Genomic DNA, 71,192 nt, shown 5'->3' with positions numbered 1-71,192 from the left:
ATAGTTTTGCTTGGCAGCACAGGGTAGCCAGCATGGAGAGAGAAGGAGAGAGAGAAACTTATTAGCAAGAGTGTTATGGAAAATGCTTGCACCGCTAACAGCGGCCGATGTTTAGTTGGCTTTTTAGTCTCGTGAGGTCCTGGGCTCGTGAAAGAAGCGATAGCAACATCGATGTGAATCGCGGGGGGTCAGAGGGGTCCTGGCCCCTTGTGTTCCGGCTGGAGAGACAGCCCTTGCAAGTGTCCTCCCTTGAGATTTATCTTTCAAACATCATATATTTGAATAGCTTGACAGTAAAGCATATAGCGCATTCAACTTTTTAATGGCTGTTTCTTTTTAGTGTTTAGCTGTGCTTCCAAAGCAATGTTGAGTGGCGCCACTGCTGTTATCGTCACTGGGAATAATATCCACGGGGCGTCTTTTGCCACAACACGGCCGCCCCCGCTTCCGCGCGCGCGCACGCTCTCGAATTGCACCTGTGGTGCGTCACAGTGTAAGTGTTGCTGATTAGCAGTGCTCCAGGCCCAATGAGGAGCGCATGCGCACCAAGGAGGTTTTAAAAAAAAACTTCTGGAGTGGAGGTACGCCCCACGCGAGCGTGTGAAGCCTGGGAAACCGGTTGGTCAGCCATCTTGCTCCAGGCAAGAGCAGGCGCGGGCAGCGTAATCGTGAGCTTCCGCGGGGGCGTTTTCAGCATGAAACGGGACAGTTAGTAACACCTATTTGACCTTTTGTTTTGTCCTGCAAGATTGAAGGAGGCAATTTTTTTACGCATAGTACATGGGATGAAGCGTGCCTGATAACACGTAGAATTCGCTTTCAACATTCCCGAAGTAGACACATGGTGGAGTTAATAAGCGGTACATAAAATTTTATTCAGCCCCGGCTTTTATATTAATCATTCAAAAGAAAAAAAGAAGCATATACAATGTGGTTTACGTGAATCGATAAATCAACAGTTACGCAATAACTTCAAATGCGTCATATGCAGACAGTCACGAAACTAACCGTATGAAACACGCGCCCTTAAAAGTAAACACAGCAAAAGAAAGACATGAGAACATTAATTGACTAGCTTGCTGCAGCTCTTGTTTACGCTCGTTTAGAAATTTTAAAAAAATAACAGTCCTTGTCAGCCGCGTTCTTACTGCACTATGGGAGCTTTAAATGCGAAGCATTTCTTAGCGAACCTTTGGCACATTCAGCGTTTCTATCTAGCTATCTATCTATCTATCTATCTATCTATCTATCTATCTATCTATCTATCTATCTATTCATCTACTATCTATCTATCTATCTATCTATCTATCTATCTACTATCTATCTATCTATCTATCTATCTATCTACTATCTCTAGCCACCTACGTCTGGGTGCTCTCATGATCGCCCCCTTAACTTGGCGTAGACCAAAATCGGCATGGCAGTAAGAGGATTGACGAATATGACTACTAGATCTTCGAAACCGCTGTTAAATTTTCGTCGAAGCACTCGAAGGTTGTAAAAAACGGCATCGCCATGTCTTGCCTTAAATCAGCCCTCACCAAGTCGTGTGAGTACAAAATGAGTGATAGCTTTAACGCACAGGTTACGCGTCTTTTAGATGTAGGGTATCGTCGTGATGCAGTGGCCACGGTCGCTGAACGTTTAAAGAAGTCTATTGTGTTAAGTCCGAGCATGGTTGCAGAAAGCGATAGGAAGAACGTGTCGTAGGTATACCGTACATTCATTGCGTATCTCACAGGCTAAGAAGGTAGGAAGTAGATACGGCGTTAATGTTGTTTTCACGGCTGCCAATAAGCTAGATAAGATTTTGCCGCTGTGCAGAGGACGAATGAGCGAGTAAACAGATAAGAAGCGGACCGATATTTGTTTCGTAAACACCGCCAACAAATTCACTGATTGCCAGTGTGGTGTATAAGGTCCCTTTCAGCTGCGGCCGCTTCTACTAGGACAAACGGGCCGATGCATTAACCACAGATGTTGGAACATAAGAGATCGCTAATAGGAGGCTCATCTTCTAATATATCTCTACATTGTCGAATTGTAAGTGCACGCCAAAATTCGATGCTTGCGCAGTGTTGTCGTCATAGAAATGAAGAAAACGCGCCTGACGATTGACAGGCATATCGAGAGTAGTGCATGCGTGAGCCAACCGTCGATTAACTTGCATAAAGATGAATCAAATGCCTAACAGTTATCTTCCCCGTAGACCGTAACGCGTGCCGGATTGATAGGTTCGCCTGTTGCATGGGCATGCGCAGATAAGTTTTCGTGCCTTCTTTCTTTTCAGCCGTGTGCGTCTCTTCAGTTGTTAGTCGGCGTTTGTGGTGTCCTGACTTCTTTCTTGTGTCCGTGTTTACACGCCCTGTCTTTTTTAGAATGAATACTTACCAACTAGCTCAGCTCTCTGTTATTCTGAGTACTATACTACGAATTGACATCGCCGGCAGCAGGAGAAGGAAGAAAGAAGCGGAAAGACAGGGAGGTTAGCCAGTTCTTAGACCGGCTGGCTACCCTGTGCTGGTGAAAGGGGAATAAAAAATGGTAGAAAGAGATGTTACAAAAAAAGAAGAGCAAGAAAAGAAAAAGGAAAGGAGAATGGCTATATGTAGATAAAGGAATCTAAAAAAGAAACGCTCCTAGACGAATTTTTTTTAGAGGCCAGCGGCCATATAAAGTACACGCCTAACTGCACCTTTTGTTCCGTCTATTACAAGTGCAACATATGCTGCCTTCCACGTCGGTCTTCAATTGAGCAATCAGGATACTGCGCTTCAGATATTCAAATAGAAATTTCCACGCATGCACCAATATACTAATTTCTTGCACAGGAAACTGCATCGAAAGGAATATTAAGTAACCTTTTAAAGGAGTTCTGATTTATACTGCAGTGTGAGTAGAAAATAATGTCCAGGATAGGTAAAAGCTCGTTCGTTCAGCCCTCGTTAATTCGGAAATCGGATATTCGGATGTGTTCCCTGGTCCTGGCCTTCGTATGCATTGTTTTGGTAATGCATCAAACTCCCGTTATCTGGACATATTTGGCTGCAAACTTGTTCGGCAATCCCGGAGCGCGCCGAGCCCGAAGCGCCGAAAAATGTACGACGCAAAAGAGCGAAAACGGCGTTCGCAGACAAGCGAAAAGAGGCGGCGCAGTCCGCATCGCTATCTTCATCGTTTAGTGATCACGGTTTGTCCACATACGAATCCGGCACTCAGCAGCAACGACCCCAACGAGACAAAAGAAGTGGCAACATTCGCTGACTCAAGCGGGTCCAACATTTCAATAATCTCAACAGAGCTTCCGGCGGCCATCGCTCGGCGGCGCCACGGTACCGGAAGTTGCGAATAGCTTTCAGCCGTAGTCGGCATGCTGGCGTAAACTCGTTTGCTACATCGCGATGGACGAACTATCAGTAGCCGGCAATTTTACCTGCGAAAGAACTGTCGTCACGAGCATCGGCATACGTGATAAGAGAGGTGCAGAGCACGTTTTGAGCTAATTAAACGCAGGAATCTGCCGTAGTCGCATAGTGAAAGAAGTCGCAGGATGAAAAACTGCGACGTCTACACTGCTGTTTTGCAAATAAAGTGCAAATGTCGTACTAATCAAGAAAATGAAAGTGCTTTGACGTAATAGACATCTGTTTATTGTTTTCTTGATATTTTCAATAATTCGGCATTCGGTTAATTCGAGCATTTTTCCTGGTCCTGTGAAATCCGAATTAATGAGCTTTTACTGTACATATTCCCAACCCAGTAAGTCCCTTGTTCGCATTCAGCAAGAGTTGCATCACTCTGTGGTATCCGACAGACGAACCTGTTTTCCCGTCAGCACTTCATTGGCAATGTTAAAGAGCCGCTCCATCGACGTGCATGAGGGTACTGCTGTGTTGTACGCATATAAGAATAAAGTCAATCGGAGGTCGTAGGGGCGAGGGCAGGCAGGGGGCGCAGAAAGAAGGTAGCGCTGGATGTACGCGTATCGTTAACTGCATGACAGAGAGGTTACAGTGCGGCGGCTCTCGAACTGAGCTATAATAAAATTATAGACCTATAGCCACGTAGATAGCTCGCATTTGAAGGAATACCTTCCCAATTGCAACCATCGAAAGCATCGCACAGGTGCCACTTCGGCGCCTGCGTCCACTGCCTGTCGGTCCTCTTCCCCGCCATGCACGCAGCCGGGTGCCAAAAGACAGACTTCTCGATAGGTGCCGGCGGCATGCACGAGATTATGTCTTAAAGGGTCGATCCAGCCAGCCGCTAACGAATGCGCGACGAGAAAAACACTGCCAGGAACAGGGCGGAAGCTTCGCAGTTGGCGAGCGCGCGAACATAAAACCAATAAAACGTCGGAAGCGTACGCTGCACGCGACAAGGCGCTCCTTCCCAGAGGTCAAACCAAAGTGTAATTTCGCCACCGTTGCGTTGGGGCCCAAGACCACTCATGCGCAGCGGGAGGCCACCGCGTGGGATTTAGGGGGTTAGCACGTCGGAGCTCCACTCATTCTCTGCGGCCTCTGGCGTTGTGATGGGTTCCTCTATCTCACGCGCGTCAAACACCGGATTCGCGACGATGATTCGCGCTGTTACAAGACTCCGCGGAACCACGCGCAGGTTCCCTATGCCGACAAGGTCACGGGGACGCGTAGCAGAATCGTCTGAATACGCAAACACACCCCCCCCCCCTCACAACACCACACACCAAAAGAGGAAAAGCTATACTTTCGAGTTGGCCGAACAAAATTCATCGAGGCAAAAAAAGAAAAAAAATTCCTGGCGGCGGCCTTGCGAGGGAGTTCAATAGTAGTAGTAGTAATAGACTTTTATTCAGCCAAATTCATAGGCCGAGCATTTCGACCGCCTGCGCGATCAGTCGACGCTGTTCTTCTTCCCTTCGGCGCCGATCCAGTCGAGCCAGGTGGTGATGGAAAGGGAAGGGGGAGGGTAAGAGCTGGATTGCTGAGCAGTTGGGCAGTAGAAAAGGCAGTGTGGCAGGTCTGCATATGTAGATGGGCAATTGGGACAGCAGGGGTCCGATCTATATTTATAAAGAAAAAGGCGAGAGGGGTGATCAGGCAGTTCATTTGGATGTGCCGTAGATTCGAGCCTCTAGTAGAGTGAGCGATGGATGAGGAGGAGGGTAAAGCCTTGTCGAGTCGGAGCTGTAGGTATACCTCCTTGATAGTATGGCGCAGCGAGATCTTCCCATCGTTCTTGACGGAGCTCCCACTGTCTTCCGAAGGTGTGGGCCAGGAGATTAACGGTGCCCGGTGCAATATATCACGGGCGAGCCGGTGAGCCAGCTCATTGCCGTCAATCCCCGAGTGCCCAGGAACCCAGCGTAGGAAAACAGGGGAAGGTTGCAGTGCATAGACAGCTTGCTCGACCTCCTGTTGGAGGTATGGGGGTAATGTGCGGTTCTGTATGTTACGGATGGCGGCGTAAGAGTCAGAGTATATCGTGTACTCGGGAAGTGAAGGGAGGGAAGAAAATGATTGTAAGGCATGGACAATGGAAAGGACCTCGAGCGAAAGTACATCGGGTGGGTGCAGGTATGGCCCGCTGGTGTGGGTTTCAGGTGTCGAAAGGTGTGGATGGTAGATAGCGTAGCCGCATGAACCCGAGGAGCCACGAACGAGGCATCCGTATAGGCGACTCCCTGTGTAGAAAAAAGGGAATGATGCTGCGCTGCCGCGTGACGACGGCCGGCGTGAAGAACGGGGGACATGTTGGACGGGAGAGGAAGGATACGAAGTTGGGAGCAGGGGTGCACGCGGGAGAAGGCAAGGTGGCAACAGGAACTGGAATGTGAGGTACCCGCTTGGGCCAATAGCCATTGGCCCTGACGGGTAAGAGAAAGACGCGCAATCTGAGAGTCGTGGTGGAGCGAAAGAAGAGAACGTAGTGGATGGAAGAGGCCAGTGGCAAAGAGCTTAGTGGTAGAGGTAGTGATAGGGAGATTGAGAGCTGCCTTGTAGAGGCCTAACAGAGCTCTTTCGAGGGTGTTAGTTGGGTTTGGGTAAATTGAACGTAAGGTATAAAGTACAGGAACTTGTTGAGGGCGAGCGCATGGGCAACACGGCACGCATGAGCCTCGTGGAGACCCGACTGCCGAGTGACAACGCGTCGCAGGAGGTGAGTTACCGAGTGGCAGGTCCTGACAGCGTGATGGAGGGCCTGCGCGTTCTTGGCCGCATGCAAAGGGAAGCCAAGAACTTTGCATTGTTGAACGGTAGGAATGGGAGAGCCAGAAAGATGCAGGGAGATGCGATCATTGTGGGAGCGCTGGTAAGCGGAGCGATTGAGTAAAAGCAGCTCAGATTTCTCTGGAGCAGGAGACAGGCCAGCAGTGGATAGAAAGGAAGCGATAAGATCTAGGCCACGCTGTAAAGTATCCTGCACTTGTCCGGGAGATCCAGACGTACACCAGAGAGTGATGTCGTCGGCATAAAAAATATGATGGAGGTCAGGAATTTCGGATAGTTGGGAGGCAAGAGGGGCCATAGCCATATTGAATAGGGTAGGAGATAGTACGGCACCTTGAGGAGTGCCGCGAGTGAGGGAGTGCGGGTTGGACAGATGAGTATCGACTCTAAAGCGAGCTACTCGATTAGAAAGGAAGGACCGAATGTAAGAACATGCGGGAACCACATGAAAGGGAGGAGAGCTGAGCCAATATGTGGTCGTGGCAAACACCATCGAATGCCTTACGGACATCAACGGTTACAAGAGCATGAATCTGATTGCGAGAAGGTGAGAGAAATGTGTGCTGGAGGACGAGGAACATGTCCTGCGCACAGACGCGACGTCGGAAGCCGATAAGAGATGGGGGAAGAACTCTCGCGCCTCAATAAGATCAGACAGGCGAGTCAGGGCCATTCGCTCAAAGGTCTTGCCTACGCACGACGTCAAAGAGATAGGGCGAAGGTTGAGAGGGATGGAGGCTTGCCCGGCTTCGGAATAAAGTAAAACTTCTCCACGGTGTGTCTACACTCCAGAACGGCCCTCGATTGCTGTCAGACTGGCCATGACAAAAAATTCGGCAGATCCCACGTACCGTGGGAATTGATGTTATGCGAAGCATGCGGCTGGAAGGTGACTGTGACGTAATTTTGTTACTGAGCGAAACGTTACAAAATGAAGCTAAACATCTATAAATTTTATACGCACACCTATATGCTGAAGAGCTGCATATGTGTTATTTAACCAGTTGTTTAAATTAGTTGGGTAACGCTGCCAATGGCAACGTGGGTATAACCAACACCAGAAGCCGTAAGCTGATATGTAGTGCTTATACTTCTCCATAATATGGAGAACGCACGCACGTTTCACGAACCCGTGTGCATGTGTGGAAGAGGTTCTTGATAGCTTTTGAACAAGGTCAACATCACCGTGATCAGTGAGCACCAGCAGCTGGTCATGACTTGTTATTGGATCCGGTCGTGATCGCGGTGACGCGGGGTCCATATGTAGTGAAGTATGAGGTAGTACAGTTGTTGGAAATCGTGGATGCCTCGGTCATTTCATCGACAAATTGTATGTCAATATAGCCGGCGACATGTCGGAACCTGAAGTCACCCTTCGCGTTGGTGAGGTATAGGTCGTCGAGGCTGGTAGGCCTGGATAGTGCTACGTAGACCAATCAGTTGTATGGCGCTTGTCGTATCCATAGACTACATGGGCGTATCTGGCCTACGTAGCCTAGTCTACATAGCGGCTGTCAATCAATCTGGCATCATCATCGGTCGGCATAATGCCATCGCCCGGCCTCGTAAGAAATGAAGAGGACACTGCGTCGTTCTGGCAGACTAAGTGCACTTTACCGTGCAGTTATGTGAATATCATACGTAACTTTCGTTAATGTATTCCTCCGGGGTCGAGAAATGCTTTAATAGCTTTCTGAATCATAGGAATACAAATGTAATGTTTATTAGACTGCTATAGAAGCGGAGCCAACACTGGGACCACAGACGTTAATCTGATATGACGCCTGTATCGCAGGTATACACATCGTACGAGTATCATGTAGTGCTTTGCTTTCTTGCAAAATTACATTGCCAGCACCATAATCACAATTCACGTTGCACCGACATCACGCCTGCATAGGCTGTTTTTCAAACCAGCTTATAGACCTGGTGTGGCTCTGTGGTAGAATACCTGATTGCCGCGCATAATGCTTGGGTTGGATTCTTGCTGGGATCCTAATTTTCATTCTTTCCATTCGTCGGGTCAACGCTGCCGATGTCGGTTTTTCTTAACACTCTCGCATTTAACTTACCAGTGTCTGTCCTCGCCGTTCCTGGGTAATCTAAATTGTCAGTCACCTGTGGCGCATACCCGCACACCGCGGCCCGTGGTAAACGGGTATGTTCCACACGTGCCTGGAGGAAAGGGTTTGACGACGTAGGCGACAGGATTTTCACGTTATTCATGTCATGACCCCATAGTCATATTCGTCAAATCCCCTTACCCTCCCATGCCAATTTTTGTATACACCAAGTTGAGGAGGGGATCATGAGAGCACCCAGACGTAGGCGGCTAGATAGAGAGATATATAGATAGATACGTAGACAGAAACGCTCAAAGTGCCAAAGGTTCGCTAAGAATACTTCGCATTTAAAAGAAAAAATCAGCTGTCCCTGCCGATAACAATGTTCATTGTCTGTCTGTGTCCCTACCGCAAGTGGTCGGTCTCGGAGTCGCCTGCTTCCCTGCGCGCGCCTTGAAGTGAAAACCAGAAAGAACGCAAGAATGGGCTGTTGGTGGCGTTACATGGTGAAACGAAAACCAGGAATCATCACGTTACAGGGAAGCGGTAGTGTTACATAGTTCCGACACACACAGGGCGTGCGTACAAAAGTACGACAGCACGCAGTTGACCGGCGAAACGTAATCGTTTATTCCTCCCACCTGGAAGCGTATATAAAGCAACTGAAGGGGGGAAGGGGGAAAGGGGAGAGAAGAGTTAACGAAAGGCACATGCGCCACCAGCACGTGCAGAGCAGTTTAATAAGGACTGACGTCACCTTACAACATCTCTTCCCTTAACACTAAAGTCGCTGCACTGGTTTTCGTTGACGAGTAGAGCGCCGCAAAACTTGGGCAGGTTTGTCGGGCACGGCCGTACGTGGCAGCGTTACTAGCTGTGGCTTCCGGGCGAACTTCGGGATCAGCTGCTGCAGTGCCCTTCTGTTCAGTTGACGGCATCGGCGACTGTTCATGGTCGCTAGTAGTGCCTGATTGCGATGCTTGCCTCTCCTGTTCTTGATCCGAGTCGATCGTAGGTGTTGAACATTGCCGCTTTCGCAACTGGTCAACATGTCTTCTTAAAACTCCGGCCGGCGTTCGTATTCGAACTATCCGGGACCCTGCAGTAGACTCAACAGTTCTTGGCATCCATCTTTCACCCGTTCCGAAGTTGCGAGCGTACACAACTGCGCCCGGTGATGGCAGTGGCCACTCATCCGCGTCATCAGACGAACCTGCGCATGGAGGAGGAAAACATGCATCCAGGCGGGATCGTATTTGATATCCGAAGAGAAGTTCTGACGGCGATTTCCCAGAGCTGTTCGACGTCCTCCAGTAATTGAAAAGCAGCTTGTTTAGGTTATCTTCCAACCGTCCCTCATTTAACTTCTAGAGGCCATCCTTAATGGTCCTGACTGCCCTTTCTGCCAGACCATTCGATTCTGGGTTAAAACATCTGTGCGCAGGTGCGTATATTTGTTCATGCTTGACAAAAGAACGTTTCACTGGTAACTGCACTCCGTTTATCAAGACGATGGGTCGTGGCACGCCAAATCGGCAAAGATAACACGCAAGCAGCTAGCTGACTGTGCCGCAGCGTTGGCTTGTCTCATGGACACCGGCTTCGATCCACTTACTGTTAGCGTCTACGACCACTAGAATCATACTCCCTGCAATAGGACCACAAAATCAATTGCACTCGGACCACTTTCTGTGGTAGGGGGCCAGCTCATCGGAATAGCTGACGTTGGCATGGGCATGTTTGAACACAGAGATGTGACATGATGCGATAACTCGCTCTATATCGCCATCTAAGCCTGGCCACCAAATGACTATCTAGCGACCGCTTTCATGCCGAAGATCCCTGTGTGTCTCATGCAGAAGGTATAAGACGCGACGTCGCGCCTTCATCGGAACGACTACTCGACGGCCCCAGTACAACAACCCGTGGGCCAAAGACAGCTCCAATTTCTTCTCGACGAAGGGTTCCATATTCGCGTTGAGGCCTTTTGCGCAGACGGCCAGCCGTCCTTCGTGAAATTCATCACTTGACTTTAGAGGGCGTCATCTGCAGTCAACTGTTTTAGTTCTTTGACTGACACAGTTGCCTCATTGAAACCAACCAAGGCTAGTACTAGTCTGCTGGATCTGCTTCGGGGGTTCCGACTCTGCCATCCGCCGTGGCAGTTTACTGAGGGCGTCAGCGTTCAGCAGCTGCTTACCGGAGAATATTGAAGTTGGTAGCGGAGTCCCCCAGGTATACACCTGCAGCGCTGTATTCTGCGGCTGCCAAAACTGGAGTTGGTCGGTCCGCCCTCAGCAGGCTCACGAGCGGCTGGTGGTCCGTGACCAAAACAAATTCTCGGCCTACGAGGTAATCACGAAATTTACACATTCCAAACACAAGAGCAAGGGCTTCCCGCTCCAGCTGAGAATAATTTCTTCCCGCACTTGTCAACGTTCTAGATCGGAAACCGATGGGTTTGTTGATCTTCCCGAAGGTATGGAAAAGCCGGCACCTATTCCATCTTGCGAGGCGTCACATTCTAGCTTGAGGGGTCTCTTGGGATCATAGTGGGCCAGAACAGCTGCTTCTCGGAGGCATTGTTTTGTCTTACGGAAAGCTGCTTCTTGAGACTGTCCCCAGACCCAAGATTGTTGCTCTCTTGTACAGCGAAGCAAGTAAGGAGACATGTTCGGCACGACCTTTGAATACAATGTGAGCATGCCCAGAGAAGACCGCAACTGCTGAACGTTCTGTGGGTTAGGGGCTTGCGCGATCGCCTCGACGTTCTTCTCTATTGGATGCAGACCCTCACGGTCAATCCGATTACCGAGATAAGTCTCTTGTCGAAAACGACACTTGTGAAGCCTGAGCCTTACTCCATGCTCACGGAAGCGCTGCAGTACTTATCTTAACCTGCCGAAGCTGCCGTGTTTTTCTGACACAAAGACGTCGTCGAGGTAAGCTTGGACACCCGTCAAGCCCTGCAGAACGGTTTCTATCTTTCGTTGGAAAATAGCAGGCGCGGAAGCTATGCCGAATGGCAGTCGGTTGAAACAAAACAACCCGCGGTGAGTGTTCATTACGCACAGCTTCCTTGACTCCTCATCCAGGGGAACTTGGTTTATACGCGTCCCTTAAATCCAGCGTGCTGAAGTAGTCGCCACCATTCAGGCATGCAGAAATATCTATGGCTGGTAACGGATACTGTTCCAGTTCACAGACAGGGTTTAACGTCACCTTGAAATCAACAGAGATCCTGACGGTACCGTCCTTCTTTAGTACCGGCACAATGGGGGTAGCCCACTCGGCGTGTGTTACAGATGACAGTACCCCAAGTGACACTAGCCAATCTCATTTTAAACTTTGTCGCGCAACGCAAAAGGAGAGAACGGGCCTTAAAAACTTCGGCGTGGCTCCTTTCAGCTTCAGGTGGGCAGGATGGCCAGCAACGAGGCTCAGCTCGCTGCTGAAGACGTCGTGGAACTCCGCTAGCAGGGAATCGATGGCTGCGGTGCGGCTGCTTTCTGCCCCAGGCGCTTGCTGTGCGGATACGTTGAGCACAGATGATCCTGCCTCGCTGAACTTGGCAATCAATCTAGTCTAGTCACAGAGGCTCGGACCTGAACAGTTTCAACACTATCAAGGAGCATTTAACCTCTGGTCGTTGTAGGACACAGTCATTTTCAGCTCCCCTAATACCGGCAGTTTTCCGAGATAACAGAAAAGTTTGGTGCAAGCTCGGCGGCCACTGTTCACTGTGTTTCTCAAATAATTCTCTAGCCACGGCGCAAACAGGCGAACCGGTGTCCACAGTCATAGGTACATCAATGCCACACCATGTGAACGTACGGCGAATAGGAGGCTGTAGCCGACTTTCCGAGGGCGTGGTTAGCGTCCAAATGTGCTCGTTATCAGCATTTTCCTCCATTCCGTCCGCGGTTACTGCGAAAGTTTCGCCTTGCCTGGCTTGTGAACGCGTTTTTGGGCGTACTCTCCGCATGTCGCTCAGGCACATCTTCGCAAGATGACCGTACATCCTGCAGCGATAACACCTAGCTTTCGCCCAGCCACAAGCTTTGTTGTTGTGCTTCTACTTTCGCAACGTTCGCATTGTAACACCGGTTCATTCGCACATGCTTGTCGCGAATTAACCTTCAGTACGGGGACAAGGTCAGCAGACATCTGTTTTGAATCGTTTTCGGCTGCTTCTGCAGATATGGTTATTCCTTCCGCGTCTTTCAATGTCAAGTCTGTTTTCGCTAACAGCTGCTTCTGCACAGAGCGTGACCTGACTCCGCAAACGATTCTGTCACGTAGCATCCTTTCTAGCATGTCACCGAAGTTACAGCCATCCGCAATCCGCCGAATTTCAACAATGAACTGTTGAGTGGGCTCCCCTTCCAAATGGCAGTGATTGAAGAAGCGGAAGCTTTCCGTTATCTCGTGACGCTTGGGGTGGAAGTATTCGTCCCAAGACTTTGACTGCTTCTTCATACGTCAGCGAATTAGGCTTCCTTGGTGCAACTTTCCCTGCGAGCACTTGCACGGTGCGTGTACTTAGTGCTGCCGCAAGCAACGCCCTCTTCTTCCGCGAGTCGCTGACGCCAGTTGCCTCGAAATAAGCTTCCGCCTTCGTGATGTAGGCGTTCCAATTGTCACGCTGGTCGTCGTACTCCGGTAGTTGGTGATGAGCCATGGTCGGTATCGTTGCCGTCGTTGTTTCCTGCTTAACTGCCAGCTTGAGGCTTAATTCATGTTCGGCTTCGGGGTTCTATCTGCCTTCGTCGCCACTGTTACATAGTTCCGACACATACAGGGAGTGTGTAGAAAAGTACGACAACACGCAGTTGACCGACGAACGTAATCGTTTATTCCTCCCACTTGGAAGCGTATATAAAGCAACTGAAGGGGGAAGGGGGAAAGAGGGAGAGAGAGCGAACGAAAGGCGCATGCGCCACCAGCACGTGCAGAGCAGTTTGATAGGGACTGACGTCACTGTACAACAGTAGATTTCTGCACCTCACGCGGTCGCCCGTCCGCCCTATTCTGCACGATGTGCTGCATGCGTGCGCGCGGTTCAATGCCGTGGAACGTTCACGGAAAACAACGTTCCCTCTGCCGTTCCTTCGTAAACGTAACGCGTTACCGTTACAGTTCCACCAATTCTGAATGGAACGGCGGCGTGCCTCCGTTCCTCCCAAAGGAATTAGTTCATTGGAACGCCGTTCCGTTCCAAGTTTAACTCTCCTTCTCTCTCTCTAGCGTGCGATTGCTCGCACTTGCTTCGAGGATATTTTTAAAATTTTTAATCTTGGTGGATGTCGTGTTGGGGTGTTTGGTTGGATAAGCGGCCCAGGACCTCGGCAGCTACTTACGGAGGTTCCTTTTTCGTGAACTTAAGTTGGCTAAGGAGGCCGCTGAAGGCCAACCTCTTCTTGAAACACGGTAAGGAGCCGCAAAGTGCGAACGCTAATCATAAGGGTGAGGTTGGCTTGTGAACACGGCGGTAAACAAAACAGCCAACAAAACTGAGGCCACGTGGTCACTTACCTAGCTCGATCAATAACAATCATTTATTCCTATGTTGACCGAATTGTAAAGGTGTTTATTTTTGGGCGGGTGGGCAGCACAAGATTCTCAACATGTGGTAACTAGTGAACATGGGAGGACTATGGGAAAAACTTGTGCGGCAAATAACACAACAAAAATCGTTGAATGTTGTACCATTGGTGTGCGCCATTAATTTGAGCACCCTTGGTTTTGAGTTAAACTCGCAATAATCTGCGGACTCGTCCTGCCCTGCAGAAAGCCGCTGCGCGCAAGGCAGGCGTCTTGGCAGGGTCGCGACAGAGCTCTTCAAAAGGTGCACCGGAAAAAAGGGACCCCTAAACTACACGTAATTAGTAGCATTCCGATGTTGTTTTTGGGCTCATAACATTTTGGTTGGAACCACGTCACCGCCCGAAAATGGATTCGTATTGCAGGATAACGCTCTTTATTTCACATGACGGGCACCCACATGTTTTTTAATCTTATCTTTATGGGCCTTTGACGCTTGTGATGACGCAAGTCTCCTGACCGTTTAATGAAAGCATGTTGGTGCACTCATGATATGAGGCGGCGACACGGAGGATCTGTGAGGCCGCGACAGCCATGGAACAGCACCACGACCGTATACGAGGAGGCAAGGCTCTCTGTGTAGGAACCACGGAGCCGGCGGTTCCCATCGTATACTGCTCCCTGTAAACAAAAAATATCGCAGATTTAATGCGGTGATCTGCGAAACGGAATGATGCATTTACCGCAGTTGAGCTGTGCTGCCCTTGAGACGGGCAGCCAGCAATGAATACTTTCATATTAGCGCAGACATGAAATATTTGGGGAAGAAAGAAGCAAGCAACAGTCTCTTTCTTCTCACTCTTAGTTTGCACTAAACTGGGCCCGCTGGCACCAACTTGCCAGCAACAAGTCCGAGGCTATGGTATAGAGGAGCTCAGTGGCTATCGCCCCTTAATGATGCTGATCCAGCCGGCGATCAAGGGCGTACGTATAACTTTTTGCAAGGGGGTGCATCCGCGGAAGAGAGATTGGGGGGGGGGATGGGGGAGGGGTGCAGCAAGGCTTTCTGTCACTGCCGTCAAGATCATGTGTAACGCTCAAAGTTGGCTGAATCCTAAGGCCCTTTCACACGGATCCTGAGTGTGCTATCAAGCCGCGTAGCTTATTGCTACTGCATAGCAAATACTATCAGAAACTTCAGGGGGCTGGCAGATGCCCCTCTCCTTGCACCCCCCTCCGGAAGCACATGCCGGCGATCAGCCTCTGCTAAGAGTGTGTCTTAACCAGAATGCTTTCAGGACTAGTCAAGGTTGTGGCTAAGACAAACATGCACATTTATCGCCGTGACAAATGTGTCCGGGATTTGAATATGCTCTTCTCTGTAGAAGGAACATTCCTGCACTGCTATTTAATGCGAACTTCTTATAACTCACAGATTTCGGTGCGAAGAACACTGAACTAGAGACCGTGCAGAAATGCGGTCCTTGAGGGTGCGCCGGTCACATGCGATCAGCCGTTTCGGATATGGAAATTTGATCTTTCAACGTAGCCACATTTCATTGTTGCTTGGATATGACGCATGACAGTCTTGTTGCCTGTAGCAACCGAAGTGTTGCGCTGCAAAGCACGTGGATGAAGCACCTCCAATTTCTGCGCGGAAAGAATTGGGAGGGAGCATTGCGCAATGCGAAAAAAAAGAGATGAGAGAGAAACCGTAGGTACACCACCAAGCTTCACTTGCCTCCATTTTCCCGATAGGGCAAGGGCTCCTGAATTTTTTTCTACGTTTCTGCTCAGCCGTTTACTGTAGTTGCAGTCGAAGGAGCGACTTGTATAAGATTTCATTAACGTAATGATAGTTTCCGTGACGGCCGCGCAGACTGCCGTCAGTCATTTCATTACCCGGCCTGGTTCTTCTCAAACTATGACAATTCTAGGTTTTCCACGTGTTCCAGGTTGGTAGGCACCCTGCAGTAGATCTAATAAGTTTGTTTATCTATCGCAATCTAGCATTACGACGATCTCTCCTTCTTTTTTCAGTAAAATGTATCTCAATGTTTTATACGTACGACCTGTACTGTAAACGATCTTGCTGATTTCCACAGCTCACCGGTGACTGCTTCCATCCACATTGATTCATACTTCAAGACGCCTCTTCCTTCTAGGAATCCGCTGCCCTCTGGAGATTCCATTCTCCATAAGCATTGTCACTTTCATCTGATGCTTGATCGAATATCAGATTTCACAGCCCGCGTCCTAGTTTTCCTGTGGTAGATTGGATAAGAAGGAGGGAGAAGAGGGGTTCTTGTCATTAAAAAATCGTGGAGGACGGGTTGAACCATTCAGTCTACGCAAATAGAATAATTCTGGGATGATCTCTACTACCTGTAAAAGAAAGCGTAGTCAATCATGATAGACACAACTTTTGAGCGGGTCGTGATATGCGTTTGTAGTTTAAGAACATTCCAAAGCTATGTGCAAGCAGTAACAAGGTTTTTCAAAGTTCAGTTACAGGAGTGCGGTTTTTTTTAAATCAAATTGGCAATAGCCACAGGCAATATGACGAGCATGGTCGAGAAGAGGACGTCAGAAGTGGATTACGACATGCGATTGTTAAGAATTTCACTGGCACCCGTGAACATTTTTTTTATTGATTAGTACTAATTAACTCGTTACAATGAAAAGTGTTTTTTTTTACTGCCGGTACTTTGATCACGCATTCACTCAGCAACAAATCGTACCGTCATGGTATGAGCCGAAGCGTTGACAGTGTGCGACCATGGACGCGCTCGATAAGACACAGTGCAAAATGTCGGCCACGTCCACCAACATCCGTGTCCTCGTTGTCTCTCCGGAGAAAGAATTACGACCCATGCACCGCACGCATATGGTTCGCCAGTTCCCCTTCTTCTCGAGCACTCAAGCACTTTTCGCACGTGTAAGTCGGTGCGTCATGGACGCACATAGAATGCCGCCACAGCTTGTCTCGCGACACAAACTGAAGGCCGCAGATCGAGCATCGATGCAGCTGGGGCGTCGGACATGAAGTGCTTGCGACGTCAACGCGCTCCATACCTCTAGGGCAGTTTCCTGCGGGAAACCTCTGGGTGCAATGCCCGCAGTACTGCCCTCAGAATACCCGGTCCTTGCTGAGTGCTCTTCGACCGAGCGCCTCTTGCAACAGCCGCTGGTTGCCGCCTTTTCTGCACGTTGGGCAATCGCCTGCTCGCTTGGTGTCTTCCAACATCACAACTAATTCACCCGTACTTTCATCAGTGCACCCAAAAGCTGAGCGGTGCGGGACCGCAGAGTGGACTGGTTTGTCAAGCCTGGGAAAAGGAGGCCGCGTTTTGTTTCCCGCGAGTGACGCCGTGCGTGCGAACGCCATTGCCCTTGATGAAACCGTTTGATTGCGGCTTTTCATGCATGGTAATGTGCATTGTAAGCGCGAGTAGAATGGCAAACTGGTGGCCGCACCAACACACAGGTGCTCTTTTTCGGACACTCCACGGCAAGATGAGGTGTCATACCCGGGGTAAACGCTTCCGGGCACTCCTGGCACTGAAAGGTGTCCGTGCGGATCAGTTGGGGTTTGCGCTCAGAGGCGAGAAATAGGGAGTGGCTCAGAAGTTTCACGAGAGAAATGCATGGCGCGCCCTTCAAGAACGTCGTGTACTCACGAAGAACACCGTTGGTGCTTGGGCCTCCGCTGTAAATGGTAGAATGCTCGATGACACAGGTCTTGTTACTTCGCCTTGTCAACGATGGTAGAGCTGTGTCCAAATATGTAGCTAGGGCGAAATGCCGTATATGCTGGAAGAGGTAAATTCCCGGACTGTAGTAGAGAAACGGATGTGCTCGGAGCGCTGGAATGCCGTCTTCGTCCTACGTCTCACTAGCGCACCAAAAGCAAAACTGCTAGTGTAGCTTCAACGACCGCTGACAGCTTCGGTGCCAATTGAAGTCGCATCTCATCAGTGTCCCTTGACTAGAACGAGGTCGATAATCTTCTGTATATCTGACTATGACTTCTATGCAAAGCACACAAAACGGTGGCTTATCTGCTAGCACTGTAAGCGACGACTGTTTCTGCAGCTCCAAGGCAGTGTGTCATGGCGTCGTTGGGGGGAGGGCAAAGGGGAGTGAAACAGCAGAGGAGAAAGGAAGGGCCACCTTCCCGAGATATGAGTACCCCAGCAACGAGCGCCAACGAGGACCCCCTCCCCATTGGAATGGTTCGGAAAGCGTCATCCTGCTTGGATAGCTCCCTCGGCGATTTGCAAATATATGTCAGTTGCCTCTCCTGAAAAAATCTTTTCTATCTGAAAGCTCTCGTTCACAGAATACTTTTCTCCCCAACCGCTTACGTCCCCAGCGCGTCTCATAATAGGAAAAAAAAGTGACGGAGATAATATGATAATTAGTTCTGCTGTCTTTGACTCCGGCGCACGTTGCACTTTTCCTTCAGAGCGAACTGGAGGTGCCTTCAATATACATACTTGTATTGTTTGATAGTCTTTCGCAGGGCGTAGCCAAGGAGGGGGGGGGGTTGAAACCCCCCGAATATTTTCAATTTTGCTTGCGTATATATCACGCACACATACAAACGCACGCACGAACATACATAAAGTATGGTTGAACCCCCCTCCCCGAAAAGACTTCTGGCTCCGCCCCTGGTCTTTCGGATCCTGTCGCCGCTCAAAAACGTCGCCGCATCTGAACAGACTCAAAACTGGCCTTCGTGCAATTACTTGGTCGCGAGAAAAGCTGTGGCGACCTTGTGGTGGGGCCCAAGAAGAACGTGGTCTCGTCTTTGCTACGTTGTGCCCCTTCACCGAAGCCGGCGTCGATGAACTTTAGAGGGCAAGACACTGTCCACAGAGTTTCGGCGGCCAGAGGAAAGGTGCACGCGCAGCATTTTTTCCTTCCACTGGGGAGGGAAAAAAGGTGATAAGTGGCGAAAGAGGGGTTCAGGAGGAGAGAGCAGAACTACTGTTCCCAACCTCCTCGCCCACGCAGGGAGAGCGGTCTGTCGGTCTGTCACCGTTCCCGCCATCAGCGGCTTTGTAGTCGCAGGTTGCTCAAGCAAGAGGGAGATCGAGCGGCCGTGGCTCAGAGCTCAGAGTGTCGTTTGCTAGCGCGCAAGGGACCGCAGAAATTTTTGAAGGAGGTGCATTCGCAGGGAAGAGGGGGGGGAGGGTTGATGGCATCCACGCAAAGGCACCTTTCTTTCACTGCCGTGACCGCAAGCATCTGCCGCCATTTCACACGGATGATCGGCACCAGAGTGTGCTAATCAAGCTGTAGCTTATTTCTAATGCATAGAAAATAATATCTAAATTCTAGGGGGGGGGGCACCCCCTCTTCCGGACGCCCTTAGCACGTTGCGTTTTTGCACGACTTTTGTGTCGCCGCTGTTCTGCTCTTCGATTTTTCGTTGAGTTACCTGGCATAGGGCATCTTACACTGTTCACGAAAATGAAGAAGTGGTCTCTTTCTATCTGTATCCTTTCCACAACTGTACGTTTTCCTCAGTCATGATGCTCCCATGAGCTCCCATTGGTTCTACTCAGTCCTTGCCCGCTTTCAAGATATGACGTAGCTTTCTATTGGAACCCTCATTACAGACTACTTTGCAAAGACCCCGATCTCTCAGTTCTGCCACATCGCTAAAACGCGTATAAATGCGAGAACGCTAAGTTTCCGTCGTTGCGGGTTTCCCGTTCAGGATAAGGATCTGCCTTATGGATTTAGTTGCGTAAAATAAGGAAGGAAGAGATCTACTCAAAATTTGATTCCGATTGTGATTGATGTGTGCCCACGTGACACCCATATATGCTATTTGCCAACACTTAAATAACAGAGAGCTGCTAGTTGGTAAGTATTCATCCTAAAAAGACAGGGGCGTGCAAACACGGAGACAAGAAGAAGTCAGGACACCACAAACGGCGTTTGTGGTGTCCCTGACGTCTTCTTGTGTCCTTGTTTGCACGCCCTGTCCTTTTTAGATGATTACCAACCTTGTTGTTTCGAGAGAATTATTTGCTGAACGAATAGTTTGTTTCGCGACTCGTCGGCTACAACTCCCCGTTTCATTTCTTTGCAGCTCTCTAGTGCATACATAAACAGACAGGTGTAGCCGAGTACACAGCGCCTAACCACGGTCACACGTAGATCTTATGACCTACATTGTTTTGGCTTCGTTGAAGTCTGAAGAAGAACTAACTTCTTGCGTGCTCATTCTAACATGCATTACATTATTCAAATTATTGCCACGGTAATGCACATGCGAGTGCTACAAACGCCCTTGGTGTGGCAAAAAAAAAAAAAAACGAAACTGAAGCTGTGCTATCTTGCGTTCGCGTCGCGGCCCGAACGGCGCTGCTTCTCGAAGCTAGCGCCGTTCGTGCACAAAGTGAAACGAATTACTGTAGAAAACTCAATTATAGAACTCCAAACTCGTCAGTATGTCTGGCGCTGTGCCCCCCCCCTCTATTTTTTTCATGACTGCCTCCAGCACCTCAACAAAATAGCCTTTCCAGCGCCCAGATGTAGGCGGGAGACAGACAGACAGACAGACAGACAGCAGACAGAACACAAAGGACGACAGACAGACAGACAGACATACAGATAGATAGATAGATAGATGATATATAGATAGATATATAGATAGATAGATAGATAGATAGATAGATAGATAGATAGATAGTAGATAGATAGATAGATAGATAGATGATAGATAGAAACGGTCAAAGTGTCTGATATTTAAAAACTAAGAAAACGATAACTATCTAGACGAAGTTTGACGAACCCAGATAGCTCAGCTCTTTGCCAAGCAAGGCAACCGAGGATTGAGTGACGCAGGCCTCGGACAGAGTGCTTATTGGCTGCCTACACAATTTCCTGTGGCGTCTATATACACCGTGTGACGGCGCAAAATAGTGATTCCCAAACAAAGTATATAACCACACCCCGATAGTAGTGCGAATGTGTCGTATACGATACAGCTACCATTACATGTTTTACGAGCCCCAATGAAAGAAGTATTTGTTTCTTCATGCTTATTATCGTTTGTTCATTATTGACACATGGGTGTGTGACGTTCCATCAGGTGCGATCCGGCTGGCGTATGGATCGCTGAGAGAGAACGGACAGATGATTCCTTTGCGCGTCCGAGTCCGCATTTGGCCTTGAGATTACATGTTTCATTAAATAAAATATGCCAAGCCCGAACACTTGGTCTGAGCAGTGGTTCCCTTGTCCAAAAGTTTGGAACATCACTTGGGAATGCCCCGCAACGGTGGTCTAGTGGTTATGGCGCTCGACTGCTGACCCGAAGGTCGCGGGATCGAATCCCGGCCGCAGCGGGTGCATTTTCGATGGAGGCGAAAATGTTGAGGCCTGTGTACTTAGATTTAGGTGCACGTTAAAGAACCTCAGGTGGTCGAAATTTCCGGAGCCCTCCACTACGGCATCTCTCATAATCATATCGTGGTTTCGGGACGTTAAACCCCAGATATTATTACCACTTGGGAATCGCACTCCGTCTTTTTGACTCATGCGACGCAATCAGCTTTCTTCTGTGGCATTCTGACTTCTTTGGGAATCTGCGTCTGTAAAAATAATATCTGGGGTTTAACGTCTCAAAACCACGATATGATTATGAGAGACGTCGTAGTGGCAGGATCCAGAAAGTTTGACCACATGGGGTTCTTTAGCGTGCACAGAAATCTAAGTACACGGGCCTCAAACATTTTTGCCTCCATCGAAAAAGTAGCAACCGCGGCCGGGATTCGATCCCGCGACCTTCGGGTCAGTAGTCGAGTGCCATAACCACTAGACCGCCGTGGCGGGGAGCAAATCTGCGTGAGCTTGTGAATAACAACAAAAATGACTGAGTCATCCTGTCGTATTTTGAAACCCGTTTGTTATAATCTCTTTTCCTGCTCGAGGCACTTTAAAGCCCAAGCTGTGAATATGATTTATATAGTTATTTGAGCGCGGCGTACCATATGTAATTTTGTTCATTTCAGATATTGTGATACAACATTTTAAATTGCCGCGTTGGAGAGTCGTAAATCTAATTATTCAAGTTGATTAGTTTGAAGACGTAAAATTTCTAAACGTAAGCTTGCGCCTGTTTGGGGTCAAAGTAATCATCTCCCAATTCAAAAATGGTTGTAGGCTACATGAATATGACTGCTTGTGCGTAGCTAATTCATTCGCGGACTCGTGCACGGCTGCACAGTTTACAGCGGAACCCGAAAATTTGACTCACTCCCTTTCTTAGATATCATCGGGAAACGAGAGCGACCGAACCTTTGCTTTCGTCGTTTTCATAAGATCTACACGTACAGGACGACGTTTCCAGTTGAATTTTAATCACCCCACCTGCCACAAGTTTTCTCTAGTAGCCCGAAGCATCGCCAAGACAGCCCAAAGAATTTGTTCGTCTCCGCACTTGCAGGAAAAAAAAAAAGAAAAGAAAGAACTAAGTAATCCGTGACGGTGGGATGAAGGGTTCCCAAAGGCATTTTTCACCGCGTCCTCCGCCGACGGAAGGAGAATGAAAGAAGAACGGTCACTGCCGCACCACAATGGCACCGTGCTTCGATGCCAGACCTTCGAGGCATCAGCCAGGCACCTTCCCCTGCACTGAGAAGGGCTGGGCTTGAAGTCCCTCAGTCACAAGCCTTTCTCTGAGTCGGCAGCCAAGTCCCCCGTCCAGAGACGCGTTCCTGTAGAAAAGAACGCCGCGGAATATGTGCAAGATTACTTACATCGGGCGACGCAAGATACTTCCTAGAAAGAATCAATGAAACAAGGAGAGAATTAAGCCAAGGAAAGCATAGGGTACGTTATTTGTTGTTTTTTAACTGTAGTGCAATTATTTTGACCTAATTGAAGGGAATTAAAGTGGACGAAAGACCACCCTTTGTGTTGGTTAAAATTATTACACTACAGTTAAAAACAACGATAATGTCCCCTATTCCTTCCTTGCCTTAAGTGTCTGTTGGTTTCATTAGTTGTGCCTAACAAAGAAATGAGCCCCTCGAACAATTCCACTTCCTTCGCGCTTTCCTTGAAAGAATGCGACAACACAAGAATGACCTTCGCAACCTAAACAGATAACTGCGACCACCAGATTATCTCCCACAACGCTGTTGTCTTGGAAAGAGAAAGCAACCACGTCCTTTTCGAATCTTGGCATGCCCAGCAGATTTGAACGATTTCAAATATCCTCCTGCGGCGAGTGCCCCTTGCGATGGTTCAAACTGGTTTACAGTAAACCATTGGCGTAACCAGGGGGGAGGCGTTCGAGGATCCAAACCCCTCCACAGCAAAATTTGCAATTTCACATGTGAATATATACACGCACACATGCAAACGCACGCACGCACGAACATACATAAAGTATGGTTCAACACCCCCCGACCAGAAAAAATTTCTAGCTACGCTACAGCAGTGAACTAAATAACCAATTAGAGGTGAAGGACGATGAAGCAGATGTGCGATTATAAGATCTTCTGCAGTAAAATTGTTTCTCGTTGAAACGCAATACAATGTAAGCGTTCGGGGATGAAAAGACGAGCGCCAACCGCAAAGAAATAAAAGCGACTACCACAGGCAACGGAACTGCACGAGAAGGTGAAGCGATTGAACGGGAGTTGTGGAGTATTTTCATCGTTTGCTTCGTCAAGAAGTAAAAGCTGACAAAAGGCGTGAGACTTAGCTACTACATTTGACAGAGCGAAGCTTCCAGACACTGAAATATAACAACAGGAAATGCCGATCGATATTGCCGAGATAAAAGAAGCTAACGGCGATTTGAGTGGTGGCAAAGCGCCGGGATCCGATGGATATGGAGCAGCTATGTATAATCGCTTTAAAAGCGTAACAGCTGAGGCCCTATGATAAATCATGTTTTCACAGAGGCATTAAAATGGAAAGCGCGTCCGGCGTCGTTTCGAAAGAAAGACGCACATGATACTAATACGAAAACCGGACACCCTGTAAAATTATTCTCCGTTAATATCGGTCTACCACCTTAGCGAACGTGTTCATGAAGGTTTTCCCGGGATGATTGCAGAGGGTGATAAGAACACTAGTCGGACCACATGAGACTCGTGTAATCAAGGAGAATGCACAATAAACCGGTATTCATGTAGCAAGGAGTGTGCTGGAGAATTGTGTTGAGTTAGACATATTAGTAATTGATGGGGTTTAATATCCCAAAACCACGATATGATTATGAGAGACGCCGCAGTGGAGGGCTCCTGTAATTTTGACCACCTGGGGTTCTTTAACGTGCACCTAAATCTAAATACACGGGCCTCAAGCATTTTCGCCTCCCGATCAAAAATGCATCCGCCGCGGCCGGGATTCGATCCCGCGACCTGCGGGTCAGCAGTTCAGCACCTTAACCCCTAAACCACGGTGGCGGGTTGTGATGAGTTAGAAAGAAGAGTGGGCATGCTCCAATTAAATATGGAAAAAGCGTTCGACCGCGTAAACCATGGCATTCTCCCTATGATGCTGGGATATGTTAATGTAATCTTTAAAGAGAGAAAGACGTCCTATAGAAAGCGCTTTACGCGTATGTTAGGGAGAGCTTTCAAGTAAAGACTGTTGGGCGTCAGGGAGGTCCAACGTCTGCTTTATTTTGAAATATACCTGGAGCCTTTCTGTACGAAACTTATTAGCTCTGGAAACATGCGTGGTTATGAGTTAATGGAAAGTGAAGTAAAACCATTATATGCAGTTTACATTTCTGTGTTTTGTCGATATAAAAAAGCATCAGCGAAGTGATAAGTCTTGTGGTCGGTTTCGTTAGTGGACAGGCAACGCAGAAAACTGGGACAAATGCCTCGTGATGTGGCACGTTTCTTGGGAGGCCATTATGCCAGACTCTGCAAGGAATTGGTCGATTGTACCAACTAATATCTTCACGTTCTCGTGCAGTATTACAGAGATATGAATGATTATTGGAATGAGGTGTGCGAAGCTGCACGCGAAAAGACTCGTAAGTTGAGATGGCAGGGAACTTTCTATGTTTACTAATGCCACTGCAGGTAGCTGGTTCATTTTTTGCAAAGTATGGTACGTCCTTCGGGATCTGTTTCTGTCGAGAGCAAATTTACGAGAACTGCACAGAAGGTTTTATCGGCCTTCGTTTGCTGAGCGCTGTGGGAGCGCATGAGACGGACAAACTTACTTCATTCTTCGAAAACTGTGGAGTTAGTTTGGCTGATTTGTTCCTCAAAGATACAAAATCGAGTTTTATATTTTTAAACGACCAATGCGCATGTTCATGCAACTTGTAATGCGCAATAGAATTCTAGGCAGGGCGTCTACCAACCGGGAGGTCTCAGGGATTTTGAATAGTCTAGATATACTCAGGGAACTCGGGCTTCCACAAGGAAAAATCAGCCGCAATTTCAGTGAAAAGGAACGAAGGTCGCTGTAATGCTGATCCTAGTTAGAGACGTGTTTTAACGCGGCTCATACGAAGCGCGTCCTCTCCGGAGCCACCGCCGGACTCCCGCACCTTGCTTCCTAGAGCAGCAGAGCGCATTGCCACAGACATTTGGCATTGCGCAGGGGCGTATGCAGGTGCCTACTTAGGAGGGAGGAAAGGCGGATGGGAAAAAGGCACTTGCCCCTCCCCCCCCCCTCCCTCACCCTTCCCACGCCGCGATGCAACACGGCTTTGCACCCCCCAGACAAACTCCTGTCGAAACTCATGGGGCGGCTCCTTGAAGCGGGGGAGGGAGGGAGGAGGCGAGTTAAGATTGGGTCAATGGAGGTGATCCCGATGGTTCGGATGATCGTGGCGACACGTTGAAGGACTGCACAGGCCCGGTTGCTCAGGTCCTGACAAACTTGAGTTTATTTACACACATTGAAACTTGCAGACAAAACAAGGGCCGGGACGGCCACTGAACAGCTCTCGCGCCAACAACTGGGCTGGACCCGCCCAAGCGTTCAAGCCTTAAGATTTCACTAAGTTTTTCGTCCCTGGATCTGAGTCGGCGCCAAGCACGACCTCTGTCCCGTCTTCAACCTATCCGTCGAGCACCAAGCTCCCCTTCCCCTCTCCTATTTCGTCCTTTAAATAAAGCCTGTCTCGTCTGAGACCTCCTTATGGGGCCAACACTTTTCGATGCGAACTTTCTCTCAGAGATGTGGCTCCGCCTTCACGTTCTCACGCTTTGCTGCCCTCACTATGCAGGAAACCAACTAAAGACGCCATCAGTCACATATACAGTCAAAGTACACTGAAATACACCACACCAACGTGCCTAGTTTACATTGCCGTCTCGAGCCTTGTCTGCGACAAGGTGCCGCCGCCTGTTGCAATTACCGCAAAACCACATCGGTGCTCATTCAGTGAGGACCGTCGCGACGGCGACATATTATTGTTTATGTTGTCAGTCTCCGTGAGACCGCTTCCGCCGCACGGGTGATTCCGCAGCGAAGTGAGCGGTCGACAAAAGGTCGCGGGGTTCGGCGACAAAGGCGCGGGTATGGGCGAACGGCCGGCCGCTTTTTATCAAAGGATGGATGGATGGATGTATACGGCTGTGCCCTTTAGATCGGGCGGCGGCTCACGCCACTAGCCATAAAGTTAAGTACTATCACTATGTAGTGAAGGATTGCAATTCACTCGTGCCTTGATTGTAGCCACCAATCGGTTAGCCTCCTCCTGGTTATTTCTACTCGTTTAAAGTCTATTTTGCCTTCACTGTCCCTAAACCCCAATGCTTTGAAATATTCCGCGCCATTATCTTGGACTGTAGGGTGAAGCCCTTTACAGAACATTATCAAATGTTCAGCCGTTTCCTCCTCCTCTCCACACGCACTACATAACGTGTCTGTGCCTTCGTATTTGGCTCGGTACGTCTTGGTCCGCAATACTCCCGTCCTGGCCTCAAACAGCAGAGAACTACCCCGAGAATTATCGTCGAGCGCCGTCTACCGATTAGCCACCATTGACCCGCACCGGTGAAATCTCCCTCAGAACATAATTCCTTCCAACCCAAGAATGTTGTATGTGCGCTTGTACATTCAACATCAAAATTCCATGCGGGGGGCGGGGGGGGGGGTATTCACACTCAAGGGCGCAGACAACGTTTCGAATTTGTGTTCCAGTTTCATCACAACTTAGGCAAGTAAGCAAATAACATCGCACAAAACAAACACTAAACATGCTATAGAAGGCTCCCCAACATCACTACCCGAGCGCCATGCCGGATGCACCCCTTTCGTATTGTTTGTGGTCAGTCCAACGCATGAAGTCACGCATAATAGCACGAGGGGGGTTTTTACACACAGACACACACACACACACACACCGAAAATGCACTCAAGCAGACACACCCACACACTGTTTGGAACGTCACTCGCAGGTTGGACCCTGTACTGTAACATTCCTTGAAGCACCATGGCAATGAGTCAGCATTTAGGCACAATGCTCTTGCCGTCTGGCTAATAAAAAAAAAACTGACATACTCTTATTTCACAATGAGGTCCATGTTACAGTATACTGGCCGAAAATAAAATTAACATGAAAGGCCTCTCCTCCAGTCACCCTCGGCTTCCATTAGCAATCCCCTGTCCAACCGCGACAAGGCATCGGCGCACTTATTAAGTGATCCCTTTATGTGAGAAAATGTGATGTCATACTTCTGTAATGCCAAGGCCCATCGGGTCAGGCGTGCACTGGATGATATGGAGCGGGTCAGGTAGGCAAGCGGGTTGTGATCAGTCACCACCTTTATTGTGGCGCTCAGTAACGAAGCGTTCAACCGTCCAAGCGTCCACACAACTGAAATACTCCACCGAACATAACTAGGGGGTTATTGCGCAACTCGCAGTAACTGAAGGGAAGAGTGCGAGAAGGCGAAGCCACATTCCTTCGCAGTAAGGTCCCAGGATTTTTCAAGGTAGCGCTTCCTCTTGTTATCGCACGCGGAAAGTGAATTCCACATACTGAAAAATTGCTGTCGAAGAGATGCGGAGGCGGGGAAGATTAGTTAGTGGCTTTAGAGGGAGGGGTGGGGGGGGGGGGGAGGCTTGCTTGAAACGCAACTGGTGAAACGTATCGCACGTGCAGTAAATTTTCGCTGATGGAGAGGTAATCGTGAACAGTGAAGATTTTACTGTAATTTCTCTCGGCCGTTTTAAATAATCGACCCAGTACGAGCGAGCTAGGACGGCTGCGCTTTCATTGTTATCAGAACCGTCCGAATAAACGTAGCCGGTAACGTTAGGTTGATTTTCGTGTCGTTATGGCCCCGTTTATTTAAGCGACCTTCTACTTAGTAGGGTAGCAGTTTGAGCTAGTTGGCTTTTCATGCTTGCTGAAGTGGTGCGAGGTGAAGCAGGATGGAGAACACAGACACGACAGACGAGCGCCTACTTCCAGCTGAACGTTTATTGTTTCCTGCGGACATGGGAGAAGAAGCAAGTAGCAAGAACAAAACAAGCAATGCGAAAGTAGACTTATATACCCCAACCCCTTCCCCTCTTTATCGCATACCGGACGCGCTGGCGACTTCCAGAAACTCCTTTTGGGGTAAAGGCCCGAACACACGTACGCGTTGAAGCGCGTCAACGCGTGGCTTCTTGACGCGGCGTCGCGCCTCTCCCTATGGGGAGAGAGGGCGCGCGGTTACGCGAAGCTGCGCACCCTCCCTCTCCACAGGGAGAGGGCGCGACGCCGCGTCAAAAAGTCACGCGTTGACGCGCTGCAACGCGTACGAGTGTTCGGGCCTTAAGGCTAAGGTAAACATTCGACAGATGTATGCCCGGTTGGGGACAACAGAATTTAAAGGGGTGGTGCCATCAAATTTCGAGGCTATAACAAGCCTGTTGGGGGTTTCCTCTGTATGCACCGCAAACGTTTAGAATATATTTTAATTCACTTCCAAAGTGTACCTAAATGCCCATTCTCCCGATGAAAACCCATCGCTAGCGCGCCAACACTGACGTAGATCTGTAGGATGGGCAACGAAAGTTGTAGTGACGTCACACCAGATTTGCTGTAGTAACGTGAGTGACCTCCGGACCTCCGCCACTTCCGCAACGTACGTACCGGCTGTAGTGAACTAGAGTATATTCTAGTTCACTATAGTACCGGCAAAGCATCAGTTGCTACATCACTCGCCGAGTTTCGATCGCTTCCTGGCTATGTGCATCACAGCCTTGTGTGGTCACGTGACCAAGCCTCCTACACTTCTACGTCACTGCCCAACCTCGGCGCCCAGAAACCGAAACCGAAAGTTGTCCACATCAAAAGGCGATATTAAATTATTTAGCGAGAATACATGAATCTTGGTGCGTGCATCATGCTTCCTGGAGCTATAGAAAACGCTTACAGCAAAGAACGCGCAAGCCACAAATTTGATGGCACCACCCTTTAAAGGAAAGAGAAAAAAAACTCCAATCAAAACTGTATTTAAGGTCTCAAAGCCTGACCGGTTTCTTCAGGGGTGAGAAGACCCGAGATGCACTTTTTTTGACGTACAGTCGCGCTCAATATGACTTGCAACACGGGAGCGCGTGGCCTTACGTGTTTAAAGATTTCGCATTCCTTCCACTAGCCCTTATTTCTACGACTAAATGCTGCTCTCTCACTGGGGGATGTTCCCAAATAAGAAAATAATATTAAGTTACAGCAATGAAGCAAGTTGAAGCCATGCGCATTCATTAAACTCGTGAGGCCACGCGCTTCCGTGTTGCAAGTCATATTGGGCGCGACTGTACGTGCAAGGCTTGCGGCCACTTGTTGCAGGCCTCGGCAGTGGACGGAGGGCAGGTTACTTTATTTCCTAGAGTGCCTCGATGTCCTCGTCGCCCGCCGCTCCGTACGGAGCGGAGACAATCGCGTCGTCTGCTACGGTGTGCGCCATTTTCAAGCCTGCTCCTATCTACGGACGCGTTGCCGGCACGCGTGTGAGCAGTTTGAAAGCACAATAATAATAACAATAATATCTGGGGTTTAACGCCCGAAAACCACGATATGATTATGAGAGACGCCGTAGTGGAGGGCTCCGGAAATTTCGAACACCTGGGGTTCTTTAACGTGCACCTAAACCTAAGCACACGGGCCTCAAGCATTTTCGCTTCCGCCGAAAATGCAGCCGCCGCGGCCGGGATTCGATCCCGCGACCTACAGTTTGAAGGCAGGACGGGGCCTTTGTGGAGACTTTAATACTGCGGAAAGGCATTATTGCGTGATCATATATAAACAAATAATATTTTTGATGGCTTATAGTCTATAACAGCACTATAAAATTCACCGCTTCACGGTGTCATCTTATGCTGGTGCCTGAAACCGGTTTTAAAGGCGCTGCGACCACTTGTTGGCGTGATAGTTTACTTTTGCAAATGGGTCTCTTCGCAATGGCTAATCTTCCTCTGCAGGTGGAAAATAACGCATTTGCACAGGCATTATTGTAGAGCAATGGGCAAGCGACGGCCGAATGAAGATATTACTTGATATTACTTGTCGTTGCTGCTCTTCGGGAAGATTTGCGCTGCGAAGCTGTGCTGCTTCGGAACGGTCATTATGCAGCAATAATACTGAAATTCTTTGAGGACATGTCGACAGTAAAGGTAACCAGTTAATAAATGACGAATAGATATGTAATTGTTGTCTTGAGGTTTGGTCTAAATGCATGCTTTTATTATCTACCGCTATTGCTCACACATCTTTGGCAGGCACTCTGGGTCATTAGAGTATAAACTGGGAAAATTGTCATTCTATTCGTTTAAACGAAGCAAACAAATGAAGATATCACTCTACGGCTCAACTTGAGAAGTGAGGAAAAAAACACAAAAGCAGAATCTGCATCATAATGGGCGACAAGAATTAAGCAAAATGTCTGAATTATGGCTAACGATCTCAAAGTTCACTGTAGCTCCCTCATGCACATAACTTGCTTTCATGCCTGTTAAGTCCCTTCTCCGAGACTTGGTTCACGTACGCGCAGCCTGGCGTTCGAAATTAGCCGCTTTTAGACAGTGTCTTTGTATTGCTGACAGCAACACAATGCACACAGATAAAGTTTTTGTAGCGGCCGTTTGTGGCGCTTGATCCTTGCCACTAGACAATTTTTCGGTGGTCTCTCGGAAAATGTAGCAGCTGCCAACAATTCCCGGACTGATTTGAACACAGTGGAACACATCAGCCCGGCACTTCGCACAATGCCGCTTTGAACTCACTGCTGGTAATTAGGCTAACCGATAAATTACTTCGCATCGCACCGTTCTTGCTCAAAAACATTCCCTCTATCGTAGAGTGTAAGGGAAAAATATGCTTCGGTCACCGCTCTCATGCCACATAACTCCTGCAGACCAACAATTATTCCGGGGAGTGCCGTAATGCTAACACTGCATAGACATGCGGTTTTTGCTAAGCTGCCACTTGCCGCGCTTAATCTTCACCGCGCAGATTTTCCTTTTAACAGCGAAGCGAATCGTTCCGTGTTCACCCCTTACCAAAAACCTGTCATCATCATCATAAACGGGTATGAGCCACAGAAATTGGGTAAGTCCCACTATTCACCCCTTCTGGTCAACTAAAAATGAAGGCGGCAACAGTTAGCCTAACAAACGGGTATGTGTCACAGAAATTTGTGCGGCCTGTCAGAAAACTATCATCATAAACGGGTACGTATGTACCATAGAAATTGTGTAAATCCCACTACTCACAACTGCTCCACTAAAAAGGAAGAAGGCAATTCAGTCTAGGGAACGGTGGCTGCGAGAAGACCCCGAAGCATCGGAAGGCCTACGCCAACGACGACCTGCCCGTAGATCTATGAGGGGTGCGAACGCTTGATTTCAGCACGAGTTTCTGTCTCTGGAGTTCGGACATCCATGTCGTGTCTGTGACTGTCTGTGGTTTAACTCGAACCTCTCTGCGCTGAGAATCGACGAAGGAACAACCTAGCATCACTTAGCTAAAGCCTAGCAACGACCTAGAAGCAACCTAGAAACAACCCTTATCACCTTCCTAAGGCCTAGAAACAACCTAGAAGCAACCAGATTAGTCTCCAGAATCGTCCGGTTTCGCTGTTTCAAGCCTTGCACAGCTTAGTGCAACCTTCGCCAAATTTTTTTTTGAGTCTCTTGGAAAATTCAACCTTTCCTGAAATATTTTGAGCAAAGTGGCATGTAGAACTGGGCATTTCGTCCGGCAGCTCTCAGTGAACGATGAACTGACACCCGCAGAAATGGAATCAATAGAACATTACTTTTTGTCATGTCGCCGATACACATTACTAAGAAAATACTTCTTCGCAAGTTAGCCACACGTAAAACACCTGCCCCTGTTGGTCTGGGCGCTGCATTTTATGAGAATTTCAAGTGTGACGTAGCAATAATCATTCAAGGCGTATAATTAAAGAGGCATATGAGAAAAAAAAATACTTCCTTTCGCGAGAGTCACGTGATTTTAATACCGAACAGTGACGACCCTGAGACTCTACTTTCAGTACAGGCATATCGCCAAGTTATTAGCCTTACAAATACTGACCACAACATATTGTGATGGAGACGAGATGACGATTTAATGGATATTTACAACAGTGAATCGGCAGCCAAACAAAATGACTGAGAAACCCCACGCGCAAGCACTTCACGCCCACTCGTTGTCTTCATCTGCGGAGAGCACCGCGCTAACTCATATCCATGACGCACCGTAACAATATATACTAAAGTTCTCTGAAGGTGACTGCAATCTGCCATACATACGCTAGTAGGACCACATCAGACGTGTGGAATAAAAGGACGGTCGATTATGACCAACACACACGTGGCAAGAATTGTCCTTGAGTGTTGATACCTTCTCAGAAAAGGTCGCAATATTACAGTTGGATCTAGGTAGGCCGTCGATTGGGCGACAGCTCAGATTCTCTTTAGTGTACTGAGCATGTGAATGTCGGATCGATATTGACGGAGGGTGTTAAGACGTTCTACGGTAACGTTGTGCCTAAGATCATATTAAAGAAATCAATATCGGAAGTATGTTAGTGAAATCCTCTTTGAGACAGTGATGTTGTTGGTCGCCCTTGCTGTTTGCGCTATACTTGGAGTCCTTCTGTTTGAAATGTTATCGGGCAGTGAAATAGTAGCTTATAGTGTTGGCACCAGTGAACTGACGCTATTAGCATACGCGGATGGCGTAACGGTGTTTTACGGTCACAAGGAAAGCGTTACCAAAGCGGCTGTAGTGGCAAAAGTATTATGTAGAACGTCAGGTAGTGTTATTCATTGGAATAACACTACCGGTACCTATACATTGCAATAACACTACAGTTCCACTGAAATAGAAGGTATGAAGTGGCAATCTACGCCTATGAGGTACCTCAGTGTTCCGATACAGCATTTTCATGACACCAAGGATAACTGGAAGGATGAGGGCAAGCAAGTGAAGGAAAAAAAACAAAGAAATTTGGTGGTAAGGACTTTTCCATGTTCTCAAGAGAGTCAGTATGTAATATTTTTATTGCCGCTCAGTTCTGGTTCATGCTACAGGCTCTCTGGCCATCCAGGATGAGCAACAAAAACTGTACAGAGAATTCGCCGTCTATATCTGGCGATCAACGTGGGAGTGTACTGTGAGGGCTGGGCGTGATGACTGAGGCGTGAAGGCTGAGGCGAGAGTAACAGGGTAACGAACTATTTATTAGAGAGCATAGTGGAGCGCGCCAAAACCGTGACCGTCCGTCGCGGCGGCGGTAGCGAACGAACGTGACCCCTCCCTCGCTTGGGCTTGGTGTTGAGTTGGCGTAACAGCGCTCTAGGTGACGCTAGTGATGAGACAGGCGGCACATGCGGGCGCTCACAGTACAAGCCGTACGAATTTTTTACATCAGTTAAACGAGGTGGCCTGGGTTTAGCTCACTTGTTTTTGAAGCAAGTGGTTTAACGGTTTCTGTTCTTACGCGATCAAATAATTTTTTTTTCTTACTAACTGTAATTCAGGAACGCCTACGCGACCATTTACACAATTTAATTGTTTCGTCGCAGCCAGATAAGGCTACAAGTATTAAATGTTTTCTTTACGTAACATTGTAATGGCTTTCGAATTCTTGTGCACGCGTTTTGCTTCAGAATATCTGAGCACTGTCAAACGCAAATAGTTGTACAGAGGTGTGGTGGACGTAACTCTGCCTGTACCAATTTATGGGTTGAAATATTGTCTGGAGATTGGTGCAAATGTTTTCAAAAGTGTAAAGCGGATGCCTGTACGTTCGTCAGTTAAATCCTGTTTCTTTCAACTGCACAGTAAAACACTACCGGTCAAACCATGGCTCATAGAAAAGGGATTGTTTTTAGCTTGGTCAATCGACTGTTTAAGATGCATGAAACCAGAGACAATAGAGCACATATTTTTGGACTGCTTTGATGCAGTACGCCATGAGCATATAACGATTCAGTCACCAAGAAAGAACTTCATTGAGAGTGTGATTCTAATGCATCAGGTGTACACGGAAAACCGGAAGAAAATGACTTACTTTCTGTAATAGATTAGCTGTCAAATAAAGTGATTTTAAACGCCTGCGTCAGCGTGGGTGTGGCAGACGTTTTTAATTTTTAAACATCATTACATTGTGATATTGCGTATTCTTTGAATGCGTTGTTCGTCGACAATTAAAAAAAAGACTCGGTAGCGCACTGCCCAGCGGGTCAGTCACATAATCTGAAGGTCGTGAGTTCGATCCTCACCCGGGGCAAAGGCGGCGCAGTACTTTTTATTCTCTTATTACATTTTAATGTCATGGAAAGTGTGCTGTTATGTGTGCATATGAATCACTCTCGCCCTGTAATCTTACTTTTAGACATTTAACTCATTGGAGCTAAGAATGCCGGGTGTGTTTCCCCATGCTTCCTGTCCGCCTCGGTAGCGCAGTAGGCAGCGCGTCAGTCTCATAATCTGAAGGTCGTGAGTTCGATCCTCACCCGGGGCAAAGGCGGAGCAGTACTTTTTATTCTCTTATTACATTTTAATGTCATGGAAAGTGTGCTGTTATGTGTGCATATGAATCACTCTCGCCCTGTAATCTTACTTTTAGACATTTACCTCATTGGAGCTAAGGATGCCGGGTGTGTTTCCCCCTGCTTCCTGTCCGCCTCGGTAGCGCAGTAGGCCGCGTCAGTCTCATAATCTGAAGGTCGTGAGTTCGATCCTCACCCGGGGCAAAGGCGGCGCAGTACTTTTTATTCTCTTATTACATTTTAATGACATGGAAAGTGTGCTGTTATGTGTGCATATGAATCACTCTCGCCCTGTAATCTTACTTTTAGACATTTACCTCATTGGAGCTAAGAATGCCGGGTGTGTTTCCCTATGCTTCCTGTCCGCCTCGGTAGCGCAGTGATTCCACTTCCGGCCGCCACGGGTGACGGACGTGTTTTCATGGGCTCGAACGACCCAGTGCTTGCGGCACAGTTTAGCTGCGTAAACAGGGACGCTATGGAAGATAACCAGGATTATCAAGTACTGCTGCCGCATCTGCCGAAAGGTTGTATTGTTTTGAACACAGTATTTTTGCACGGTGACCTACAAGCGAGACCGTACCGAGTCGAAGACTACAGGGATACCCTTGCTCAATTGGAATTTCTACCTGAGGTGGAAGCCTTAGGTGCATTTCAAATGAATCATGTGTGGGCCGTGACGTTCAAAAGTCGTGAAGGTATGCGAAAGTTGTTAGCTGCCGGACATATTAATGTGAAGAACAGGAAGTGCCTGGTGGTAGACCCAAACAACCAGGAGGTTCGAGTGAAGATACACTGGGTGCTCCACAATGTAACTAATGAGGATATACGTGTGGCCTTCGAGCCGTATGGCGAAGTCACAGAAGTGAATAGGGAACGCTGGCGCGTGTCCGGTGTGTCAGAGAAAGGTTCTACAACACGTGTGCTAAGCCTGAAGCTAAAGACAGGGGTCACAATTGAAGATGTTCCCCCAAGTACATGTCGCCGGAGAACTTGCCCTCGTCGTAATTCCTGGAAAGGCGCCTCTTTGTTTGCGCTGCCAAGGAAAAGGTCACATCCGCCGTGACTGCCGAATCCCTCGATGCCAGCGGTGCCAACGGTTTGGCCACGACGAAGCCCAGTGTGTGCCTACGTATGCGAACGTAACGGGACCCGCGAAAAGCAAATGCTTCTGAAAATTTCATGGACGAAGCTGAAGCCGAAGAAGCAGCAGCGATGGTGCCGGAGAAACCCAAAAAGCCGGAAACGCCCCCCAGTACGACGGTGAAACGGGTGTTGATAGCGAGCGACCAAAAAGTCGAAAGAAACGTCAGCAGAACCAAAAAGTGAGGCACCCCAATATAACACGACCGAAAATCGTGTGGTAGAAGCGGCTACGCCGTGCGACCCTTCGAAAGATGAGAGTGAAGCCATGGAAGGCATCGCATCGATGTCCGCCAAACGAAAGCATAACGAAACCTTCGAAGACTCGGACCTTCCTAAGGATGCAAGCGGCGGCCCTCCGCCACCTAAATCGGCTCTGATGCGACGAATTTCGTTCAAGCCGAAACCGAACATTCCTCCTGACGGACGACCAAAGCAAAACCGCCGAGCTAAAGGCGGGGCCTCGCTTCCCTTGTGCAAGCCAGCGACATGCCTCCTCTAAAACAAAGACGTTTAGACGCTGCTGCGGAGTCCAGCCACCGGACATCTGTTGAGAGGGAAGACACGGGTCAGCTGGATGATGCCGACTGTGAATTGCCGCAGCACGGTGAACCCTCTTATACATCTCTGCGCTCCGAGGTAAACGCTGTGCGATCTAAGTGCTCCTCACAAATTAAGAACGGAAAGCTTGCCGTGTCCTTACGAATCGCCACTTTGAATGTACCTGGACTACCAGCCAAGAAGCGCCAAAGTCAAATTAATCGTCTCTGTCTCGAAAATAACTTACATCTGGCAGCTGTGCAAGAAACCAAGATTGAAAGTGAGGAGCACACGGATCGTATGGTGGAAACTTTTCGAAGACACTACAATGTTTCTGTCATCCACGCAAAAGGTACATCCGGGGGCTGCGCAATTTATATAAGAAACAACGTAGGCATTGAAAGTGAAGAAGTTGTAGCGTCAGAGGAGGGGCGCTTGATTGTGCTTGACTTTTTGTATTCTGGAAAGGAATGGGTGTTATTTGTATTTATGCACCAAACACTGATAATGAGCGTGCTGTATTGTTTGAAAGAGTAGAACAATTTTTGAAATGTGAAAAATGCCTTACATGCTCGGTGATTTTAACTTGCATGGCTGAAGATAGAGCTAGAAGTGACTCGCTGTCACTCCGTATCTTACTTTTTCGACCTTTACTTCATGGGAACTAAGGACGCCGGGTGTGTTTCCCTATGCTTCCCATCCGCCTCGGTAGCGCAGTAGGCAGCGCGTCAGTCTCATAATCTGAAGGTCGTGAGTTTGATCCTCATCCGGGGCAACGGCGGCGCAGTGCTTTTCAATCTCTTATTACAGTTTAATCATGTGGAATGTGTGCTGTTATGTCTGCAAATGAATCGCTGTTACTCTTATCTCTTACTTTTTCGACCTTTACTTCATAGGAACTAAGCACGCCGGGAGTGTTTGCCAACGCTTCCTGACCGCCTCGGTAGCGCAGTGGCGTACCCTATGACTTGATTATCCTCTGCGTACTGCACAGTGTCTTGAGATGTATGGCATTGCGAAATGTGGATGTTGGCGCAAGAGCGGCAAGTGAATACTTTAAAGGGACACCAAGGCAAATAATTTGTCAGTGAAAGCTCAATGTATGACAACGTCTAAGACGGTAATATTATCAACAGCAGTGCCCTACTTACCGATAAATTAAGCTAAATGTATCACACGATGAGCGCCACGAGCGGAACATTTTGGAAATGATCCCGATGACGTGATAGAGTCCGACTACAATTAATCACCTGTAATCAAACTAGCTGCAATAAAAAAAGAACCTTCCGTGCATCAAGAGACGTAATAAAATGCTGCTTGTTGGTTTCTGTTTGATTCATGGAAAAAAGAACTTCTTTGGCGTAGACATGGTGAACGGCGCGCGTGGTTCAAAGGTTCCGTTTTCGCCGAACTGCGCTTGGCCCGGCGCCCTGCTTCGCTCACGCGGTCGAGTCTCAGTGGTAGTTTCGGTATCGCGTACTGCCGCGTGTGTTTTGTGCGCTCGTGAAAGTCGCTCCGGCAGAAAGTGCGACAAAGTGCCGCGTGCATGTGATGTTGCCAGATGCCCCATTGGTGCAACGCCGCCAGCGCACGCCGCCGCGCAGTAAAGGCGGGCAACATTGGGCGCGGCAACAGTGGCGCGAGTACACTCTAGCGCCAGAAAGACCGCTTTCAGGCGGGTGATTTGAAGCGCGCTAACGCTATGCGGACCACTAAAACGTGATTTTATTTAAAAATAAGCACTTCCTTGGCACAAAGGTAGCACTACGAGGTTTCTGGACCGCTATTTCAATAATAAACGTCGACGTAATATTTGCCTTTAGTGTCCCTTTAAGGAAAGCCTTCACAGATTTGTGGAAGAGCATAAATCTCAATCCAATGTACCGAAATGGTTGCCGCAAGTACAATTGTTGTTGATTCAGCGCTATTTTTAGTACCATGTTCTCAAAGACCAGAAAACGTTTTTAACTTTTTACCCTTTGTTGTATTCTTGTATTGTTAACCCACCTGTATGTACTGAACTGTAAATATGAAATAAACGCTAGTAAGTGTCGATCGTGAAGCATTACTTCTTTTCACATCTCACAGACGGCGGCGCCGCCCCGCTCCACCCGCCGCGAAAGAGAAGAGAATGTGTGAAAGATATATATAAAGCGCGTTCGCGCTTTGTCTAGCATCTGCCGAGTTAGCTTAGTCATTCTGCTTCCGGCAGCCGCGCTGAACGGATCTCAGAGTCATGGGCTCCAGCGGAGCGGCCAGTCTTAGCCGCGGAAACAGGAACGGGGACAACGAATACCAGTTTATTTTGCCGCAGCTGCCAAAAGGACGACTTGTTATCAACACCGTGTTTTACACGGTGATGTACGAGCGAGGCCATACAAGGTCGAAGATTTCAGGGACGCATTGACGCCAACGGGTCTGCTGCCGGATGTGGTAAGCCTCGGTGCGTACCAGGTTAACCACGTGTGGGCGGGGACATTCAATGACTCCGCTCCCACGAAACGCCTGCTCGCCTTGAAGGAGCTGCAGGTGAACGGGCGGCGCTGCGTCGTCGTCGACCCACAGGACCAGCAGGTGCGGCTGCGAATACACTGGCTGCTTCACGGGTGAGCGACGAAGAAGTACGGACGGCGCTTTCGGCTTTCGGCAAGGTGGTGGAGGTGAGCCGAGAGCGGTGGCGTGTCCTGGGCATGTCCGACAAGTGTTCGACCACAAGAACAGCCCTCCTGAAGCTGAAAAGCGGCGTCAAGGTCGAAGACCTTCCGCATCAGATCAGGATCGATGGAGAACTGGCCTTGCTGGTTGTGCCAGGTCGGCCGATGCAATGCTTGCGCTGCCAAGGCACAGGACACGTCCGCCGAGAGTGCAAGGTCCCCCGTTGCTCACGCTGCAAACGCTTCGGACGCGTCGAAGCCGACTGCGTTAGAACGTACGCCAGTGCAACGGGGCCAGCGATGAACGATGTGACGGCTGAGCACGTAATGGACGCGGCCGAGGCAGAGGATGCCGCCAAAGAGGTCGGAAGCCCAGTGGTCCCTGTGACTACTGGAGGTGTGGCGCCGCGAGACACACCCAAGGAACCGGAGGCTCTCCAGCACATGATTACACCGGCCAGCGCCCCGTCAGCGGTCGGGCCGAAGCGGGTCGAGAGGGATGTGGTTCCAGTGGGGGCAGCCGACACGACGAAGGGTCAGGGAGAGACGGCGGCGGACAGCGAGGACGAGATGTGCGCGACCAGCGCCACGCTAAAGCGTCCACTCGACGACTAGGGGGAGCTGGACGGGGCGTCTTCCACCAACAGCCAGGAGCCGCCTGCGAAGGCGCCGTAAGGGAGGCGGCTTAGTATCAAACCTAAGCCGAAAGTCCCACCGACAGGAGACTGGCGGACAAGGCGAAGAAAACAGCGCCGGGAAGCAGGATGGTCCTGGAGGCGGCTAAGCCGAGGGCTGGTCGTGAAAGGTAAGCACCATGCTCCGGGCCTACTCCTTTAGCGATAAGTCACCATGGCACTGACTCGGCCATTCCGCATAGCTACGCTTAACGTCAGAGGGTTGGCGGCTAGGCGTAGGCAAAGTCAGCTCTTGCGGTTGCTCACAGACCAAGACATAGACGTCCTAGCCGTCCAGGAAACCAAGGTAGACGGAGAGGAGGAGACCGGGAGCATGGTGCGCCGTTTCACTGACCGATGTGACGCGGTTGTAAACCATGCGATAGGAACGTCCGCGGGTTGTGTTCTTTTTGTGAAAAAATTGCAAAGCCTTCTTGTGCAAAGTGTTTTTTCATGCCAGTCAGGCAGAATGGTTTATTGTGACTGTTTATTGTGCCACTGAATTCAGAGTAATATGCGTATACGCACCGAATAGTGTAGAAGAGCGTGCTCAGTTTTTTAAATGCGAAGCATTTCTTAGCGAACTTCTGCGACTTTGAGCGTATCTATCTATCTATCTATCTATCTATCTATCTATCTATCTATCTATCTATCTATCTATCTATCTATCTATCTATCTATCTATCTATCTATCTATCTATCTATCTATCTATATATCTATCTATCTATCTATCTATCTATCTATCTATCTAGCCGCCTACGACTTTGTGCTCTCAAGGTCGCTTGGTTCATCGAATGTGCACCAAAATTGGTATGGCGTAACATGACTGTATGACGAACATAAATGACAAGTCATAACATGAAAATAATGACACGCATGTCATGTACAGCATGATTTACATGCTACGCTCATAGTGCGCTGGCGGCCGTTTCGCTAGTTTGATATAAACAAAAATTGGTATCTTCCAACGTGACTGTGTGGCGAACATAAATAACACGAGTTAACATGAAAATCGTGACACGCATGTCATGCACAGCATGACTTACGTGCCACGCTCATGGTGCACTGGCGGCCGTTTCGCTAGCTTTATATACACCAAAATTGGTATCTTGCGACGTGACCGTGTAACGAACATAAATAACACGAGATAACATGAAATCATGACACGCATGTCATGTACAGCATGACTTACGTGGCACGCTCATGGGGCGCTGGCGGCAGTTTCGCTAGCTTGATCTACCCCGAAATTGGTATTGCGCGACGTGACTGTATGACGAATATAAAAACTCGAGTTAACATGAAAATCATGACACGCGTGTCATGTACAGCATGACTTACGTGCCACGCTCATGGAGCGCTGGCGGCAGTTTCGCTAGCTTGATATACACCAAAATTGGTATCTTGTGACGTGACTGTGCAATGAACATAAATAACACGAGTTAACATGAAAATCATGACACGCATGTCATGTACAGCATGACTTACGTGTCACGCTCATGGAGCGCTGGCGGCAGTTTCGCTAGCTTGATCTACCCCGAAATTGGTATTGCGCGATGTGACTGTGTAATGAACATAAATAACACGAGTTAACATGAAAATCATGACACGCATGTCATGTACAGCATGACTTCCGTGCCACGCTCATGGAGCGCTGGCGTCCGTTTCGCTAGCTTGATCTACCCCGAAATTGGTATTGCGCGACGTGACTGTGTGACGAACATAAAAACACGAGTTAACATGAAAATGATGACACGCATGTCATGTGCAGTATGACTTACGTGCCACGCTCATGGGGCGCTGGCGGTGGTTTAGCTAGATTTATATACACCAAAATTGGTATCTTGTGACGTGACTGTGTAACGAACACAAATAACACGAGTTAACATGAAAATCGTGACACGCATGTCATGTACAGCATGACTTACGTGCCACGCTCATGGGGCGCTGGCGGCGGTTTCGCTAGATTTATTACACCAAAATTGGTATCTTGTGACGTGACCGTGTGACGAGCATAAAAACACGAGTTAACATGACACTCATGACTCGCATGTCATGTACAGCATGACTTACGTGCCACGTTCATGGGGCGCTGGCGGCGGCTTCGCTAGCTTGATCTACCCCGAAATTGGTATTGCGCGACGCGTGACTGTGTAACGAACATAAATAACACTAGTTACCATGAAAATCATGACACGCATGTCATGTACAGCATGACTTACGTGCCACGCTCATAGGGCGCTGGCGGCCGTTTCGCTAGCTTGATCGACCCCGGAATTAGTTTTGCGCGATGTGACTGTGCGACGAACATAAAAAAAAAGCCGGCAGATCCCACGCATTGTGGGAATCGATGTAATGCGAAGCAGCCATCAAAGAGCTGCATACATCGTCTTGTATGTCGTTTAGCAAAATGCGTGTCATGGTTTTCATGTTAACTCCTATAATTTATGTTTGTCACACAGTAACGTCACGCAATACCAACTTCGGGCTAGATCAAGCTAGCGAAACGGCCGCCAGCGCCCCATGAGCGTGGCACGTAAGTCATGCTGTACATGACATGCGTGTCATGATTTTCGTGTTAACTCGTGTTATTTATGTTCGTTACACAGTCACATCGCAAGATACCAATTTTGGTGTATATCAAGCTAGCGAAACGGCCGCCAGCGCACCATGAGCGTGGCATGTAAATCATGGTGTACATGACATGCGTGTCATGATTTTCATGTTATGAGTTGTCATTTATGTTCGTCATACAGTCATGTTACACCATACCAACTTTGGTGTACATTCGATTAACCAAGCGACCAGGAGAGCACAAAGTCGTAGGCGGCTAGATAGATAGATAGATAGATAGATAGATAGATAGATAGATAGATAGATAGATAGATAGATAGATAGATAGATAGATAGATAGATAGATAGATAGAGTAGATAGATAGATAGATAGATAGATAGATACGCTCAAAGTCGCAGAAGTTCGCTAAGAAATGCTTCGAATTTAAAAAATACGTGGCTTCAGCTCGGCGACAGTGGAGGTTAAGCTGCTGGCATATGCAGATGACATTGCGGTGTGTTGTACGAACAAAGAAAGTGTAGAGGAAACGATAAGTGTTGTGAAACATTTTTGTAGCGTCACAGGGAGTCGCGTAAATTGGGGGAAATTCCTTGGGCTTTGGCGCGGAAGGTGGCCTTCAAAGCCGGAACATTTTGCAAATGTGCACTGGACGGAAACACCGACAAAGTACCTCGGTGTTCCCCTTGAATGTTATAACGGGAGTGAGGAGTATTGGTCGCGTCAAACAAAAGAGACGAAGGAAAGAGCAGACAGGTGGAAAGGCCTGAACCTGTCTGTTTTTGCTAGGGCTACTGTGTGCAACATGTTTTTTATCACTAAACTGTGGTATGTGATGCAGGTGCTACATTGTTCAAGGATCAACGTGCAAAGGCTGCACAGAGTGTTCGCAGTTTTTATATGGGGCTCGGAATGGGAGAGGTGCAGACGGACCAATTTGTTCAGGCGCGTGAAGGACGGGGGTCTCGGTTTGGCGCACCTATTTGTGAGACAATTAGTAAATAGATTTTGTTTTTCCGTGACGTCAGGGATCCGTTTTTGCATACGGTATGCCAGCTCAGGTTAGGCAGTGCCATACCAGATCTTGTTGTCACTACGGATAGCCGGCCCGTGACGTTGCGTGGCTATCTCAAGGAAGTGGTAGATAGTGTACGTTTTTTATCTGTTCGCTTTTCGTTGGATTATCTGGCAAGTGTTCGAAGAAAAGAATTGTACAAAGATGTATGTGATATGGTTTTGCCAGTACCATTGTACAGGGCCATATACAGTGGAAGACCGGGACAAAATGTACTGAAGCGGGTGAGAAACATGCAGGTACCTACAGGGGTGAAAACTTTTTCTGCAAGTTACACACAGGAACACTATCAGTAAAAGACTTTCACAGAGGAACGGGGCTTTTTTACACCATGGGGGTCACACTGCTTGATATGTAAGAAACCAGAAACAATAGACCATGTTTGTTTGCATTGTTGGGAAGGGGTACATTTTTGGGACATTTTACAGAGGACAATAAAGAAGGATTTTCCACTAGACCAACACGGGATAAGGTATCTCGCAGTAACAAATGATGATGGGGTCCCATTTGATGTAGTGATGTTGACCGGTCTCCACTGTATATGGTGTGCGAGAATGGCCGGATACCACTTCGACCCGGATGCAAAGCCAGCAGTAATTTATTTCAGGCAAAGCATGTCTGCATTCATTGAGTGTAGCAAAATACAGGAGATCGAGCCAGAATGGTTGTCAAGGTTTGAACCTCTGTCAACCCTTAAGTATTTTTAAGAGGACAACATCCGTCCAAATGGGACTGAGGCAATGCTTATTCTTTTTGTATTGTATTATATGTGTGCAATGATTGCCCTGTACAATGTCCATGCCAGGCAATAAAGAAAAAAAAAAGCCTCGGTAGCGCAGTAGGCAGCGCGTCAGTCTCATAATCTGAAGGTCGTGAGTTCGATCCTCACCCGAGGCAAAGGCGGCGCAGTACTTTTTATTCTCTTAGTACATTTTAATGACATGGAAAGTGTGCTGTTGTGTGTCCATATGAATCACTCTCGCCCTGTAACCTTACTTTTAGACATTTACCTCATTGGAGCTAAGAATGCCGGGTGTGTTTCCTTATGCTTCCTGTCCGCCTCGGTAGCGCAGTAGGCAGCGCGTCGGTCTCATAATCTGAAGGTCGTGAGTTCGATCCTCACCCGAGCAAAGGCGGCGCAGTACTTTTTATTCTCTTAGTACATTTTAATGACATGGAAAGTGTGCTGTTGTGTGTCCATATGAATCACTCTCGCCCTGTAACCTTACTTTTAGACATTTACCTCATTGGAGCTAAGAATGCCGGGTGTGTTTCCCTGTGCTTCCTGTCCGCCTCGGTAGCGCAGTAGGCAGCGCGTCAGTCTCATAATCTGAAGGTCGTGAGTTCGATCCTCACCCGAGGCAAAGGCGGCGCAGTACTTTTATTCTCTTAGTACATTTTAATGACATGGAAAGTGTGCTGTTGTGTGTCCATATGAATCACTCTCACCCTGTAATCTTACTTTTAGACTTTACCTCACTGGAGCTAAGAATGCCGGGTGTGTTTCCTTATGCTTCCTGTCCGCCTCGGTAGCGCAGTAGGCAGCGCGTCAGTCTCATAATCTGAAGGTCGTGAGTTCGATCCTCACCCGAGGCAAAGGCGGCGCAGTACTTTTTATTCTCTTAGTACATTTTAATGACATGGAAAGTGTGCTGTGTGTGTCCATATGAATCACTCTCACCCTGTAACCTTACTTTTAGACATTTACCTCATTGGAGCTAAGAATGCCGGGTGTGTTTCCTTATGCTTCCTGTCCGCCTCGGTAGCGCAGTAGGCAGCGCGTCAGTCTCATAATCTGAAGGTTGTGAGTTCGATCCTCACCCGAGGCAAAGGCGGCGCAGTACTTTTTATCTCTTAGTACATTTTAATGACATGGAAAGTGTGCTGTTGTGTGTCCATATGAATCACTCTCGCCCTGTAATCTTACTTTTAGACATTTACCTCATTGGAGCTAAGAATGCCGGGTGTGTTTCCTTATGCTTCCTGTCCGCCTCGGTAGCGCAGAGGATTCCACTTCCGGCCACGACAGTGAACGGACGTGCCATCATGTGCTCCCGTGTAGGGGCGGTTTCAGCGGCTCGTGTGGGCCGCGGTATCAGGTGTACTGAAAAGCCAGGCGAAGATTTCCAGGTTGTTCTGCCTCATTTGCCTTCAGGTGATTCTGTTTTGCACACGGTTTTTTTGCATGGCAATTTAAAAGCCAGACCGTATCGAGTGGAGCATGTCCGAGGCAGCCTTGCTCGTCTTTCGCTGCTGCCGGAAGTGGTCGCCCTTGGGGCATACCAAATGAATCACCTGTGGGCAGTGACGTTCAAGGATGATGAAGGCAAAAAGAAGATGCTGGCGGCGGAGTCATTCGACGTCAAGGACCATCGCTGTATGGTGATTGACCCCTGTGACCGTGGTGTGCGGCTAAAGCTATACTGGCTGCTTCATGGCGTGCCGGACGAAGACGTGCGAGTTGCCTTGACGCCTTTCGGAAAAGTAACCGAAATAAGCAGAGACAAGTGGAAGGTCCAGGGTTGCAGTGACAAAGGGTCAACTACCCGCTCGGTTACAATGAAACTGCATGTGGGCGTTACTGTGGACGACCTGCCACACCAACTGCGTGTTGCGGAAGACATGGCGCTCGTCGTCATTCCTGGCAGAGCACCGCTCTGCCTCCGATGCCGGGGCATCGGGCACATTCGACGGGACTGCCGCGTGCCGCGTTGTGGGGTTTGTCGTCGCTATGGCCACGATGACTCTCACTGCGTGCGGTCATACGCCAGCGTTACCGGGCCAAGCCGAACGGATGAAGTCTCTGAGCACCTGATGGACGCCGCGGACGCCGAAGAAGCGAGCAGGGAGGACGACAATGTGGAAATGCCTGTAAAGCCCCTTGAACCTTCTTCAGGAGCCGCACAGGAAAGGACCAGTGAAAGCGACAAGCCCCTTGTTGCGCCAGGAACGAAGGCAGAGAAAAAAGCAGGAGACGACGACGCGAAGGCCGCGAGCGAGTCATCGTCAGCTGCGCGAGAGGTCGGCCCGGGTGCAACGGACATCGATATGACCGCGGCAGGAGCCATCGCTTCAAAGCGGGCTCGTGAGGCATCTGACAGCACAGGAAACGTGGGCTCGTCAGGCACCGGAGAACCTCCAAAAAAGACAGCGACTGGTCGGCGGCCTACCTTGAAACCAAGGCCAAACCTGCCGCCTGACCGTGGGGAGACCCCAACGCCGCCTCCGCCTTAGCGGAGGAGACGTTCCAGAGGAGCACAAGTACCCACTGCTGCGACGTGAGTAGGACACCCGGCCAAGCAACCATCACGAAATGGCGACTAACTTTAAACCTAATATGCGCGTTGCGACGTTGAATGCAAGGGGACTGTGTTCACGCAGGAGGCAATGCCAGATTAGTCGCATTCTTTTGGAAAACGACGTAGACCTTTTGGCTGTACAAGAAACTAAAATGGAAAGCGAAGAACAAACTGAGCAATGGTTCAAGTTTTTCGCCCTAGGTACAATGTATGCGTTTGTCATGCTGTGGGGCGGTCAGGAGGTTGCGTCGTTTTCATTCGTAGTAGCATCGCGGTTGTTGAAAATGTGTCCACCTGCGATAGCGGTAGGCTGGTTGTGTGTGATTTTATTTTTTCTGGAATGCCTTGGCGTGCCGTGTGCATTTATGCACCGAACAGAGCGCACGAACGAGAAGAATTTTTTAAGGCGGTTGAGGGGTTTTTAAAAACAGAAAGAAGTGTTGTGTTCCTAGGAGACTTTAATTGTGTCTGTAGAGCTGAAGATAAAACGACGAATATCAGTGTGCGTGATAGAAGCGCAGAGTTGTTGAGCGCAATAGTGACCGAGAGAGAACTGGAAGATGTCGGTTACGTAATGACGCGAGAGGGCCAAGTACGGTACACGCATTTTCAAGGTCAGTCGCATGCAAGGTTAGACAGAATATATTTGTCGGCGAAGTTGGTACCTCTATGCTCATCCTATGAAACGCAGCACCTTAGTTTAGTGATCATTGTATGGTCACGGTTAATATTGGCGAAAAACGAAAGGCTGCGACGTTTAATTGGTTTCTATGGAAATTTAATGAAAAGCTACTGCAAGATGAAGTATTTGTCACGAAAACCAAAGAATGTCTTACAAATGCTCTTCGTTTAGAAACCAACAACTTCATGTCTGTGTGGGAGCAGTTTAAGTGTGACGTAAAGATGGTTGCCATCGAAAGAGCCTGTGTATTACGTCACAAGGAAAGGCAACAAGAGAAGCAGTTACAAAGTGAGCTGGACTACATGTTAAGCGTAGAAAACGAAGCGCCGGGAAAGTTCAAAAAAGAAATAAAGGAGGTGAAAGCAAAGCTCGAATTTATCGAAGATAAGTAGCGCGGAGCAATGATAAGAGCACGCACTGAACGATTGTGGATGGGCGAAACGCCCACTAAGCGAGTGCTCAGTGAAGAAAAGAAACATGCAGCAAACAAAGAGATAACTGAAATACGGTATCGCAATCACACTACACGTGACCGTGCAGAGATAAATCTTGCTTTTGTTGAGTTTTACACGGAACTCCTGAGCAATAAAATTAACGACCCCAAGCGCTTCAAAGAGGACTTTCTGGCCCTTATGCCAAGATTGGAAGACTCTGAGAGGGAGTTAATAGAAGCAGAAATTACGGTGGCGGAAATTGAAGCAGCTATAGACGGTCTAAGTAACGGCAAGTCACCGGGGCCGGACGGCCTGGGTGCTGCCATATACAAACATTTTAAGACAGAAATGGCAGTAGCATTACATCGAGTTATCACAGAATGCTATGAGAAGAAACAGGCACCTCACTCATTTAGGACTGCTCACGTAGTATTGATACCCAAAACTGAGGATCCTGCAAAGTTAAGTTCAGTAGAGTCTTATCGGCCCATTAGTCTGACCAACACCGACTATAAAATATACATGAAGGTGTTAGCTACACGGCTCCAAGTGTTATCACGTCCCTAGTCGGCCCACATCAGACATGTGGTATTAAAGGCAGAACCATCTTCACGAACATACACATAGCCAGAAGTATCCTGGAATGCTGTGACGCAATGCATGACCGCGTGGCCATGATTCAGCTAGATCTGCATAAAGCGTTTGACAAAGTTGTACACGAAGTTTTGTTTTTATTGTTGGAGCATGTGAATGTTGGATCTGTTATTACCGAAGGTGTTAAAATGGTGTACCATGAGTGTACGGCTAAGTTAGTAATCAATAAAGAATTAACTGCTTCTATTCCAGTGCGCTCGAGCGTGAAACAAGGATGTGCTCTGTCGCCTCTCCTTTTCGCGCTATACTTGGAGCCATTTTGTTTACGTATGCTTGCAACCCCTAGTGTAAGAGGATATTCCTTTTTGAGTAGTGAAACCAGAATATTAGCCTATGCTGACGATATTGCCGTGTTCTGCACTGACAAAGAAAGTGTGCAAGAAGTTGTAAGAATAGCTAAAGATTTCTGCGCAACGACCGGTAGTGCAATCAGTTGGCCAAAGTGCCTTGGCTTTTGGCATGGCAATTGGCAGAGCACACCTGAGGTTTATTGTAATATGAATTGGAAAATCACGCCGGGAAAGTACCTCGGCGTTCCTTTAGACCATTACCGGAATGCTACTGAGTACTGGTCTGAGGAAAATAAACGCATCAAAAATTGTACCGACAAGTGGGGTGGCCGCAATTTATCGATGTTTGCAAGAGCGTCTGTTTGCAATGTATTTTTGATTGCCAAAGTTTTTTATGTTCTGCAAGTGTTAACCATGACCCGAACTTCGGTTCAGAAAATACACCGAGTATTCGCGACCTATATATGGGGATCGCAGTGGGAGCGCACGAGCCGGTGCAATTTATTTCATAAGGTGAAAAATGGTGGCCTAGGGCTATTGCATCTGTTCCTTAAACAGCTGGTGAGCAGATTCGTTTTTGTTCGTGATCGAACTGATAATTTTTTGAGAACTGTGATCCAAGCGCGATTGCAGAATCCCTTACCCGATTTTGTTGTGTCGTCCTTTTCTTTTGAAGCTGGACCGCTGAGTCCTTATTTGCGTGAAGTTGTTTCGTCTACACGCCTGCTCAAGGAAAGATTTTCTTATGAATACTTGTCTGATGTCACCAAAAAGAAACTGTATCGTGATCTTCGGGATGTGTTTTTGCCAGTACCATTATATCGAGCTCCGTACAGGCTGGGTCCTGAGCGCGATGTGTTAAAGCGTGTTAAAAGAATGCCGGTTAGACCCTCAGTCAAAACCTTCTTTTTTCAGGTGCATACCGGCACTCTCCCTGTGTTGCCATGGTTACAAAGTAAAGGGCTCTTTGTACCCTGGTCAGTGAACTGTTTAATATGCGGGAAACCAGAAACGATAGAGCATATTTTCCTCGATTGCCACGATGCTGTATTCTTGTGGGATGTGCTACAACGGACACTAAAAAAAGAATTACCTATTAGCGCATTCGGAATTCGCTTTCTTCCATGTGCAGGTACAGGGGAAGTGCCGAGTGACATGCTAATGTTGCTTTGCATGCATAGCGTATGGAAGACAAGAATGGATATCCGACATGTTCATATAGAGGCTCACTCAGCAAGGGACTATTTTGTTGAGAGTATGCTGTACACACGAGACTTGTTCAATGCACAGCCTGAACCTCCAGAGTGGCTACCTGTACTTGATCAATTGGCTTCTGTGAAGCCCTTTTAAAGCATACGCGCTGGCTAAGCTAAGCCAGTGTTTTTATAAAATGTATATGTTCTGTATGTGATCATTTTGGTTGTGGTTGTAAAAAGTAATAAAAAAAAAAAGCCTCGGTAGCGCAGTAGGCAGCGCGTCAGTCTCATAATCTGAAGGTCGTGAGTTCGATCCTCACCCGAGGCAAAGGCGGCGCAGTACTTTTATTCTCTTAGTACATTTTAATGACATGGAAAGTGTGCTGTTGTGTCCATATGAATCACTCTCGCCCTGTAACCTTACTTTTAGACATTTACCTCATTGGAGCTAAGAATGCCGGGTGTGTTTCCTTATGCTTCCTGTCCGCCTCGGTAGCGCAGTAGGCAGCGCGTCAGTCTCATAATCTGAAGGTCGTGAGTTCGATCCTCACCCGAGGCAAAGGCGGCGCAGTACTTTTTATTCTCTTAGTACATTTTAATGACATGGAAAGTGTGCTGTTGTGTGTCCATATGAATCACTCTCACCTGTAATCTACTTTTAGACATTTACCTCATTGGAGCTAAGAATGCCGGGTGGTTTCCTTATGCTCCTGTCCGCCTCGGTAGCGCAGTAGGCAGCGCGTCAGTCTCATAATCTGAAGGTCGTGAGTTCGATCCTCACCCGAGGCAAAGGCGGCGCAGTACTTTTTATTCCTTAGTACATTTTAATGACATGGAAAGTGTGCTGTTGTGTCTCCATATGAATCACTCTCGCCCTGTAACCTTACTTTTAGACATTTACCTCATTGGAGCTAAGAATGCCGGGTGTGTTTCCTTATGCTTCCTGTCCGCCTCGGTGCGCAGTAGGCAGCGCGTCAGTCTCATAATCTGAAGGTCGTGAGTTCGATCCTCACCCGAGGCAAAGGCGGCGCAGTACTTTTTATTCTCTTAGTACATTTTAATGACATGAAAAGTGTGCTGTTGTGTGTCCATATGAATCACTCTCACCCTGTAATCTTACTTTTAGACATTTACCTCATTGGAGCTAAGAATGCCGGGTGTGTTTCCTTATGCTTCCTGTCCGCCTCGGTAGCGCAGTAGGCAGCGCGTCAGTCTCATAATCTGAAGGTCGTTAGTTCGATCCTCCCCCGGGCAAAGGCAGCGCAGTACTTTTTATTCTCTTAGTACATTTTAATGACATGGAAAGTGTGCTGTTATGTGCAGGGTGTCGGAACGGAACGAAAACCGAAAACGAAAAACGAAAAAAAACGATATTTTGGACTGGAACGAAACGTAACCGAAACTTTATCGATTATTTCGTTCCGGAGTGAAAACGAAATTTTTCCAATCGTTTTTCGGTTCACGAGAAACTTCGCAATCCGGAGCAACTGAGCTCGTGCAATGTGAGCATATCTCAGGGTACGGTATTAACGCGTACCTCAGGCAGGAATTCCAAAGCAAAGATATGTTGAATTGTGCGAAAAACGAAACAGTGGCAACCAGAGATGTTTATATTAACGCAAGTGGATTTTTGCGCGCTGTCACGCAGGCCAGCGTAGAGAGGGCATTGTCGGCGCTGAAGTTTGTTACAGCGAAAGCTGTCATGAGATCACAACGGCTGATTTTGCGCCATAGTTGTCCACCGCCGCCGGTGTCCGTGACCGCTATCGCGTGATATAAAAGAAATAAATGAGAAACAAATTTCTAGGATCGGATGGCATTTCAACCCGCGCCCTCTGCGTGGCAGTCGGGTCTTCCACCACAGTGCCACGCTAGTGCTTCTGTGCTTGCGAGGAGCGCTTGACAAGCGTGAGTGCTGACGAGCAGTGCGGCCCAGTGTTCCGTATTCGATACAAAGGCACAAGGTTCCCGAGCGGTGCACTGTTCCAACTAATTACCATGGATCTAGAGGGTCTTATTCCTTCCTCATTAACCAAATCTTATTTTTGTCCATATTCACAACCGCTCCAGACGCGTGGCAAAACTGCTTAGTCTTCTTGAATACTACTTTTGTCAGCAAAAAATAGGCTACGTCGTCATTTTAGCATTAACATTTAAGCATAAACAATATTAAAACACCACCATTCGTTCAAACATGCTGACCATGCAAATACTATAGGTAGCGGGAGAACTGCCCCTATGGGAATTAGTAGGGGGTTGTACGCACGAGATATGTAACCTAGCTTCTATCCCTCGACTTTGGTAACCTGTTTTTGCGTACTCTTGCAGTTCTTAATGCATCTAATGACATCAGCTATATAGGGCGTTCATTGTTAACTCAATAAAACTATCAAGATGCCTTTCTTACGTGGAGGAATAATATTGATGGAATTGAACTGCCCGGCCATACCCGGATGCGAATGGGCTAAGTTTTTTCATTCCGAGGAATTGAAGGAATGGAATTGCGGCAAGTTCTAATATTGAAATGGAATGGAGGCGCCCATTCTGCCACACTGCTTCCCACCTACTGCAAAGTGCTCAGCCATAATTCTTCATCACCATCAGTCACAGCGCAAAGTGCACATAATGCCTTACAGATGGTAGCGTGTACCACGAGACTCCGAAGAATGACGAAAAATGGCATAGTGGGAACTTCTCTACTTCAGAAGAATTGGGATGATTTATGGCGTAGTGGGTACCTTGCATGTCTTGTGTTATTGCCCCAAGAGACTCTCCAGCGGGCTCTACGAAGTCCGCTCTTTCAGCTTTCGTTGTGACTGTGCTGCGTGTGTCGCGCAGGCCTGGCGATCTCTTTATCAGAACAGTGGTTCTCACATCAGAGAGTACACTCAATGACGTGCTGCTTCTGAGATCGTGCTCACTCCCTTGACACAAGCATTGAGCCCACTAAAAAATTCGTATTTGTCTTTTGAGAAAATAAATACTATGACTTTGAAATTAATACTGGTTTGTGCTAGTTGGTAGAAATTCGTGGTACAGTAACTCCCGCTCCTCTGAAGAACGTATTTTACCCTTGTCCCGCTTTCCTAAGACCAGGGCAAGTAACTACATCACAAATCCAATGTTCGTTATGACCTTAACTTCAAATTTTTCCATAAAGAAAACCGTTACGAACCGTTACGGAACATCTTTTTTTTCGTTCCGGAAAGAAACGAAACGGAACTTTTTGCGGTGGAACGAAACTAAAACCGAAACGAAAAATTTCGTTCCGACACCCTGGTTATGTGTGCATATGAATCACTCTCACCTGTAATCTTACTTTTAGACCTTTACTTCATTGGAACTAAGGATGCCGGGTGTGTTTCCCTATATATGCTTCCTGTCCGCCTCGGTAGCGCAGGAATGCCACTTCCGGCCGCGCTAGCGATAGGACGTGTTTTCATGTGCTCCGTAGGGGCGGTGACAGCAGCTTTGAGCCGCGGAAACGGGATGGAAAGCAGCAGCTCTAAGGATTACCAGGTGGTTCTACCGCAATTGCCTACAGGTCCGTGCGTTTAAATACTGTTTTTCTGCACGGGGACATAAGAGCCAGGCTATACCGGGCCGAAGATTTTCGTGACACGTTGGCCCGTCAGGGATTGCTGACCGAGTTTGTGGCCCTCGGAGCGTTCCAGATGAACCGTGTGGGCGGTGACTTTTTCAAGTGCTGAAGCAGTGAAAAAGGTACTGTGCCAAGGTCACTTGAAGGCGAAGGACCGAAGATGCCTCGTCGTGGACCCGTGGAGCCAGGACGTTCGTCTTAAGTTCTAACTGGCTTCTGCACAACATTCACGACGAGGAAGTTTGCTCGGCACTAAGCCCGTATGGGAAAGTGAAAGAAGTTACCCGTGAACGCTGGCGCATTCAAGGCATCCAAGACAAGGGCTCATCGCGCACTGTTTGCCTGAAGTTAAAGCCGGGCGTGACTGTGGATGATTTACTGCACCAGCCATGCATCGGCGGCATCATGTCGCTTCTGGTCGCACCCGGACGAGCCCCGTTATGCCTGCGATGCAACCGAACGGGACATATAAGAAGAGACTGTCGTGTGCCCCGTTGCGCGGTGTGTAAACGTTTCGGTCATGAAGAAAGCGAATGCGTGCGAACCTACGCCAATGTAGCTGGCCCTCCGAAAGGTGATGAAGTAAACCGCGAACACTTAATGCATGAAGCAGACGCCGAAGAAGTCGCCAGCGGATCAATGATGGCGCCGCAAGCTACAACACCGGAAACGGTGTGCATGACGGCGGACAAAGAACACCGAAGTTGCCTGCGAAGATCGCCAAAGTCGACACCGATGAAAAGAAGACAGGAGCTCGAGAGGATTTGAAGATGACTACCCGATGAGACGTCGATGGACACAAAGTGGGGCGCGTTTAAAACGAAACCCTTGAAGAAGACCCCTAAGGAAGTGCGGGGGATACCAGCACGAGGAACCGATGCCAAAGACGCCATATCGTCGGAGGACCTTGAGACCGCCCACCCCGAATTTGCACCGAGCCGGAAAGCGACTGACACAGCACCAAATTAGGGTCTTTTGTTTCTTTTTACTTTTTCTTTTCTTTTTCCTTTCCTTTTTTCATTCTTTTACATTTTCGACCGTAAAAAGTTATATTCGATCACGTGCTGAGTGACGGGCTTTGAGTGTAGCTCGTCCGCTCTTCGTCACAACAAAATGATTCGCATTAGACAAGCCTGCGATTACCTACTATCAATGTAAGGGGACTGTCAGGACGAAGGAAGCAATATCAGCTACGACGCCTCTGACGAAAAGATCTTGATATTATTGCATTGCAAGAGACAAAGATAGAAAGTGAGGAAGGAACGAAACAGAATGGTAAAACTTTTCACGTCGCGCTATTTGTGTGCGTATCATGCAGCGGAAGAGCCGGCGCCTGTGCACTCCTGATTAGAGAAACGTTGGGGAAACAATTGCAAGTGTGTATACGGATGAGAAGGACGCATGATTGGTGTGCGATTTATTGTTTTGTGCAATGAAGTGGCGTGTTTATCGGTTTGTACCACCGTATGGAATAAGCGACCGGACGAGCTTTCTTGATATTTTGGATGGCTAATTGAGAACAGAAGGGTTTATTATAATGATGGGTGATGATTTAAAACTGTGTGTGTAATGTGGAGGATCGTGTACGTGCACCACGATTTATGATGCTAGTGCAAGAGCTCTTGTAAGAATGATAGAAGAGCATGAAAGTACAGATGTTGGTTATGTATTTGCAAATACAAAAATTCCAAAGTTCACAACTACCAGCGAGATAGTCATGCGAAGTTAGACAGAATTTGTTTCAACCCCAATTATATCGCACTGTAGCGACTTGCGTATTAAATGTGTCATTCAGTGACCACAGTGCAGTCCACGTTTTGATAGGTCCGAAGAGCTCTCAAAGTTTAATTGGTCACTGTGCAAATTAATGATAAACTTTTAGAGGATGAAGTATTCGTAAGCAAAGTAAAGAATAGTTTTAGGGCGTAACAAGAAAGGCCCAAAACAGTTGCTGCGAAGTGTGGGAATATTTTAAGAAGCAACCATAGGCGTGCGCAGGGTTGTCCATCAGGGGGGGGGGGGGCGAAGGTTCATCGCAGCGCCCCCGCCCCCCTTGTAAGTCAATGGACGAGACAGATTTTGCGCCTCCCCCCTCTTAGGGACTATAGGGAGTCAATGTATGGGGCAGATTTTGCGCCCCCCCTCTTAGGTTATTAGGGGGGGGGGCGGCCGCCCCCCCTGCCCCCCTGTGCCACGCCTATGGGGCAAATCATTTAGACGCTATTGAAAGATAATGTGTGTGTAATAAAACAGAAAGAAAAAAGGAAAGAAAGGGAGCTACAAGCTGAGCTAGATTTCCTTGAGCAAAGAGAGAAGTGCTCCTGGAAGCTTAATGTTAGAAGTACAAAGAAAAAATCGCAGCATATCCACGAGGTGAATGATGGTGAGGTGGGCGAAGCTCCGGAGGTTATGGGTGATACCGTTAATCCTCCGAGAAGTTCGCCCGAAAAATCATCATGCAAACACGTGAGGTACGGTGAAGATCTCGTCCTGATGCCACAAACCGCGGTGATGCTATTATCGAACCAAAGTCGATCACGCACGTCGCAACTGCGGCCAAACAAATGAGCGAGAGATTCCCGCTTGAACCGCGCGTCGGCTCTTGAATGTGAGACTGCTGACGCCGCCGCTTGGTCGCCGCTTCCCGCGCACGAGCACCATCAACGTTTGCCAGGCGCCGCGCTCGCTTCGCCGCCGCTTCTCGGGCTCGCCTTTCGGGGTCCGCTGCTCGGAGTGCACGTTGCGCCGCGGCGTCATTGGCGCGCACCGTTCGGGATCCGCCAGGCGCCGCGCTCGCTTCGCCCACCAAGGATCCGACACGTACGGCGACGATCCAAGAGACTGAGAGAGGCACTCGTTCCCCGCGCACCCAGGCACAGCCGCGCAGCAGCCAATCGGAGAGTAGCGGCACTTTCACCGTCATATAGTGGCGATTCACACAAGTGCACTATTGCACACACTTCTATTGGACCAACGCCATCTAGAAATGAGACGAGAAATGGTGATGACGACACAGATTGTGTACAGCGCCATCTAGAATATCATCACTCAACTGCAGTTTGTATGTACTTCTATGAGACAGCGCCATCTATTACACTGTTCGGGAGATACTGCCGGTTACGCCTGACGCGGGACAAGGTTAGACTAAGAGGAGCTACGCCCCTAAAAAAGGTTGAAATGGTGCCATTATCCGCACACGCGCAGAAAAGCTTTGGTGCAGCGAAGAACCAACGAAGAGGGCTATGCTGCAAGAAATGAGATAAATGTGATAACGTACCAGAATAACGTAATCTGGGAAAAAGAAATAATCCTACGAGCTTTTGAAAACCATTATGAGGGAATGTTGGGGCAGCAAATGTGCTTTTCAGAAGGATTCGATGAACTTTTTCTTCAGAAAATGCCTAAGCTCGATGATAGCGAGAGAGAAAACTTGGAGGCCCCTATAACGGTCGCGGAAATACAAAAAGCCATCAAAAATTGAGCAATGGTAAATCACTAGGACCAGATGGTTTAGGTGCAAGTTTCTATAAGACGTTTAAGGAAGAGCTAGCCGGTATCATACATGAAGTAATAACGGACGCGTATGATAAGCAAGTACTCCTCCACCTTTTCGACGAAGCCTTGCAGTGTTACTCTCAAAATCGAGTGATCCTGAAAAACTGCTATCAGTGCGACAGTATCGATCAGTTAGCTTGACCAACACAGACTACAAGATATATGCGAAGTATACTGGCAAGTAGGCTGAAAAATGTAGTAAGACATTTAGTAGGTCCACGCCAAACGTGTGGGATAAGGGGAGATCTATAAAAAGAAATATTCACTTTGCAAGGACGATCCTTGAGTGCTGCGATGCCTTCTCGGAAAAAGTTGCGATGATACAACTAGACTTGGAGAAGGCTTTCGATAAGGCGTCGCATGAAATTTTCTCCTTGTCATGGAACACGCCAATGTAGGTTCCATCTTATTGGAAGGGGTAAAGATGTGCTACCGTAACGCATCGACGCAAATTGTAGTTAACAAAATGTTGACTCACAGCATTAACATCAGGACGGTGATGCTGTGTAGCATCATCATGGTGATGATGCTACACAGCATTTGGAAGACTCGTATGGCAGTGCGCCATGAAGACATCTGTATACTGTCACCGAGAGAGTACTTCAATGAGAGCATTGTTTATATTCGTGAAAGCCTTAAACACAAGACGGACAAACCAGTGTGGTATCTCTTGGACAGTTTGATATGCCATAAACCTTTTTAATGTCAAGCATTGGCCAAGATTGGTTAATGTTTGTTTTATGATTTGTATCATGGTTTTGTATTGCAACTTGGCGATAACGAAAAAAAAAAAAAGCCTCGGTAGCGCAGTAGGCAGCGCGCCAGTCTCATAATCTGAAGGTCGTGAGTTCGATCCTCACCCGGGGCAACGGCGGCGCAGTTACTCTTTATTATCTTAATACAGTTGATCATGTGGAAAGTGGTTCTGTTATGTCTGCAAATGAATCGCTGCTACTCTTTACTCTTACTTTCTTTTTTTACCTTTACTTATGGGAACTAAGCACGCCGGGAGTGTTTGCCAATGCTTCCTGTCCGCCTCGGTAGCGCAGTAGGCAGCGCGTCAGTCTCATAATCTGAAGTCGGAGTTCGATCCTCACCCGGGGCAACGGCGGCGCAGTACTTTTTAATATCTTACTACAGTTTAATCATGTGGAAAGTGTGCTGTTAGTCTGCAGATGAATCGCTGTTACTGTTTACTCTTACTTTTTCGACCTTTACTTATGGGAACTAAGCACGCCGGGGAGTGTTTGCCAATGCTTCCTGTCCGCCTCGGTAGCGCAGTAGGCAGCGCGTCGGTCTCATAATCTGGAGGTCGTGAGTTCGATCCTCACCCGGGGCAACGGCGGCGCAGTACTTTTTAATATCTTACTACAATTTAATCACGTGGAAAGTGTGCTGTTATGTCTGCAAGTGAATCACTGTTACTCTTTAATCTTACTTTCTCGCGTTTAAGTGTGCGTTTAAATGCGCTTTCAAAAGGTCATGGTTTCTGAAATAAATATTAATAATGATATCTGAGGTTTAACGGCCCAAAAGACGATATGAATGGTCGCGATTTCTCGAATATTTGATTTATTTTTGTAGATGATCATGTCAGCCCGCGCGCCATCGTCTAGAGTGTCATTGTAACAGGCTACTTTTCTTTGTGCTCAGCACCTCTATGCAAACAGCGTTTCTCATGTACCGCGTTCTTTTCATTCTTTTATTACCTTTCACTTAATTAACACTAATAAAATTAATCTGGTTGCTTGGCTACAAAGGAATCAAAATAATTGAAATGGTGGACAGCTTGGCGAAAGCTGCTCTTAGTGGTCTATCCTCCTCGATTGTTCTGCTGTCAAGTCTCATAACTGCTAATAGATTCAGAAGGCGAGCAATAAATCAAGATTTTGCAACAGCTTAATTAATCATCTAAACGAATACCGATAGCTCTTATTCCCTTGGCGCAGAAATTCCTGATCTACAGGAGAAGAGGAATTTAGGTTTGCAAAATTACGCTGTCGCGCACTAAAATGAAACTCTCTATTCACAGTGCTGGTCTGGCTACTTCTCACGAGCGTTCATTTTGTGTTAACGACGAATAAATCGAACACTATTTTTATAATGCATTCGCTGTCGTTTTACTCGGAAAGACACTCTCAAAGAATAATGTAATGAAATGATAATAATAATATATCTGGGGTTTAACGTCCCAAAACCACGAGATGATTATGAGAGACGCCGTAGTGGAGGGCTCCGGAAATTTGGACCACATAAATCTAATACACGGGCCACAAGCATTTTAGCCTCCATCGAAAATGCAGCCGCCGCGGCCGGGATTCGATCCCGCGACCTTCGGGTCAGCAGCCGAGCGCCATAACCACTAGACCACCGTGGCGGGGCTGTAATAGAAATGAGGAGGCTCCCGAGAGACAGGATATTTGATGTAGTAAAATCCAATGTAATAGAATTAATTGGATCTTACTACTTCAAATATCCTGTCTCTCGGGAGCCTCCTCATTGGGCCATTGTCACAGGGATGTCTGCTCTGCTGTTGCAAAATATTTAATTGAATCAGGGTGGTTTTTAACTCGAATTCATAAAGTACCATTATTCATTATTCTAAAAATCTATAGCCGCACAGTTCATATGCGTCCATTTTTTTTGTCGAAATTTATTCGTTTCTTGGCCAGTTCCACCGGGATGGTGTGAGTCAGTAATGTAGGCCATCATCATCATTAATATTATCACCCGATTCAAGCATTAATTTTACTGTGCTACCTCTCGCCGTTCAGCTCTGCCATTTGAGGACTGTGGTCGTCCGCAACGCCGAACGGAATTTGATTCACTGAATATACATCGCGATGTGCTTCCTATGAATACGCACCATAATTCTCCTGAAACTGTTTCTCACTCTCTGCTCTTTTTGTAATCAGGGGTAAATATTCACCCTTCTGCCTATCTTGCGGCCCTTTCAGTGTTCCAAGAAAAGATTTCTTTAAACACCTCTTCGAAATCTAGGCCTGGATTAACAGAACAGTTTATGCTTTTGTTTTTGGCTTATACTCTGGGGTACTGCCACAGTGAGGTTCTTCACCATTGAAGAGTTTAATATATGGTCCGAAAATGTCATGCAAAATTATATCATGTTTAAATAATCCCTTATTTATAATTTGTAATCTAAACCGAATGCTGTTTGAATGTAGTAGGAATAGTAACGTTGTAAGCACACAGGGATTCTAGCCATTTTGGCAAGCCCTGTGTTGAATATCACCCATCACCCATACTTAAGATAAGAAGAAGACAACGACATTGGCGTCATCACGAACTATAACCACTATAACAACACAACAGCGCTCCTTCGAGTCAATGCTGATTTATTTTAGCATCTATTACTAATAAAAAACTTTGTTTTTATACTTTGTTCAAGCACCCAAAATTTCCTGGACAATTTGTAATGTTTCTATTCAATAACCTCCCTATAACTTTTCAAAAATTATTCAGTTCTAGGCCAATTCCCCACAGTGGGTGTGAGCCACAGTTTAGGTGAACAAGAGCAAGAACAAGATCGTCATAACCAGCAGCTCCACGTCAGGCAAAGTTCTTAGTGGCTGCATGCGACCATGTTCGGCAATCGATTCCCGCCCACCGGACAACCTGGCTCCTTCCAGCAGCAGGGCGTGCTGCGGGCAACAGGCACCCACAGCTGCGCCGGCACAGTTTGCACCCGGGTACGGCACATTGCCTGTGGGCGCGCAACAGCTTCCTGGCGCCGCTGTTCCGGGACATCAGTTAGGAGGTCCACAGACATTCCTTGCACCTCAACAGCAGCAGTTCCAACAACAGCAGTTTCAGCAGCAACAACAGTTTCAACCACAGCAGCAGTTCCAGCAACCACCGCAGCAGCAGTTCCAGCAACCGCACGCAGCAGTTCCAGCCACAGCAGCCGCGGTTTCAGCCACAGCAACCAGCTGCGTCGGCGTACCAGATTGCCCCGGATCCGCCTATCCAGGTGCAGCCAACCCGTCGGTTTTCCGGGATCCCGAGGAGGTAAGCGATCTGTGAAAGGTCACTTATAACACCAGCATTAATGATCACCTGCATCTATAAGATGCGAGGGTTCGGGAAAAAGAAAGAAGTTGTGAGAAGAAGCGCTCTATCCTGTTTCCTTCGAGAACATAGAACGCAAAAAGAAAAATAGGCTGGTTACACGCAGCCAAAACCTCCGGTCGCCCTTTCATCGGGCATTACACTTTGCTACTAAGTTTCGGCAAAGTTTTGACTGAGGATTTCATTGTTGTTGCTTTGTCCTTCAGGTTTAGCCATGCGAATCCCGCGCGACGATATGCCCATCCACCGCTGCGCTGGAACGCTGCGGTAGCGTTCCAATGTGGCCGTGGCCCATTCCACTCGCCCAAAACGCGTATTAATCACTGCCACACAGGAACGCAGGTAGTGCCATCATCATCACTTAGCATCAATTAAGTTTATATGTTACTTTATGCACTGCCCCTCCTGGTCACGTGACCTGCGTGATGCCTACTACTACTACTACTACTACTACTAGTAATAATAATAATAATAATAATTACTACTACTACTGCTATTACTACGACGACGACGACGACGGCTCAGGGTACGCTAAGACAGCTTCGCTTTAAAAAATCGGGCACATTCCTGGGCAGGGTTGCCAATGGTGGCTACTTTTCGCCAAATTGGCGAATTTGAGGGGCCCGTGGCGACCTAAAATTATGAATGGCGACATGGCGAATTTTTAGCGATGTTCGGCTTAGGTCTCCCCTGCGTTATGCGTCCTAAGCTCAGTGTCTTCCCAACGAATGAGCGGCAACATTCTCTGTATTTTTCTTGGTTTTAGACCCACGAGTAGAATGTGCACATCACGAGCCAATCGGTATGTCCGTCCTGTAACTCGTGCTTATCTCCAATTCATCTAGATGCAGGAGTTACTTGAACGTGCCCCAGCGACATTCTAGCGAAATGTAGGTCAGCGGACTGCCTTGCAAACCGCGAGGGGCAGTGTTTGACTATAAGTTAATGGCTTTAGGTGCTTTAGGCTTCTCTAGAAAGTTTCGTTTCTGAAGGGGCTAGACGGGGTGGGCCGCGTGTTTCGACCATTTGTTCCGCCAAAGCTCCAACTGTTCTGAATAGCTTGGCGACTTATTCACTGTTGCAGTACCCACAATTCAGCTCGTAAAGACAGTTTTGGAAAAGCGAAGAGAGGCGGATACGCGGCTATTTGTGCAATAAAAATATTTATTGAGGCATTTTCCACTGTTCTCGGTGAGCGCGTGCGACGAAAACAATTGCTATATAACATTTTAGATTGTCTACCTGTTCATTAATAACGCATCGGATTGACGCGTGTAGATATAAGTGACTATAAGAAAGGTCGGTGTCGTCCGGTGTCTTATTAGTTCACACTGAAAAGGTGTAAGACTCACTAATGATCGGTTCCTATAAGAATTCTGTCGTGTTACCTTCAATAAACCTTTTAACCCTTTCAATTCATATAAGGGTACGTAAAGCTGTCTACAAACAACGCTTTCCCAATTTGCGCCCCAGGTTAATTTACCACACTTTTACCTTTGAAACGAGCCGACAGGGATGGAAGGATATCATAAGCGTTTCATTCATTCACCCTTGCGCCACCACGCACATCTTGCGGCTAGTCGGACGCACACCATGCACTCCCTGGTGAAGCGGGCGATACGACTGGCATTGAGAAACGTCAATATAATTCAGGGTCTTGGATGGTACTGTATCTACGGGGTATACGTGAGTAGAAATTTTATTACTAGGTATGCCGCACATAGAGTGGCGACGTTTTTGGCGAAATCTAAAAAACAATGGCGACATTTGGCGACTTTTTGCTTGTCGTTTGGCGACATTTACTCGAAAGTCAGTGGCAACCCTGTTCCTGGGAATGCTTGCATCCTCAATGCAAATAAACTAAAATAGCTTCGAAAGTCCCGTCGGACACTTTCCCATCGAGTTAATGAACGCCTGGGTCAGTGCGCAGAACTCGGCTGTTCACTGCAGTATTTTTGAGTAGCACTTGATTCAATGATGCTACATATGTACGACTTATTGGTGACGTTATCTAGACCAAGTGATTGATACGGAATAAAGATTAGTCGGGCAGAGGCGGGCCTTCAGCAGTTCACCGCCAGCGAGTACGGCTGTGCATCTCCTTTCTCGCCAGTGATGCGCTCAGAATACAACACTTGCGTTTTGAGATGCCAAAGCCAGCGTCGCATCGCGAATGGAGTTTCCATTTCCCGCCGCATCCTATCGTCGTACTTCTCAAACGTGAGCCAGTACCTACTTTATTTCCCGCTTCCTGTCACACTAACCTAAAACGTCTATAAAAGAAAATGAGAACAGAAAAAACTAGTTAGATGATGCAGTGAGAAAGTACTGATGCCAATCTGACGTTATTAATAAGGACGTATAATTTCGCGTTGGTAATTACTGTTCTGCAGCTTTACACATGAACCGTCTTCACTGGCACCGGTGGAAGGAAATACAGTATATAGAAGATCTGCAGATATTGCGATCGCTGTTGGCGGTACGCGAAACATTGGACGGGTGAATACTCGTTAGGCAGACCATGCTGGGGTTTTCGGTTATGTGCTAGAAAATGGCGCGGCGCGTCCACGTGAAACGAGGGTACGTACGAAAACGGCGTTTAGACGAGAAACGGACCGTAAACACGATGCAAACTAGATGAGGGGCAACAACGACAACACTGCACAAGATAACGATGGTCGCATCGTCGGCAGCGCGTCGCCGCGCATCGCAAGGGATCACGACACAGACGTGAAAACATTCATGCCCCTACACTCTATGACAGTGTGCAGAAGGGAACCTGTCGATGTACTACGATACGTACCGTTCCATCTTACATTTTTGTTTTGCGTGACCTTGGAAGCGGACAACAGTTGAACTTAGCTTCTGGTGCAGTATAGTTTAACAATACAATTACTACATAGCAGGCGCCCCGCCACGGTGGTCTAGTGGTTATGGCACTCGACTGCTGCCCCGAAGGTCGCGGGATTGAATCCCGGCCGCGGCTGCTGCTTTTTCGATGGAGGCAAAAATGTTTGAGGTCCGTGTACTTAGATTTAAGTGCACGTTAAAGATCCCCAGGTGCTAGAAATTTCCGGAGCCCTCCACTACACCGTCTCTCATAATCATATCGTGGTTTTGGAACGTTAAACCCCAGATGGTCACTACATAACACTTGCACTTCGTTCGTGCAGTGCCGCAAGCTTATCCCGGCGGAGCTCCAGGAGGTCTACAACCACGAGCTCCATTCGCGGCCCCACCACAGGGCCCATATGCAGCGCCCGCGCCACAGGGCGCACCGGGAGTTCAGCCACTGGGACCTCTACAATATCAGCCCGGGCCACCTGGCTTCGCCCCAGCGCCGCCTCAAGCTGTGCCACCGATTGCAGGAGCCGCGCAACAACCCTTGCCGGCGCACCTGTTCACCGGAATAGATCCTGGTGCGGGCAATTGTCCCTCATTCCCGGAATTAGACACATTCTATCTATCTATCTATCTATCTATCTATCTATCTATCTATCTATCTATCTATCTATCTATCTATCTATCTATCTATCTATCTATCGTCACGTTAGCAGCTATTTTCAGCCATTTTGATCAACACTCCCGCTTCTTTCTGATCTGTTACTTTCGCATTTTAAATTAAGTGATGAGGATACGATTTCCGGGCAACCGGGAGCCAGAATTAATCGTTGTTCTAGTAGTAAGAAAATATGCTTCAAGAGCAGCTACGCATTCGCACACAAAACTGGAGATAAGCAAGGACCATGCTATTCTCTCTCTCTGTACATTTTTACGTTGCGAGTTCGAAAGGAATTCCTTCGGAAATTGCACGCTAAATTAGAGGTGTGGATGCCTGCTGAGATGGTTCATTTCTGAATGCCCTTTTTCGAAGCGAGAGATTTACTAAGAAACTGCCGCAACAATTGAGCTATTCACTGGTCCTGAAAAACTATATGAAGGGGCAATATAGGAAGTACAGTATTTGTTGAAAACTCTGCGTTAATTATATCCGAGCAGTAGGTTTTATTATCAGACATTAAAAGAATAGTCAATATTCGTTTTTATCGTTTTTCATGCCGGAAATCCGCTGCCGTACGATCGTCTGACATCACATCACAGATTTCGAAGTGCTTTCTTTCCCTCAATGGGCGTCATTGCGGTTGAGTAAATATGCGTCAAATTTTCAAGGTGCAGTGACTGGCACCTTTACAGTACAATGTAGTTAATACTTACCGAATAAAATCAACAAAGGCCTGAGTAAACGCTTTAAAATTTCACGCCGTCACGGCAAGCTGGCGTGATGTTGTGAAAGAAAGCGCGACAAGCTTGAGAAGTGCCTTGTCACGCTATGAGGAAAGATAGTTCCAATTGTGCTTTTGAACCGTTGTTTGATGTTGACAGCTAAAGTGGTGTCGCTTTACAGGGACCAACACCACAGTCACAATCTTGCCTAAAGTTTGCACTAATATACACAATACCGCATGAGGTATCGATGTTGCGCTTCGTTTTATAGTTTAAAGGAGTGGTGAGTCTGGTGACACAAAAATTCGGACACAATTTGACTGTTGCATCACACTAATGGGTGCATATATGTGCCATCTGTGCACTATCAGCAACAAAGAGGGCCCATAAAGTATTTTAATTGAGTTTTAAAGTTCGTGAAATTCCGAATCGGAAATAGAAGCAAAAAGCGATGATGTCATCGAGAGGGGCCGTTTTGTAAACGTACGTCACGAGTTCTGGCCGGGTTACTGGAGGCGTGTAGAAAGACGAACAACGCTGGTGGCGACACCTGATGATGCATAGCCTAACCAGAGACCTACAAAATAACATTGCAGTGACTTACCCGCTTACTGACTCTGTGTAAAGCATAAGCATTGAGAAATTAGCAGCTCACAGCATTCTCATTGCTTTTTTTTTGCGACAAGAACAGCAACGCGACGGAGAAAACATTAAAAAATATTGTAACTGGACGAACGCCACAAGATGTCGCTACCGGTTCCACGGCTGCTGCTACTGCTGCAGCCGGTCAGCAGAGGAAGTCTAAAAACAAGCTACAGCTCTCTACTGCCGGGATCGTATGCTTAGTGGACAGATAACTGCTTCGGCGTTCCGACGGGCGTACGTGGTATTGGTATGCCTTGGGAACGCAGCGTTGCCCAATCTAAATACGAGTTAGTAAAGCGTACATCACGTCACTTGCATGTTACACATAAGAAGTGTCACAGAGCGCCAATGTTGTGATTTCACTGCTTCCTTCGTCACGTCTCAACCTGCTACTTTACAAATAATCGAAGCGAAAATGTTTCAACACGTCTAATGCTGCAGCTGCTCACGGAAAATGTCGCCTCAGTTGGACGATGAAGAGAACAAAATCGCAGCTAGATTCGCGCAGAGAATAGAGGTTTTCTACTGATTTTTACACTCTTCCCAGCTGTTTCCATTGCCGCACTAGATAAGCAACGTTGTTTGACGATTGAAGAAACAAGCACTCGCACGCTCAATACAGCAAACGAAACAGCATCGCTGACAACATGGCAGAAGCTGGCCAGTCACTGGCTCTCGTCACTCGTCACTGGCTCTCGCGGTCACCTGATAGTATTTGTTACGAGTAGGCCGACTACGTCACGGAGTCACCGAGTGCTCTTCGAATCGAAACTTCCTCCGGTCGTAACATACGAGCATATCATTAAACAATCGTCTCGCGCTGGGGCAAACGAGTTTTGTTGCCGCTATTAACGATTCAGTAGCCACTGATTAGCAGCAAAAAACAGAAGTTCATAAATTTTCTGTCACCACTCCTTTAATGCGCGTGGTCGACAGCAAGCCGTCGCGAAGCATACAAATCAAGTTATGCTAGGCCAGAGGTCTCAAACTCACCTGATATAGCTTGTCGCTGTCACGAAATTTATTCCCGCAAGGGACAATATCTGTGACATCATGGAAAGATGGTGCGGGAAAACTCACAGGCGGTGTCCAACTTGTCTTTTTTTTTTCGGGACATTTTCTGGCTTACAGAGCTCCTTTTCGGCGGCAAGAAGTGTTCTTTTCTGTCGTGGAACAGCCATTTAGGTACCACAAGTGAATCATTTTTTCTATTTAACCTCACTTTCAGCTATTCTCCGCAAAGTGAACACGAGACAGTGCAAGAATTCCTATGACAATGTCCCCGTTTGCATGAATGCGATGCGCTACTACGCGGAAATGTGGCACCCCAGCGTCTTATTGCAATAAGCGCGGCCATATTAGATACTGAGTCCTTGATGTGATTTGTGCCAGCAATGCTTAGACATGTCGTCTGTTCATGTATTGTAATGCCTATTGTGCATTACCAAGCGTTCACAATTAACGTGGAACTGTTACTGGAGGCACTATTTCTTATCCTTGTTTGGTCTGTTTCTGCGCAGCGCACCTTACCGTGGACAACATCTTGCAAGTCCTATCGGAAAGAGGTAAAAGTGGAGCAACCGCTATATCCACATCCATTCGCGTAGCGGGGAGAAGCAAAATGGATGGTGGTTTTTAAACCGACAGAGCGGTTGCGTTAGCGTTCCTCTGTCTTAAGACGTTGAGTACGTTGTTCCTGCTTGTAAGTGGGGGGCGGGGCAAGTTTAAGCCGCACAAAGAGACGAAAGGAACGCTTGCTGAAATATTCCCTCAAAGGAGCGTCATCTCCGTGTCTCGTTTATGGACAGTCGTGCGTGTAGGGCTCGAACATTTTCCGGGTAAATGATTCCTATAACAGGATACAATGCCAGTGTCATCCACCATCAAGCAAAGCAATGGACCGACGGCCTTAGAAATGCTAGTGCCCACATTATTCAATATCGTTACGCGAATTTCCCGCGAACAAATAGAGTAAGTGTTGACGGAGAGCATCAATATGTCTATTGTATCTGTAGGCAAAGAATAAAGGTAACTCGAGAATGGCTTGCCGCTATTACGAGCATAGTGCTTGTTTAAGTATTTACGTGACTACCTGGCGCAATGTTAGGTGGGCCTGAGTAACACCAAGGCACTTTTAGCGGCCAGCATTTGGAAGTGTACTAGATTAGGCAAGTTGGTATTGGTCCAATAAACAATAGTAACAGTGTGAGAGCCTAACAATGTTCGACGGCGAAAAAAAGGACGTTGTCTTCCACACCAGTGTTACTCCTCCGACTGCTGGTTTTCGATGCACGCTGAATTCTTTTCGCAGGAGGGCTGCACAAAGAAAGATCTTCGGCCCAATTAATTCGGCTGGCAGTTTATAAGTGAATATCAGTAGCAACATAAAGGCGGACTTCCTCCAATCGTCTCAGTTCTAAATCAAGTGTAACTACAGTAGTGAGGCAAAGTGCGGGGTGTACAGATGAACGATGGGATACAATACGGAGAGGCATTGCGCAGGCATTGACTGGCGCCGCATCATCGAGGACCCACAGTACGCGCCAAAAGATATTATCCGCCCTGTCGGATGATGAGAGTGAGGAGGACGAGGAGAGTGAGGAAGACGGTGAGTGGCCATTTTTATGAATCCTCGTTGTAGCTGGCTGTCACTCGCTTACAGCCACGCATCCAGAAGTAGAAGTTGTATACCGTATTTACTCGATTGCAACGCGACCACGATTGTAACGCGAGAGGTGACTTTTCATTACGTCCAGGAAGGACAAAATAGAATTTCGGTATTCGATTGTATAGCGAGGGTCTGCTTAGGTAGGAATAATCTAAAAAAAAAAAACGCATTACATTCGAGTAAATACGGTAGTTCGCGCAAACCTTTATGACACGGGCATGCGGATTTCTTCGTGTCCGTGTCACGAAGATAACCGTCCCCGCCGACAGAAGCGAAAAGTGCCTGTATGCACTGAAAACACGCATGCAAGAATAAATCGTTCTGCTTTAGTTTCTTTCAAGGCTTATTTACAGAAGAAAAGCTGCATGATTTCCGGCAAAAGTGTTAACGTTGGCTTCTTATTGTTGGGGTTATCTTAATATGTCAGCATTGTTGACCATAAAAACTAAGACATGACGTTCAATGCTCATCCTTAAACCAGAACCCAGACTGATGGGTATCTACCATTATCTCTGTAGTCGATATCTCTCACCGGTGGGTACCACTGGACCTGCGCTTGCAAGGCACACTTCAAAATTCGTTTCAACAATAACAACAAAACCCACAAAACAAGTGTTAAGACCACGTCTTAGATAATAAGGTGCGTGCCGGCCATTTTCATTAACGTAGAATACAGCCACATTTTGCCTTTTATAAGCGTATCCTTAGAGTAACCTCTTGCTCCCTCAAGAGGCATTGTAAACGAAGTTTTTCCTTGCGTGTATTCGCGCTTATCCTTACCTCTGTAACGTGTCATACGGGGTGCACTAGCGCAACCTAATGGCCTCTAAAATTTCTGGCGTAGTTGTTCGTTCGTAAAATCACACTGCGCGCAAATAATTTGAAACACCGGGCTTATTAAAGGGGTCCTGCAACACTTTTCGAACAGGATCAGAACATGCTGCGGATCGGTAGTCGATGCTCCTGTGAGCATGTGAGCGCAGCACGTGGTAAGAAATTTACAATTAAAGTTCAAAGTCAGCTAGAAATCCCTCGCTCTTTCGTGACAAACGGTGCCACAAATACGAATGACCGCGCCATAAACCAAAAGTCCACTGTCATTGGCTGATTTGCACATCGTGAGCTGCATCGTTACCGCGTCCGCCGCGGTGCGCCGCTACATGCGCTCGCCGTGGCACGTCGTGGTGCGGGTAGGTTGTTGGGGCACACCTATGGTGAACTACAGGCACACCCATAGTATGTGGTGATGAGACCAGAAGCGTGGGTAGAAGTCATAAAGGAGCACAAACTGAGATATAAAGACCCGGCTGGCGGACTGGTCTCCCAAAGTTACGGCCCCCCTGGGTCCCAGTCTAGCCCAGCGTCCAGCCTGGCCCCCCCCCCAATTCGCACTCCCATTTTAACACTAAAGTGTTTTATGCCGCGGTCCACCAAGACTTTCATGACGTATTTCCGTTACGGAAATACGTCAGCAAAATGAAAACAATCAAATGGCAAAGAAAAAACTATAGTTCTGTTGACCGGCGTCGAACCCATGATCTCTCGGTCCGTGACGATGGCTGGCGGGCGTTTAGCCCACTGAGCTACCGCCAAACACATAACACAAGCTACATAAACGCGGCTTTTATCTTTCACACTTTCCTCTCGCAGTGCTCTTGCATGGATGGATGGATGGATGCTATTAGCGTCCCCTTTATAACGGGGCGTGACATGTGTGCCACCAGGTTCGAAAAAATGCTACGACCGTCGCATTCGGCACGTTTCCAATAGAAGTGTAATTTCGTCAACGCTTTAACACACCGCGAGGTGGTGGCTTTAGCCCACGCCTCGCTCATAGCATCTAATTGATATCGAAAAATAGCTCTCCGACAGTTGTCTGGGCGTTGCACCGCGTTCCCGCTCGCCCTGTGAGAGTTAACGGCCAGGTAGAGGGAAGACACGACGCGCGTAGGCGTTCTCTTCGCGTTTCACGACACTCGAAGGAGTGCATATCGAGTATCAGTGTTTATCATGTGCTTGTTGATGCCATCTTTGCGCAGGATTCACCATATGCGGTCTCCACGTATATGCTAAGAACTTCAGCTACCGCAAGGGTTAAAATCATGATCATGGGCGTTAATCGTCGGTACGGAGATGTGCCAGTAGACGTCAACGTGAGGGCGTCACATCAACCGGTACTATATCTGCCAAACAACAGTAGACATTGTACAAGCTCTCATATATAATGCACTATAAGCAATCAACTACTTGTGTAACGACAGGAAAGGCAAGTGCTCCCTTCTATCACCCCCCCCCCCCCTGAAACACACACACACACCCCTGTGTAGCTTTCGGCACGCTCGCTGGGGAGTAAGGAGATAGAGAAAGTTTC

At 47.8% G+C, this 71,192-nt stretch overlaps 1 protein-coding gene and 12 non-coding genes across 13 annotated transcripts; all 13 read left to right on the top strand.

The window, feature by feature from the left end:
* The first annotated feature begins 34,727 nt into the window (after positions 1-34,727).
* Positions 34,728-34,800, top strand: Trnam-cau (transfer RNA methionine (anticodon CAU)). Its single transcript has one exon. It is a non-coding gene; the product is annotated as a tRNA-Met (tRNA).
* A 2,413-nt stretch (positions 34,801-37,213) lies between these two features.
* Positions 37,214-37,286, top strand: Trnam-cau (transfer RNA methionine (anticodon CAU)). The gene has a single exon. It is a non-coding gene; the product is annotated as a tRNA-Met (tRNA).
* Positions 37,287-44,308: 7,022 nt separating this feature from the next.
* Positions 44,309-44,381, top strand: Trnam-cau (transfer RNA methionine (anticodon CAU)). The gene has a single exon. It is a non-coding gene; the product is annotated as a tRNA-Met (tRNA).
* A 394-nt stretch (positions 44,382-44,775) lies between these two features.
* Trnam-cau (transfer RNA methionine (anticodon CAU)) lies at positions 44,776-44,848 on the top strand. The gene has a single exon. It is a non-coding gene; the product is annotated as a tRNA-Met (tRNA).
* A 159-nt stretch (positions 44,849-45,007) lies between these two features.
* Positions 45,008-45,080, top strand: Trnam-cau (transfer RNA methionine (anticodon CAU)). Its single transcript has one exon. It is a non-coding gene; the product is annotated as a tRNA-Met (tRNA).
* Positions 45,081-45,240: 160 nt separating this feature from the next.
* On the top strand, positions 45,241-45,313 carry Trnam-cau (transfer RNA methionine (anticodon CAU)). The gene has a single exon. It is a non-coding gene; the product is annotated as a tRNA-Met (tRNA).
* Positions 45,314-45,520: 207 nt separating this feature from the next.
* On the top strand, positions 45,521-46,718 carry LOC119377585 (uncharacterized). The gene has a single exon (XM_037646981.2). It carries the CDS (start codon positions 45,531-45,533, stop codon positions 46,716-46,718), a length of 1,188 nt encoding a protein of 395 aa, XP_037502909.1. The 5' UTR covers positions 45,521-45,530.
* Positions 46,719-50,294: 3,576 nt separating this feature from the next.
* On the top strand, positions 50,295-50,367 carry Trnam-cau (transfer RNA methionine (anticodon CAU)). The gene has a single exon. It is a non-coding gene; the product is annotated as a tRNA-Met (tRNA).
* Positions 50,368-50,525: 158 nt separating this feature from the next.
* On the top strand, positions 50,526-50,598 carry Trnam-cau (transfer RNA methionine (anticodon CAU)). Its single transcript has one exon. It is a non-coding gene; the product is annotated as a tRNA-Met (tRNA).
* A 157-nt stretch (positions 50,599-50,755) lies between these two features.
* On the top strand, positions 50,756-50,828 carry Trnam-cau (transfer RNA methionine (anticodon CAU)). Its single transcript has one exon. It is a non-coding gene; the product is annotated as a tRNA-Met (tRNA).
* A 160-nt stretch (positions 50,829-50,988) lies between these two features.
* Positions 50,989-51,060, top strand: Trnam-cau (transfer RNA methionine (anticodon CAU)). The gene has a single exon. It is a non-coding gene; the product is annotated as a tRNA-Met (tRNA).
* A 6,930-nt stretch (positions 51,061-57,990) lies between these two features.
* Trnam-cau (transfer RNA methionine (anticodon CAU)) lies at positions 57,991-58,063 on the top strand. The gene has a single exon. It is a non-coding gene; the product is annotated as a tRNA-Met (tRNA).
* Positions 58,064-58,461: 398 nt separating this feature from the next.
* Positions 58,462-58,534, top strand: Trnam-cau (transfer RNA methionine (anticodon CAU)). The gene has a single exon. It is a non-coding gene; the product is annotated as a tRNA-Met (tRNA).
* The last annotated feature ends 12,658 nt before the right edge of the window (positions 58,535-71,192 follow it).

This window comes from Rhipicephalus sanguineus, unplaced genomic scaffold (genome assembly GCF_013339695.2).
Source record: "Rhipicephalus sanguineus isolate Rsan-2018 unplaced genomic scaffold, BIME_Rsan_1.4 Seq497, whole genome shotgun sequence".
Taxonomy (NCBI): domain Eukaryota; kingdom Metazoa; phylum Arthropoda; class Arachnida; order Ixodida; family Ixodidae; genus Rhipicephalus; species Rhipicephalus sanguineus.
This window is presented reverse-complemented; position numbering and strand designations above follow the sequence as displayed.

What these genes read in the sequence shown, in the direction of transcription:
- LOC119377585 (XM_037646981.2), top strand. Translation starts at nt 45,531, where the DNA reads ATGTGCTCCCGTGTAGGGGCGGTTTCAGCGGCTCGTGTGGGCCGCGGT.